Source organism: Ursus arctos, unplaced genomic scaffold (genome assembly GCF_023065955.2).
Source record: "Ursus arctos isolate Adak ecotype North America unplaced genomic scaffold, UrsArc2.0 scaffold_15, whole genome shotgun sequence".
Classification (NCBI taxonomy): domain Eukaryota; kingdom Metazoa; phylum Chordata; class Mammalia; order Carnivora; family Ursidae; genus Ursus; species Ursus arctos.
In genome coordinates, this window is record NW_026622819.1 from 41,083,525 (window position 1) to 41,155,613 (window position 72,089).

Genomic DNA, 72,089 nt, shown 5'->3' on the forward strand with positions numbered 1-72,089 from the left:
ACTGATGTATCCTATATCATGGAGTGCTTGAACAAAAAGTTCTTAGTACCTTCAGGCTGAGTTGGGAAAAAGCACATGAAACCGTGTGAGCAGTAAGGACAGAAAGTTGGGTAGCATCCATAGTACCAAGTACTCCATTTTCTAAGTCACAGAGCTCTGGTTTTAGTCTTTAAATCAGAGACCATTTATTAAGTGACATCCGAGCTCGGTGAAATTTGGGCAGCTGCTCGTCTGTTCAGCATTGTCAGGCCACCCAGGTTGTCAAGAGGTGCTTAAATCTGGGAGGTAAATAAACTATAATTTTTAAATATTGGTAACAAATTAAGGTAATATATCAATTATTAAGAGATCCAAACCAAACTTTATTTCTGTGAGGCGGTAGGGGCCATTGAAAAGCTTACATTTTTAGATAATTACCTGGGGTGCAGCATGGAAGGTACAGTTATTGGGTGGCCAGAGTGGCTGGAGGTCAGTCAGTGAGGCAAGTATGCTGTCATCCTGGAAGGAGATCGGGGCCAGTGGGAATGGGGAGGTGGAGACAGTGTATGACTGGAAATAACTTGTTGGTTTATTGCCCTGGACTGGAGAAAGAAGAGGACATGGAGAATAAATCCTAAGATTCTGGATTATTTAGTAAGTTGGGTAAAGGTATGATACACTGAGATGAGGAATAAAAGCAGAGTTTGGTGGAAAATGAGTTCAGTTGTAGAAATTTTGAATCTCTGGTGGCTTTCACGAATCTGATCAGAGATGTCCAGGGTGTACTGAAGATTTATGTGTGGATCTTATTGAAGAGATCTAGACTAAGAATAATATAATATGTTATATTTTGTATATTACATTTAAAAAATTTCTACAGGAACTACATATACTTAAGTGTTTGTTACATGAAAAGAAAAGAGAGCCTAGGCCAGAGCTATGTAAAACCTGACTTTTTTGGAACATGTAGAGTTCCAGAAGCATTACATGAAAAAAAAAAAAGACTAAAAGTGATAGATGAAAATCAAGTGAGAGTTGATACACAAAATCCAATGATGGATTGATCTTTAAGGAGGTATAAATGTCAAATATCTAATACAGATTAAGTAATATATAAAGACAATACCCATTGGTTTTGACACTACTAAGATACTTGGTGAATGTAGAATATTTTTAAATATTCCAATTAAGAATGTAAAAGGGTTTTATAACATCCGGTGGGAAAAAGACAGTCTCTTCAGTAAATGGTGCTGGGAAGATTGGACAGCTACATGCAAAAGAATGAAACTTGACCACTATCTCACACCATACACAAAAATAAACTCCAAATGGATGAAAGACCTTGATGTGAGACAGGAATCTATCAAAATTCTAGAGGAGAACATAGGCAGCAACCTCTACGACATCGGCCAAAGCAACCTTTTTCATAATACATCCCCAAAGGCAAGAGAAACAAAAGATAAAATGAATTTATGGGACTTCATCAAGATTAAAAGTTTCTGCACAGCCAAGGAAACAGTCAGAAAAACTAAGAGGCAGCCCACGGAATGGGAGAATATATTTGCAAATGACACTACAGATAAAGGACTGGTATCCAAGATCTACAAAGAACTTCTCAAACTCAATACACGAGAAACAAATAAACAAATCAAAAAATGGGCAGAAGATATGAACAGATACTTTTCCAATGAAGACATACAAATGGCTAACAGACACATGAAAAAATGTTCAAAATCATTAGCCATCAAGGAAATTCAAATCAAAACCACACTGAGATACCACCTTACGCCAGTTAGAATGGCAAAAATAGATAAGGCAAGAAACAACAATTGTTGGAGAGGATGTGGAGAAAGGGGATCCCTCCTACATTGTTGGTGGGAATGCAAGTTGGTACAGCCACTCTGGAAAACAGTGTGGAGGTCCCTTAAAAAGTTAAAAATTGAGCTACCCTATGATCCGGCCATTGCACTACTGGGTATTTACCCCAAAGATACAGACGTAGTAAGGAGAAGGGCCATATGCACCCCAATGTTCATAGCAGCAATGTCCACAATAGCTAAATCATGGAAGGAGCCGAGATGCCCTTCAACAGATGACTGGATTAAGAAGTTGTGGTCCATATATACAATGGAATATTACTCAGCTATCAGAAAGAACGAGTTCTCAACATTTGCTACAACATGGATGGCACTGGAGGAGATAATGCTAAGTGAAATCAGTCAAGCAGAGAAAGACAACTATCATATGATTTCTCTCATCTATGGAACATAAGAACTAGGAAGATCGGTAGGGGAAGAAAGGGATAAAGAAAGGGGGGTAATCAGAAGGGGGAGTGAAACATGAGAGACTATGGACTATGAGAAACAAACTGAGGGCCTCAGAGGGGAGGGGGATGGGGGAATGGGATAGACCGGTGATGGGTAGTAAGGAGGGCACGTATTGCATGGTGTACTGGGTGTTATACACAACTAATGAATCATCGAGCCTTACATCGGAAACCGGGGATGTACTGTATGGTGACTAACATAATATAATAAAAAATCATTTAAAAAAAAAGAATGTAAAAGGGTTTTAGGAGATGTGGAATTCTCTAAATCCATAGAACAATGTGAAAATTGCATCTTAAGGAAAAAGGAAATTATCCTAAAGGATATATGGTCTACAAAAACAATAAATTGGTAAATACGTAGAAATATCTAACCGAAAGCTCTGTGTATAACAGTGGTAGTAACATCTAAGTACAAAAGACTAAATCTACAGAATGGAAAGGGAAGGGGAAAATGCTGAGTAATGGTTTTAAATTAAATATCTTAAGAATGCGTGCCAAGATTTCAAGGGTAACCAATCAAAATTATAGTGTATAAATTACAAATCAGAAAGAGAGAGAAGTAGAGTAAGAGAATAAACTAATACAATAAAGAAATGTACTCACAGCAATAAATGTAAAATGGTTAAATGGTAAAACCTCACATATTTAAAAGATACCAAAAGGCCAGTGTATTAAAATTAATTAGTAAGACATGAATGGTCAGATTGGATTTTTAAAACCTTGAACTTTACGCTATTTACCATAATGGCACCCAAAACATACAGACATAGCCTGAAAGTAGAAGGACGGAAAAATATGTGTCACCAAAAAACTAGCCTAAACCAAAAAACTGGTATGACTATATTATATTGTGAAAAAGAGTTTAAGATGAAACACATCGTCAGGCAGAGGAGAGTAAGTATATAATGACAAAAAATTCAATTCCTTTAGAAGATACAGCACGTCTAAACGTATATGTACCTAATAAGATAGCTCTACAGTTGATGATGAGCAAAATAATAGAATCACAGAGAGAAGTGGAAATGGGATATTTAAGCATGTCTTCCAATTACTGACAAGCCAAAAAGACTGGAACTACACAAACTTATCTTGGTCTAATTAGACGTATAGACATACCTTGTACCTAGCATAAAGAAAGGCTATATGGCACATCCACAAAAATTGCTTCTGTACTAAGTCATAAACTTGTCTTCACAAATGTCAAGAGCAGGCACAATTACAGATCATGCTTGTTGGCCACAACACAATTAGAAGTTAGTAACGAAAAAGATGGATAAAATCTCTAATGTATTTGCAAATTAAATGCACGTTTATAAATAACTCATGGATCACAGAAAACGTCATATCAATTAAAATACTAATAAATTAATGATAGTGAATAAACCATGTACCAAAAATTTTTGGTTTTGTATATTTTGATTTATTCTTATAGGTTCTTATATTAGGAATGGAGACTGCAGGATAACAGTGAGTCCAGATAAAGAAGGTAAGAAACACGCAACAAAATTATGCCAGATAAAATAGTGGGAAGGCACTAACTATGAGTAGAATGGTTAAATTAGAAAACAAAGGTAAAATGGAAAAAACCAAGAGAGTCAAAAGATGGTTCTTGGAAAAGAGAATTAAAATAAGCACGTAACGACCAATCTAGTATATATTAAAACATAATAAGGTAATATCACGAAATGATTTATATTGATCATTTGACAGATGAAATCAATGTTTCCAGGAAAATACAACCTACTAAAATATATCAAAAATAAATAATCTAAATAATCCCATAAAAATTAATGCAATTGCAAAAATAGTTACTATTTTCCCTTACAGGAAACACCAAGTAAAGAGAGTTTCAAAGGCAATTCTCCAACAGCTCCAGCCCTCCTGAAAATCTCTGAACATTGAAAGAGAGGGAACTACATTCCAATTCTGTGAAGCTAATTTAACTTGATAAGAAAGTCAGATGAAGACAAGAAAGACACATTAGAACATTTTTTTTTTACCCGTGAATGTGCATAAAAGAATTTAAAACAAAATATTGGCACAATGAATCCAGCAGTCATTAGATTATTTTTTTCATTGGAAAATTTATAAAAGTTTCTCATCACATTAACCAGTTAAAGAAGAATAAAATGCACGAACATCTCAATAAATATAGAAAAAGTGTTTGGTAAATTCAGCATCCATTCTAATTAAACAAGAAACCAAAAAAATACCTTGTAATCATTGGAAATGGAAGACAACCTCCTTAACCTTCTAATGATACCTACAGAAAACTTACGAATCAACATTATTCAAAATAAGGGAATGACAAAAGCTTTTATTATGAGAGAAATATAAGGGAAAGTATTTGTACTATTATTTTTCTATTTGACATTTATATTAGAAGTCAAAATCTGTTCTACTAGAGAAGTAAAGGCAAAGATCAGGACAATCAGAAATGCAACTGCCATTATATAGGGATAATATAATGGTCTACATATGAAACACAAGATAATTTTCATAAAAATTGTTAGAAATATGAACTAATCAGCTACTTTTTAAAAAAGATTTTCTTTATTTATTTTAGAGAGAGCGCTCACGCACAAGCAGGGGAGGGGGAGGGAGGGAGAGAGACAAGCAGACTCCACGCTGAGTGGGGAGCCCTTGGCCAGCTCGATCTCGCCACCCTGAGATCATGACCTGAGCCGAAACCAAGAGTTGAACACTCAACCGACTGAGTCATCCGGGCGCCCCTTATCCAGCTACTTTTTTAAAGTCTTTTTTGTTAACCATTCAGAAAAAGCATATAGCAAATGCACAGTGTAATTAACCAAAGTAAGAATACTCATGTAGATACAAATCAAAACGCAGATCAATGTCAGCATCCCAGGATCCCCTCTCAGCTTCACTCTTTTCTGAAGACCATCAGATTTAACAAGAGTGTGGGTGATTATATAGATGAAGAAACATCCCTGACGCAATATATGAGATTCTGAACTGTTTCTAATATTGAAGCACCGAGAAAGGTGGAGCAGTTCATCCTGAAAGAATCATTAGGTCAAGAATTCATCATTGATCATGGGGTGATAGAGGGGATAGTGATTTATAAGAAAAAGGTCAGAATTGATATAAATTGCCATAGCAAGAAGAGTGAGAGAGAACACCAATACTTCCCAGCCTCTTTGGCTAAACCTGCACACCGTCCGCATGAATAAAATTACTTCATTTCAAAGGAAGCCATTTGCATGAAAAGAAAATAAGGGGTTTAAGAAATTTGGTCAATATTTTGGAATATGTAGCACCTTAGAAAACATAAGACCAATCTAAGCGGGCATTAGAGATTATGTCTGTATGCATGCCAAGAAGTTAACTCTTTACCATTTGTTATAAACATCGCAATACACATATTAACTTTTTTTTTTTAGGTTTTAGTTTTTTTAGGAATGTCTACACCCAACTTTCGGCTTGAATTTACAACCCTGAGATCAAGAGTTGCATGCGCCACTGACTGAGCCAGTGAGGCGCCCCGGCACTAACTTTTATATCACTAAATCATTCCTCGTGATGCAATTGAGCATTTACTAACGGCGCAATATTTAGATTTTTAGACGCTCCCATACATGTACCCAACATTTGGATGCTTTGTCTTAGGTTCCTTTTTTACCATCCACATTTACTACCTGTATTTTATTCTTGGTTCTGAAAAGGTAACTTTTTTCTCCATCAGCTTTATTAAGATACAATTGACATATAACGATGTGTAAGTTTAGGGGCACAATGTGATGATTTAATGCATGTATATAATGAGATATAATTACCACAATAAGGTTAGGTAACCCTTCCTTTTACCTCACATAATTACCATTTTGTTGTGGTGGTGGTGGTGAGAACATTTAAGATCTACTCTCGCCGCAACTTTCAAGTATACAACACGCTATTGTTAGCTATAGTCACCATGCTGTACATTAGATCCCCAGAACTTATTCCTCTTATGACTGGAAGTGGGTACCCTTTGATCAAAGCCTCCTCATCTCTTGTACTCCCAAGTCCTTGGCAGTCACCAATCTACTCTTTGTTTCTAGGAGTTTGGCTTTTTTAGACTCCACATATAAGTGACAGCATATTTTTCTTTCTCTGACTTATTTCACTTAGCATAATCCTCTCAAAGTCCATCTTTATTGTTGAAAATGGCAGGATTGTCTTTTTTTTTTAATGACTGAATAATAGTCCATTGTATCTGTGTGTGTGCACATGTGTATATAATCACATTTCTTTTTTCCATAGAAGAGCAATTTTATTAATAAAGAAATGATAATTCACAATATTCTAAAGCAACAGACCACAAATACTGAAATGCATGAATTACTATACAAAATAACACTTCCATGTTTCTTTAAGTATAGACTATATCGATAAAATTGTTGTGTCTAATTCCTTTCCTTCATTATATTTAACATGATCCTCTGACTAATCACATTTTCTTTATCCATTCATATATTGATGAACACTTAGGTCGTTTCCATGTCTCGGTTGTTGTGAATAATGTTGCCTGAATACGAGGTTGCAGATATCTCTGCAAGAGAGTGATTCCATTTTCTTCAGATAAATACCCAGAAGTGGGATGGCCGGTAGTTCTATTTTTTATTTTTTCTTAATTTCAAAAAATATTTTTAAAAGTTGTTGAGGAACCTTCATCCTGTCTTCCACAGCGGCTGCACTCATTCGCATTCCCACCAACAATGTGTGAGGGTTCCCTTTGTCTCCCCGCCAGCACTTGTTAATTCTCGTCCTTTTGACGACAGCCATTCCGCCAGGTGTGAGGTGGTAGCTCAGTGTGGTTCTGATTTGCATTTCCCTGATGGTGAGTGATGGAGAGCAACCTTTCATGGGTCTGTTGGCCATTTGCATATTTTCTTTGGAAAAATGTCTACTCAGTTCCTCTGCCCATTTTTAAATCAGATTATCTGTGCTTTTTTTAACCTTTGAGTTCTAGGAGTTCCTTATATATTTTGGAAATTAAGCCTTATCAGATATATGGCTTGAAATATTGCCCCATTCCAAAGGTTGCCTTTTCACTTTGTTGATTGTGGTAACTTTTTTCCTTATGTATTGCATACATTTTCACATTTTTTCTATTCCAATCTTTCCCCCCTCATCTGAATCAATATTCAGATCCTTCCTGAACACTACTCTCCAATTTCTGTTCAGACTCTTGTCTCTGAATGTTCTCAGAGCTGTGGTCCTGGATTCAGAAAAACTGCTCCAGAGGGGGAGTCCTGCTGCTGCTTTGACTGTGTCCCATGTCCACTGGGGAGTTTTGCAATGAGACAAGTAAGATTCTAGAGAAATCTGATCCTTTGGCCACCAATATAATAGAATTAGAGTGGGTGAAGAGTCGTCTTTAGTTTATTGGTTCAACTCTTCCTGGCATATAGAACAGCTCAGGGGAGAGAGTGACAACCTGGGATATTGAACTTGAGAAATGTAAGATACATGATATGAGAAGATAGAATTAAGTTTTACTCTTTGGCATCGTCTATACCAGAACAATCTTAAAATGTGGGGAAGTTCTTGGGGCGCCTGGGTGGCTTGGTCAGTTGAGCATCCGACTCTATGTTGGCTCAGGTCATGATCTCAGGGTCGTGAGAGCGAGCCCCGCAGGGCTCCGCGCTGGGCACGTAGCCTGCTTAAGATTCTCTCTCCCTCTCCTTCTGCCCCTCCCCCCAGTCGTGGGTGCCTGCTCTCTCTCTCAAATAAATAAATAAATCTTTTTTAAAAAGGTGGGGAAGTTGTCCTGTTTCCCAACTCCCAATGAGTAGACAGCAGTAATATGCTACCAAATCAGTTCATTAATCTTTTGTTGAGGACTAACTTTATAAAGGATTAGGCATCTCTCTCATGACAATTACCCTACAAATCATTAGAGACTGAAGGACCTTAAATGGAATGGAAGATCTAAGTATGGATTTAGATAGGGAACTGGGGAGAGAATGTAGGACAACAACTCCCTGAAAATGGAAGGCGGTCTCAGATAATTATGATGTAGAAAAAGTACATAACACCAAAAATTGTAGCCTGGGGACACCAAAGACCATCTTCTTTGGGCTCAACTTTTTGGCGAGACAAATTCTCCTGGTGGCTTTGGGCTCGACCTAAAGTGTATCTAGTTGGGGGTGGGACGAGAGGAGAAGAAGTAAACTTGGGGGATTATGACATTCAATGTCAGTTCATCAGTTGCTACAAATGTACCCCACTGGCGGGGAGTGTTGAAAATGGGGGAGGTTATGCACGTGTGCGAGCAGGGAGAAATTTCTCTATTTTCCTCTAACTTTTGCTTTGAACATAGAACTACTCTAAAAAATATAAAGTCTCACAAAAGACAAACAAAAAACCAAACTACCACTCTTCCCCTCATTTATGTGTTCAGAAGTCTGGAGTCACTGAGGCCTTAGGCACCCTGGCACAGTGGCTCACCTATGCAATGCTTAGTGAGTGTGATACCCTGTGGGAGCCAGTTTACTGACGTTCTGATTAGATTCCCACAATGACTTATGAGCTGAGTATTATTGTACAGAAAATAGAAGTTTAGTTCTAGCTTACACAAACTGAATACCTCTTATGTGCCAGACATGTTGCTTTTCACACTGTCTTATTCAATCCTCATCACCACTTATGAGATCATCGAGTCTACTATTTTCCTCATTCACTGTTGAAAAATTTGAAACTCGGAGCATGTAAGTAACGCGCCCAAGTACATGCAACTAGGCAGCAGTGGTATCAGGATCGCAAAGCGCCAGGCTCTAAGCACTAGCTACACGGTTGCTTGGAAAATGTGGGAATGGCAGCAATATACAAAGAGAAAACTACAACAATGCAGAAAATGGTACAAGAACAGAAAACTGGGAAAGAGGGTAAGATTAAATATGGGAAAACAGTGCTAGTTATCTTCGCCTATTTTTGAGTTCTAGAGGGGAGAGGAGACACGCTCCATGTGGCATCAGAGAGCAGAGTAAGCTGGGGTGAACGGGAGTAAATTTTTGTTTAAAGAACTTTTTTTTTTTTTAAGGTTTTGTTTTTAAGTAATCTCTACACCCAACGTGGGGGTCAAACTTACAAGCCTGAGATCAAGAGTCACATATGCTCTACTGACCAAGCCAACCAGGCACCCCCTAAGTACTTTTAAGTGCAAGAGTTCCCTAACATCTCTAAGGGCAGCTTTGGTAGGAGGTGTTTTCACGTGTGTGGGGTAACGCTAGTGGGTAACACTCCAGTCAGGTGTGGAAAGGATATGAGGAGTCAGAACTAGGTACGTTTTTTGAATTCCCTTGGAACTCTCAGTTTTGATTCCAGGACTCTGATACTAGAAACCTGAATGCATTTGTCAAGAAAGTTGTGAACTTCTAGGGGCGCCTGGGTGGCACAGCGGTTAAGCGTCTGCTTTCGGCTCAGGGTGTGATCCCGGCGTTACGGGATTGAGCCCCACATCAGGCTCCTCCGCTATGAGCCTGCTTCTTCCTCTCCACTCCCCCTGCTTGTGTTTCCTCTCAAATGAATAAATAAAATCTTAAAAAAAAAAAAAAAGAACGTTGTGAACTTCTATAGAGCAAACCTGGAGCAAATGGGAAAATGTTCCATTGGAAAAAAAGAGCCACATTGCCACCTGGTGATCATAACAATTACTCTCTTTTACTCCCTGGTTTTTGAGTGTTTGAAATAAAACCCACTAATATCCATCAGTAATTAAGATATAAAAGTTTCCTTAATCTGTTGACAACATTTTTTCTCCAATGGATTTATTTATAAGTAACAATTTTTTTGTATCTACAGCCCCATAAAATTATCTGGTAATTTCTTTGCAATAATTTCCTAAGAGAGGAGATGTTGTACCAAAGAGTATTAGTTCATTTTGAAGTTTTTGACACGCGTCTCCCAGCTGTCCTTCCCAGAAACGTTGCGCCAACATGCCGTTCCACCAGCATTTTATAAGGACACGTTATTCTCTGCACCCTCACCAATTCTGCAGAAAATCTTTAAGCTATTTCGTCGCCTATTTGAGTTTATTTGTATGGGGGTAGATACCCTCCTCTCTAAAGTTTGTAGTTTTTGAATACTAGTTATGTCGAATATTCAAATACGCATTTTGTAAATTTGGTTTTTCTTTTCTGTTTGTCTTTTAGCCTGCCCATCTTTACTTGTTGATTTGTATGCACTCTTTATAAAATACAAAAGTAATACTTGATTTTAAAAACATGGAACACCATCATAGGCCAGGCATAGTGCTAGTAAAGCATATACGCGAAAATAGTTCAGATTCTGTAGGGGAGTTTTCCTCTCCTCTCCCTCTTCTTGACATGCAGTCACCAAAAATACTAACTGCCTATGTGTTCGGCACTGTACTGAGTGCTGGTGATACATCCGTGCCCCATCACCTGACCGTTCCCTTTTATACACTATAGGAAAGAACTGTGGTGCCTTTATCAAACTGTGAAACTTTACAGTGGTTCCAGGAATCTAAGAGACAAGATTTGTACTGGAAGATCAGGACTTCGATTCAGACTCTCAAACAAAATGTGCCAGTTATGTGCCAGTTATTGCCCACAGTGAGAGATTTACCTAAGTGTGTGAAAAACCGCCCATCTCAACATGGGCTGCCATCCTCGTGCACGTTGGCGGGTCAAGCACGGTAGCTCCCACGTGCGGTACAACTGTGAGGCAAGTACTGCGCTTGTTACTTCCGATGCGTTATGTTTAACCTCTACTGCAAGTCTGAGTTGTGATTTTTGTTCCCATGTAAGTCATGTAAGGTTGGAGTAGTTCCCGGTAAACTAGGATGGTTTTTGCTGGTAGTGGAGGGGTCCGACCTGGACACAGTAAGGAGGTTTGTTGAGGGTAACAGAAAGAAAATGAAGCCAGATAGAAATTCTGGCTCCAAAAAAGAGTCCACGTGTGACTCTCTCTCCATTGCAAGAGGGGGGAAAAGGTACAGAATGAGAGCTTCAGAAAATTTCACTTCAAAAGCCATCAAAGGTGATTTATAGCCTTCATAAAAGATAATCTCTTTGACAAATTTTTTGATTTTTTTCTGCCTAAATTCAGAGTATTTTTTAAATTGAACTTATGATTAAATAGGGCACAATAAGCTAATGTTTGCCTCTTTCCATGCTCAAAATACCACTGATATGAAATAAGAAATAAAAAAATAGGAATAAATCTTTAGAAGGATGAGAAGACAGAAAAAGTATCCCGTAGAGATTACAAAGTTCACATAAAGGTATTATGAACTACTTTATGACAATATATATGACGACTTAGATGAAATGTACTAATACCTAAAAAAAAATTTGCCAAAACTGATCCATGAAAACACAGAAAATCTGAGCAGATCTATTTACGAAAGTAATTGAGGGACTCCTGGGTGGCTCAGTTGATTAAACAACTGCCTTTGGCTCAGAGCCTGATCCTAGGGCCCTGGGATCCAGCCCCATGTCGGCTCCCTGCTCGGTGGGGAGTCTGCTTCTCCCTCTCCTTCTCCTCTCCTCCCTGCTCCTGCTCTCTCTCTCTCTCAATAAATAAATAAAATATTTTAAAAAATAAAGTAATTGAATAAAAAATTAAAAACCATCCCATAAAAGAAAGCTACAGGTCCAGATGACTTTCATGAGAAATTCTTCTAAACATTTAAGAAAGAAATAAAAATTCCTACAAATTCTTCCAGAGAATATAAAAAAGGTGGTATACTCCCCACCTCATTTTATAAGGGCTGCATAACTTTGATGCCCAAACCTGGTGAGGACATTATAAGAAATGAAAATTATAATAAACCATGTTAACAAATGGAATCCATTTCTATCCATCTATCATCTATCTATCCATCCATCCGTCTTTATATCTATCCATCCATCGATCCCTCTATCCATCTTATCTCATCTCGCCTTATCTAATGGTGTATCACAACTGTATTAACTTTATTTTCAGAATGTAATGTTGATTAACTTTTGAAAACAAATTATTGAAAACCACCACACTGTAAGACACAAAGGAGAAAAAGCATATGATAATCTCAAAATGTACAGAAAGTGCATTTGAGAAGGACTCTGAGTGCACGTATTTATTTGGAAGATGAGCCCAGGAGACACAAGTGAGAAAAGTGGGCCAGTGAGACGAGGGTGGAAGGAAAGCTAAGAGGAGTGCGCTAGTGAGTGGGTTGCCGTGCGGAATTGGACACACTCACTAGGGACTCTGAATGATTGGGAAAAAAACGCCTCAGAATCATACTAGCAGAGGACAGGGTGCTGTTCCCTGCACTTCCGGGATGCTCCTCCCAGCAGCGGATCGAGCTCCCAGGGTGCTTGAGAAAGCTTTCAGGCAGAAGAAAGAGATCAGCCTCTTGATGTGGGAAGCGTCCAGGGAAAAAATCTATTGTGGTTACTGCTGAACTCAGGAGGGCCAAGGAAATATGGGGCAGGGCATCAAAAACCCACGCTACAGAATCCAAGAAGATAATGTAAGAGACAGGAAGATATCATGCACAAAAATTGGTTAAAAATTTTAAGAGTTAACTATTTTTTCCTTGTCAAAACCACACACAAATGTCGATCTAAATTATTAGAAAACATTGATTTGAAAGGTCGTAGGGAGTAGCAGATGCAGCTCCTACTTTTTTGGCCAGACATGGAAATATATCAGCTTTAGAAATCATGTTATTAATAAAAGAGTGGTTAAGATGGATACAAAGCATATTGTATAAACAGTACTACTGTTTTTTACCTGTGATTTTAAAAAACTAATTCTCACAACGGCCCAATCAAATTGTTATGATTGCGGTTACCTTCTCATTTTACAGTTAAGAAAATGAAACTTATAAAGGTTCAGAAACGTGCCTAGGTCACGCCTAGTAAGTAGCAGAACTAGGAGATGCTCTCACACAGCCTGACTCCAGAACCGGCGCTTTTATCCACAGTGCTATACTACGGTTTGATGTTAAAAAATTAAAACTACACAACAGCTAAGTGAAATAGAAAACATATTAACATAATAGAGCTAAACAAAATATACCATTGATTCCACTGAGTGTAAACAGATATTCTAATTAGAAGTCAAGAGTGTTAGGGGCGCCTGGGTGGCTCAGTGGGTTAAGAGTCTGACTTTTGATTCTGGCTCAGGTCATAATCTTATGGGTCTGATCTCGGGGTCGTGAGATCAAGTCCCACGTCGGGCTCCATGCTGGGTGTGGAGCCTGCTTAAGATTTTCACTCTCTCCCTCTCCCTCTGCCCCACCCTCCCGTTCAGGCTCTCTCTCTCTCTCTCACTCTCTCTCGAGGAAAAAAAAAGAAGTCAAGAGTGTCAGATTGGATAAAATACTCAACTACATGTTCTTTATATGAGACACGACTTCAATACCAAGCCAACTAAAGGCGGAAATTAAATGGTTGGGGGAGGGAAAGCACCATATAATATCTATCAATGGGAAGCTTGGATCACTATGCTAAAAAAATTAGTCAAAGTAGACATTATAGAATAAAGAATTACTAGACATAGAAACTTTAGAATTATAAGAAGTTCAGTTTACCAGGAATATGTAACATTACTTCAGTCTAAATATCAGCAACCAATACACAGCGGCATGCTTCTCTGTTGTGCGACAATGCGCTCATTTCCGTTTCTAAATGAATAGTGTAAAGAGGATAAAATATACCCCCTGGTCGGAAGGAGATTCTTTATGTCTTGAAGTAAAGGCAAGGCATTCTATTATGTGAACTCTGTGCCCCAGCTTAAGTTCTATGGCTCTGTGACTCCGCGTTTCCGCGGCGGTCGAGTCTCTGTGTCAATCCACAAGTCAGCTGCTGAGGCAGTAAATGTCATTCTCACAATCCTGTCCGGAACCTGCTGTGGCAGGGGTGGACTTGTGTGGGCCCTCGTGTGGGAGAATGCACCTGCGGGGTGCCAGGCTGAACAACTAGGCAGAAGAGGACTTAACAGCATCTTTATTTTGTCCAGAGCACTGGCATATCCTAATCTAAGCTGCAAAATTAAAATAGGCTTTGAGAAGTTGCAGAAGATCTGTACATGTCCCTGTGGCTTGACTCAGGAAACCTCGCGTGAGAGGTGCAATCAGTTATGAATGAGATGACGTGAAACGTTGAGGACAGGGCACAATGATTGTCCTTTTGTTAACCAAATGTGATTTTTTTTTTAAGTGCTTGACAAAGATACTGCTGATAAATCAATGGAAACCTGACACAGCTCTCTACAACCCATCTGGCTGGGGAGAGTGCAGTCAGGGTCGCTCAGATTGAAGTCAGCTTTACAGATGGAGGGTTCAGTGCGCCCCTCGGGTGCAGTGTGCAGAGCCGTGGCCAAAGGACGCCATTCACCCTTGAGATCTGGCTTCCCCTGTGTTGGCACCCCTCTGTGTTCCTTTCTGCCCCCTTTTGCCTCTCCATCTCTACTTCACCCCTCTCTGCTGCTAAGTTTCAGTCAACTTCAAGGGCGACCGCCAGGGAGGCGTGTGGAGTGAGGGCAGAGTGAGGCTTCTGGGTCCTGCATTACGCAGTCTGCCCTGCTTCTCCCACATCCTGGAATGGAAGGCCCTGAGAACTCTGCATCAGGGTAGCAGGCTCTGGCCCCAGCTCTGCCCTTCACTGGCTGTTTGACCGCATCACCAAGGAGCTTCATTTTCCCCACATATGGAACCGTAAAAGACCCAGAACAGTCAAAGCAATCTTGAGAAAGAAGAACAAAGCTGGAGGCATCATCCTCCTGATTTCAAACCACATTACAAAGCTATAGTAATCAAAACAGTAGTATTGGCATAAAAACAGACACAAAGATCAACGGAACAGAATAGAGAGCCCGAATAAGCGTAGGCATATATGGTCAATTAACTTATGACAATAGAACCAAAATATACAACAGGGAAAGGACAGTCTTTTCAATAAATGCTGTTGGGAAAACCAGACAGCTGTATGCAAAAGAATGAAACTAGAGCACTGTCTTACCCCATACCCAGAAATAATCTCAAATGGATTAAATACTTGAATGTCAGACCCCAAACCATAAAACTCCTAGAAGAGAGCATAGGCTGTAAGCTCCTTGACATTGGTCTTAGTGATGATTTATTTAGATTTGACACCAAAAGCAAAGGCAACAAAATCAAAAATAAATAAGCAGGACTACATCAGCTAGAAAGTTTCTACGCAGCAAAGGAGACCACCAACAAAATGAAAAGGCAACCTACTAACTGGGAGAAAATATTTGCATGTCATATATCTGATAAAGAGTTAATATCCTAGTCACACTTTGTCCTTCTTTTCTCAGGAAACTTTTATCCATGGTTTCTAGTGTGACTTAACAGAAAATTCTGTGTATGCACTAGTTTATCTAACTTACATCATAGGAAGCAGCAGAGTGCAGGGAAAACATAGATTCTGGAATGACATTCCCTACTTGGAATCCTGACACTGCTACTAATTGTGTGAGTTTGGTAAGTACTAATCCCCTCTGGGCCTCTGTTCCTGTGGTGGACAGGCTCTAAAATGGCCCCCCATGATTACCACTGCCTGCTCTTCACAGATTATATAATCCCATCCTTTTGTGTAACTTGCTACTAACCAATAGAAGCAATGATGAGGGGATATCACTTCCATGACTTTCATCTTGCTGGAAAACTCTCTCTCTCTCTGGCTTTGATGAAGAGAGTTCACATGTTGGAGAGGCTCATGTGGCCAGTAGCTGAGGGTGGCAGCCGGCCAATAGCCAGCAAGGGACAGAGGCCCACAGTCACAGAGCCCTTAGGGAACTAAATCCAGCAACCACATATATGAGCCTGGAAGCAGATCCTTCCCCAGTCAGATCTTCCGACGGGTCCTTGGAACTGGGTGACACCTTGACTGTAGCCCTGAAGAGACCATGAGCCATGCCCAGATTTCTGATCCCCTAAACTGGGAGGTAATGTGTCTAAAGCTGGGAAGTTTTGGTAATTTGCTACACAGCAATAGATGGCTAACACATTTCCCTCTTATGTAAAAAGGAGGCAGCAGTAGTCACCTGCCTCATAAACTTGTTATAAACATTAAAGGGCATTTTAGAGGATTTTAAAGGATATAGAACAGTGACTAGAACATAGCAAGCATTATGTGCTTGTTAAATAAATAATTTATATTGACACCAAAAACAGGAAATAAAAATGTGATTTTTTTTTCTCCATCCAATTCCATGGATTCCCTGAATTCTAGCCACAGACTCCCAAGGGCTCTATGGACCCCAAGGTAAAATTCTTATATCTAGAACAAATGGAGGACATTAGGTGAATGCTTCCTCTCTTGTTCTCTTAAAATTGTTTCTGCCCACCCCATTCTTTTGTCCGCTATCAGAGAAGAAAAGTCCTCTTTAGACCTCACTTTCTCTCTGTTCTGGTTCCCAGGCCATCCCACTTCCCTGGGGACTTTGTGCATTTGAGCATTCCCTCATTTCTGTTATACAGCTGGATTCCAAGATATCGAGCCATCAAAACCTTGGCACACAGCAGATACCCAACAGTTTGTGTGTGAGCATAATGGAGACATAAGCACTAAAGGTGAGCCAAGGGGCAGTGGCAGGGGCATCACTGCCAGAAACAACCAGCATTACTGAATGATACTGAGGTGGCCTCACTCAGGAAGGAAAGGAAAACAAGGTGGTCTCAAACCCTGGAGGTAAACAACAAGATAACCTATTTTCACTGGTGGATGCCTGCACCTACTTTTGTATTGGCCCATGCTGACTCCAAGGTGACAGTGGTAAATGGAAAGGGCACAGAGTGAATATGGAAAACATTCCCTGTGCATCCGTAATTTCAGAGACAGCCAGCACACCAGCAAATAAAACAGTTTAAACTTTGAAGGAAAGAGGGGAAATATGAAAATGACTGTGGGTAATTATCTAAATGTAAGCCATTTGGATAAAAGTGGTTGGCGTCTGGATGATGCTGTATGACGTCAGCCTGGGGTCACTGTGACTTTGCCATTGTCCAGGAGGCCATTTTTTTCAGCCTTTGTCTAATCATAACTTTCTTGCTGGGGTCACTGTGACTTTGCCATTGTCCAAATGGAGGCCATTTTTTTCAGCCTTTGTCTAATCATAACTTTCTTGTGGCTGATCACTTCCCTCCATCTAGAAACTCCTCCTAGGCTCCATGACGATGTGCATTCGCAGTTTCCCTCACACTTCCTTGACTGTTCCTTCTGTCTCCTTCCTAGGTTCCATTTCTTCTCCCACCTCCGGTGAACTCATCCTGTCTGTGGTTTCACCTCTCTCTGTGCTGAGGACTTCCCAATTTCTACCACTAACCCAGCTTCTCCTTAGAGCTCTGGCATCATCTGCACAGTTGACCACCTTCATGCAATGCCCCTTAGCACGACCAACTTAACATGTCCTCTCCTGAACTTGACCATTGCCCCACAAACCTACTCTTCCACATTGTCTGTCCTGGTTGGTAGTAAGACCATCTACCAAGAGCCCAAGCTCTAGGATCCATCTTCTCATTACCCCATCTCATCCACTACCATGTCTTGTTGATTTAATTCCTTCGTGATTCCTGAATCTAGCATCTCAAATCAGGTCACCATCTCTAGCCCAGACTGTTGGAAAAGCGTCCTAACTGGTCAGATTCCTCCGATGTTCATCTTAAAGTCATCTTCCAAGAAGCTTTTGGAACCCTTTCCCTAAAACCTAAATGTCATTTGTCACAGCCTTGCTTGAAAATTTTTCCGTGGTACCCTCTTACTTTTAAAAGCCCTCTGTGGCTTGACACCTGCTAACTCCATCCTCAGCACATCCTCCAGCCTATGAATGATGGTAATTTCCAGGAACAGCGCACAACTTTAGCTTTTCCCTCTGATTATACTTTATTTTTATGATTTTGTTTTAGATCCTGATGGATTCTTAGCTAAACATTTATAATACACATGTTTAACATACCACAGTTATTATTATATTATATTCATGGCAGTTTAAAAACCATACAAAAATATGCTTCCATTTACCCCATCCTTGCCTTGGTGCCTACCTTGTCACCCGTTTTACTTCTACATATGTCATAAAACCCACAAATATAATCTTATTTTCGCTTGAAGCAGTCAATCATCTTCTGAAGATACTTAAATATTAAGGGATAAAAGTCTTACATTTGTCTCTATATTTATCATTTTTCAGATTTCCATCTGCTATAGCTTCCTTGTGATTACAGCACTTCCTTGGACATTTGCAGTGCAGCTCCTGTTGGTAATGAATTCCTTCACCTTTTGTAGGTGAAAATAATAAGTGAATAAGGTGAAAAAGTATTTTACTTTTGCTTCTAAAATTTATTTCTGATGGGTAAATTGTAGATAGACAGTTAACAATTTTTAATGCTTGAAAAAAGTTACTCTCTTCTATTGTATTTTTTCTCTCTGACAAGTCTGCTGTAATTCTTATTCTTATTACAGAATAAGACTAATGTATCTTTTTTTCTTTCTGCTTTTTATATTTTCCCCTTTTCACTGGCTTTAAGCAATTTGATTATGGTGTGACTTTGTATAGTTTTCATGATTCTTATACCTTGGGTTCACTGAACTTCTTAGATCTTTTGAGTTTGTACTATTCATCAAATTTGGGAAATTTTCAGCCAGAATTTTTTCACAAAAAATTTTAGCACTATCTCGATACAATGCACAGTAGTTAATCTACAAGAAAATCAAAGGTCGATGGGTAATGCTCATGAGTACAAGGCAATTAATTGGCACACAGTGATGTAACAATGGGTGATTTATTATTATGAACTATAAATTGTGATTCCTAATGTCAGGGCTCAGGGATAAAACAGTGGCAGTGACTAAAGAAGGCAGATAATCTATGCTGTATTCATTTGATATTAAAACGAATGTTCTTTCAGACCTACTTTTGAGGTCTGCTATATTGGTTTTAGAGTTTTCCTCCAACCTTCTGCACCCATTACAGAAGACTGGGAGTTTTTGTATCATGAGAAGGGGTTCCCTGGGACACACAACTTTCATTACTAAACTGGTCTAGTTCCAGACAAACCCGGATGATTTATTACCCTAGGGTCAACATGTAGAAACTCATTGTACTAAAATGTCTGTACTTTTCCTTTAGTTAAAGAAAAAAGCACATTACATAGATTGATGAAGAATAAGAAGACAAAGTTCCTGATCTCCAAACCAAGGTCAACTGTGATGAAAACAGTTTTAGTAAAGACCATGGAACTTCAGAAAACATAGAGAAGGAAGGGACGGAAAAAAATCTGGCACACAAGTATGAATAATTACTCTATGTCTGCCACTATAATTAGCAAAGAAAACGGAACATACTCTGTGAATTCCAGGAAGTGATCCTAGTAAGTTCCATGGAGAAATTTATTTTGACCATGTCTTAAAAGTTGTGAGATTGTGAATACAGGTCAAAAGGGCTACACTGTTCATGAGGAACAGATGGTTAGGTCATAAATTGTATGTGACGTGTATCCAACTGAGTATGAAGTTGGCTTTTTCATATTGACCCCAGGCTGTGATACCAGAGATGGCTGTAGATGAGAGCCAGCTGAGAAGAGGAAAGACAAAGAGGGCAGGAGGGAGGCATGGTTGTTTAATTGTTTAAAAACCACCTTTTAAATGTACTGGGATATCAAAAAATTCATTTGATTTGCTTTATTGCAATATTTGTTTTATTGCAGTGGTCTGGAACCGAACCTGCAATATTTCTGGGGTAGGCTTGTATTGTACTTTTGGCTTGTAACTCCACTTTTTATTTTCTATAGTATTTAAAAGAAAATGCATAAAAAGTAATAAATCTATATTAATAGGTTCACAATATATAACATTTAATTTATAGCATAAATAACAAAGGAGAGGTAGAGCTAAAAAGAAATAGAGTTTTTGGATATGACTGAAAGTACATTGGTATCAATTCAAAATAGATTGTTATAAATTTAGGATGTTTTATGTAACCCCCATGGTAACCACAAAAAAGTATCTATAAGATATATACCAAAGGAAGCCACAGGGGAATAAAAACACACAAATACAAAAAATTTACTAAATACAAAGAAAAGTAGTAATGAAGGAAGTGAGGTACAAAAACTACACGACATAGAAAAAACAAATAACAAGATGGCAGAACTAAGTCCTATCTTATCAGCAATTACTTTATATGTAAATGGATTAAAATTCACAATCAAAAGGTAGAGATTGTCAAAATCGATTAAAAAAATGATCCAACTATATGCTGTCTACAAAAGACTCTCTTTAGATCTAAGGCACCATAATGTGTAAGTGAAAGGATGGGAAAAAGATATCCATGCAAATAGTAGCTAAAAGAGAGCAGGATGGCTATACTAATATCAGATAAAATGGACTTTAAGTCAAAAACTGTTCTAAGAGACAAAGAAGGACATTATATATTGATAAAAGGATCAATTCACCAAGAAGATATAACAATTATGCACATAGATGCAACAAACATATCTCCAAACTGTGTGAAACAAACATTGTTAGAATTGGAGACAGAAACAGACAGATCTACAAGAGTAGGGCACTTCAATACCCCACTTTCAATAATGTATGAAACAACCAGACAGGATATCAATAAGCAAATAGAGGACTTGAACACCACCAAAGGACCAAATACACCTAACAGACATATAGAACATTCCTCCCAAAAACAGAATATATTTTTCTTCGGTGCACATGGAACATTCTTCTGGATAGACTATATGTTAGGCCACAAAACAATTGTTAATAAATTTTAAAAGACTAAAATCGCACTAAGTATCTTTCTAATCACAGTGGAATGAAAATAAAAATAGCAGAGGGAAAACCAAAAAATTCACAAGTATGTGGAAATTAAACACCACACTTTTAGGCAACTAACAGGTCAAAGAAATTGCAGGGGATATTAGAAAATATTTGGAGACAAATGAAAACAAAAAAAAAAACATGCTAAAATTTATAGAATACAATAAAAGCAGTATTAAAGAGACAATTTACAGGTGTGAACACTTATGTTAAAAAAGAAACATTTCAATTCAACAACCTAACTGTACACCTTAAAAAACTAGAAAAAGAAGAACAGCATAAACTCAAAGCCAGCAGAAAGAAGAAAATAACAAAGAGAGAGAAGAGAATGATGTAGTACATTTGGTAAGGCTGCCTAACAAGTACGGTACAGGAGCTCAGTATCATTCTCCTTTCTGTTGGAAACTCAACAATATGGGTTCCATTTTAAAACACTTCTCCAGGCAATGAGATATAATTATGAACACTAACCTGAAACAGAAAGAGCTGTCCCCTTTTTCTGGTTGAGCCTAGAGTTGAGGATGGAACAGAGGACAGTCTTTTTGAGTTCAGTTACCAGGACTGAAGGTTCATTGGAGAATAGGCTTTTCCCATTTGTGCTGTCATTTTCAGAAGGTGGTTTTAAATTATGTCCTTAGAGTTTTTCAGGTTGCCTCAGGCTCTGGGTACCACCCTGCAGCTTTACACACCGGATGGACTTTGGCATCACTGTTCTTGATGAGAACATATGAGGAATTTTCTATTCCTGTAAAATGAGAAGGGAATAAGCAGCTCAACTAAGAAATCAAGTGTTTTGATTCTAGTTTGAGTGTTTTGAATATGATGAACCAAACAGAAAGACTGTGATCTCCTGTACAATTTAGGGAGAAAACAATGATTTTATGAATAATTTTATCAAAATTAATGATTACCCCTCTAGGGAATCAAACATAGCAGAAAAAGACAAGAACCAGAAAATTTAAAGACCTGAAATAATTGAAAATTTTGGAGAAAATAAGATAATAACGGGAAGCTGAGTGTAAGAATTTATAGCAGTTTCAGAAGCACACTAAAAGCTGGTCGAATGACCCAGTTCTGATTAAAAGTCCTCACACTCTACCCACGGAGGTAAAATTGTCAAAGCAGAGCCCTAGAAAGTATGCACTTTACTTAATAGCATGTCATCCTTGTGCATGGGCCCTGCTAATCTTCTCTGTATTTTTCCAATTTTAGTATATGTGCTGCCGAAGCTAGCGCTGTACTTAATAGCAAATTTTACTAATAATTAGTGAGGGATACAAGCAAAAGCAAGCACAGATAGCAACATCTATCTCTGGAAAGGTCCAAACTATCATCTGTACCTCCAAAAAGATTTTTGCACTGGGATATATTTTGCTTTCAGGGGAAGAGATGAGTGCTCACTGTGTGTGTTGTACATGTGTCGTACGGCTTGCCCTAGGAAGCTGTTTAAGTTCAGAGCTTCTTCGTTTTTACATTCCATCAGTTACACAGGGAACTACCTGACCGACATCTGTTCTCTCAGTGTGCCCCGGATCCATAAATTCCCAATTAGTTTAAAATAAACAATGCAAAAATTCTGCTAAAAACATTCTTAGAGGAGAACTTCTTTGGTTATCTTCCTACTTGTAAACTCCATCAGACTGTTTACATGGAGGAGAGAGTTACAGAGCTGTTGCTAATTCTCTTCTTTTTGCAGGGATCTGCATGAATCGCAGCACAGAGAGTGGCAGGAAGTACTGAGAGTGAATTAGCATATGCCGGATCATCTTGTGTTCCCAGGCACCGTACTGTGCATTGTGAAATGTGGCTTCTCTTAAGTCACCTGGAGGAAGACAATGACACATTTCTGAGCATGCACTGGGCTCCAGTGAGAATGTTTCTGACCCTCACCTCTCTTAGCCATCCTCTGGGCTTATAATTCTTCAGAGTCTAGAACTTCTTTTTATATATTTTCCAGCTTCCCATCTCTGTCCAAGGGGAGGATCCATGGGGCATGCAATGCAAAGCAGGGAGCAAGGCCAAAGGCAGCAGGGAGGACAGATGGAATGAACATACTTAGAGTAAATTAGAAATAGAAATGGTACCTTGATCAGTTTGCACCTGATGAAGTTCAAGCATGTTTCAATATTTGCAGCACATCAGACTTCACTGAGGCAGAAGAGCATGAACAATGGAGGTGAATTTGAGGAAGGATTCAGAGATACGCAGATGTTCCGATGGCTCTTGAGATTCAAATTTCCAAACTTGGATTTCGTATATTATCTTCTCAATAGAACAAAACAGTAAGCTCAATCATATACATAAATTTCACATAGTATAAAGTTGGCGATTAGTATTAGCCTAAAAAAGATGAAATATTCAATAATTAGACTTGAAACTTGAGACTACTAGATAGCCCTTGGGGGAAAAATAAATTCTCACTTATATTACATACTTCACTGTAGAATAACTTCAAATAGATCAAAGATTTAAATGTTAAGATTAAATTAAAATGTATTTAAGAAGATTAAGAGTTATAAAAATCTTTGTGTGAGAAAGGCATTTACAAGTCTAATGAAAAATGTACCCACAATTAAATATAATTATCAAAATAATTGTACAATTACCAAAAATGTATAATTAGCAATGTTTAAAAATAACCATAAAACAATAAAAATTGCAACTTATATCAAGTGAAAGCTATATTTCCCTACTATTAAGGTGTTCTTACATATTGATAGAAAGATAAACATATATGGAACTATTACTTTCCCTTTGTTTCATCAACAGTTACCCAGACTCTATGAGTGGCAATGCCATCACTCTAGTTAGATTGGGCCAAAACCATCAAGTAATTATGAGCCTTCTTTTTCTCTTCTGTTCATTTCAGGAAATCCTATTTACTCAACACTCAAAATCTGAACAGCATATGTGCCTACTATTCTCAGTGTCTGTGTGGTGTTGTAACAGAGCCTGGGCAAGATGGAGTCAAAACTCTTGGTACTTGTTGAATCCAGTACAACTGGAAAGAGTATCAACTTGATATTTCCAGAAAACATCTCCACGTTACCATATGTCAAGCTTCTTTTCCAGTTGCTAGAGCTGAGAAAACATTATTTTTTAAGATTTATCTTTTTTTTAGAGAGAGAGAGTATGCGCATGTTCGAGTGTGAGCACAGAGGGGGCGGGGTAGAAGGAGAGGGAGAGACAGCCCTAAGCAGCCTCCACACTGAGTTCAGAGCCTGTGGCAGGGTACAGAGCCTGAGTTGGCTCCATCTCAGGACCCTGGGATCACCACCTGAGCAGAAACCAAGTCGGAGGCTCAACCCACGGGGCCACCCAGGTGCCCCCATTTTTGGGTTTGAATCCATGTTTATACCGCTCCAAACATTCAGCTGGACTGGCGTAAACCCAGTAATTATAATGAATATAACCTTGAGGACTATATGTCTAAATGATAACATCAACTTCACAATAACTAGAAAACAAAAATTACTCCGTATTATGATTAATTTGGTTCTTGTTTATGAAGTAGATATTTTATCATGGAGCCCATGACACTTGGCTTAATTTTCCATGGGGATCTAACTTATGCATCAAATATCCTGTGATACTGTTCAGATTTTGAATGCAAAATCTGAGGGGATTCAGCATTAGAAAGAAAACTATTTGGGATAAAGAGAATAATTCAACTAGAATGAATCATCTATATATATACACACATAATTAGTTTGTAGGCATTTTAGATAAATGAATTTTAAATTTCTATCCTATGTAAGTACTTAAAAAATATGAAGCAACACGTATCCAGAAAATTCCTCAAATGTAGAAGAAAGAGTTGTCAAGTAGGTCACTTACACTATTACTTAAATTTTTCCTGCCAGTCTTTAACCTTAAGCCACATGGCCTAAGTGAAGATTCTGAGAACTTTGATGTTTTTGTTTTTCAAAGCATTCAGCCCAGGGTCTTAATTATGGCAATGGCAACTTAAGAACTTATCTGGACTTTTCTCTGTCACTTGAATCAGATGCCAAAAAAATATTGCTGCCAATGTCACAAGAGCCACCGTGCTCAGGCCAGAAATAGCAGATCTAATTCATGGACCTTTCTGGTCAGTAAGGGGTGTAGGTACCATGAACACAAAGAAGTCATCATACATATGAAGTAACCTGTTACAATTACTGAGTGATTTAGTCCTTACCCAATCGCTGCTAGCTTATCATAGAATCTACCTCGTTTCTCCCAATCTCAGCTGATGCTCACTGACTCTTACATTATCATCTCTAAGCTCCCAGGCCTACCCTTCCTCGAACAACCACATTTTCAGCTAAAGGCAATCCTAGGTCGTATGTTCTCTATCCCTACAAAATATGTATTAAATAACATTTAACAAGCTGAAGAGCTGCAGTTACTTAAACCCCTATTTTCCCATGCACAGAATCAAGAAATTTTTTACTCAAGTCATTCAGCAAATATTTACGGGATACCTACACTGTGACAGACCTTGTTCTAAGCTTTTGGGACATTTCCAGGAACAGCAATGAGGCCAGAGTAGCTGGAGCTGTGGGATCAAGACTAGGGTGGTGGTTGGCACTCCTGTTACTTTTCCTTCAAATAATACAAATCACTATTTGTGATCTTTCTAGTACAGATGAGATTCAACGGCAGTGCACGCGGAGCATCATCTTAAATATTACAATTTTCTTAAAGGCATATAAGTTTATAAAATGCATCAATATATAAATTAACTCAAAGAAGATTAAAGCACATTATATATGGCCTACAAATGAAAAATTCTAATCATAAAACAAAAATAACTGAGTAAATAGGAGTGTGTGTAACATACTATATTATGTTAGGGCCCAGTGCAAAATGAATACGTGGGGACCCTTGTTCAAAAATTTAAAAGAAAGGACTACTAAGGATACTAAAATATAAAGATTTTACCTTTAAAAATATTATGTTAGGGCCCAGTGCAAAATGAATACGCGGGGACCCTTGTTCAAAAATTTAAAAGAAAGGACTACTAAGGATACTAAAATATAAAGATTTTACCCTTAAAAATATTATGTTACTTATAAAATATAATAGAAGTAATAGTGATATATAAGATAAATTTTAAAATTGTAAAAAATATTATTTTGGTGCCATAATTTATATAAAATAATGGAAAAAATACTGTATGATTGATCAGATATTTTTGGCTTGCCTTTATGCAAATTTATTTATTATGTCTTCAAAATTTATACTTTTAGTAACTTTATTATCAAATTGATATAATTGAAAGCAAAGTGAGTTGCTCTTGGCAAATCCAAGATTGCAACTAATTTTTGATAATTTTTAATTTTGAGAAGACTATTTCCATTGATGCAGCTGTTACTGGAGCTGTTAAGAATATTTTATAGACTGTGACAACACTGGGACATATTTCTGATAAATTATCTTGATGTATACATTTTTTCCTTTTAATATTTGCTTTCTTTTTTTATTTAATAATATTTTTATATTATATTATGTTAGCCACCATACAGTACATCCCTAGTTTTTGATGTAAAGTTCCATGATTCATTACTTGCGTATAACACCCAGTGCACCATGCAATACGTGCCCTCCTTAGTACCCATCACCAGCCTATCCCATTCCCCCACTCCCCGCCCCTCTGAAGCCCTCAGTTTGTTTCCCAGAGTCCATAGTCTCTCATGGTTCATTCCCCCTTTCTCTTTACCCCCCCTTTCTTCTTCCCTTTCTTCTCCTACCAATCTTCCTACTTCTTATGTTCCATAAATGAGTGAAACCATATGATAATTGTCTTCTCTGCTTGACTTATTTCACTTAGCATTATCTCCTCCAGTGCCGTCCATGTTGCTGCAAATGTTGGGTAATCGTTCTTTCTGATGGCTGAGTAATATTCCATTGTATATATGGACCACAGCTTCTTAATCCAGTCATCTGTTGAAGGGCATCTTGGCTCCTTCCACGATTTAGCTATTGTATAAATTATAGTACATTTACAGTTGATGAGTTTCACAACACTTCTTCTAAAAAGATTTAGCTCCTCGTATAGCTCAGTTTCCTGTCTGAATTTAACTTTGAAGGTCATGCAATGGCAATTTAATGTTTCCTATAACATTTTCTGTAACTTGCGGAGGGTCATGCAAGAAACCAAAAATGCCTTCATGAAATAACGCAAAACACCTTTTTATGCATTGTGTATGTTCCATTGAAAGGAAAAATTTATTTTCAAATTGTCTTGTTGATAATTGGTTTATGCAAAGCTTCATGTAAAAGAACAGTGGAGTTTTTTCTGTTGGACTGGGTGATTTTTACGCGTAATTTGTATTTCTAAGTCTGTGGATATTTGCATTGACCCAGCAATTTTCAAATTTTCAGAGACTCTGAACTCTTTGAAGAATTCTAATAACTCCTTGATATGCTTTATTGCAATGTCCATGGGTATGCTGTTATTTTGTCATAATTTGCTGCCAAAGGTTATTGCTTGGGCATCTACAGCACCTGTTCTGGTGCTCAGGCCAAAGAGTTAATAATTACAGTCACTATAGGGGTGGGATCTGGGAGTGGTCAGCAAGCCAGCCAGGTCCCTGTGCTTGCTGCTCCATGCGGAGCCCCTCTTCTCTCCTGGGGCTGTACCCCCTGTTTTCACCACTATTGCTTTCACCACTAAGGCTCCCACCTTAGCGATCCCTGTGCACATACAGACACAGCTATGAAGCCAACTGCTTGGGGCCTGTGCCACTTGCCTTGTTTACTGGTTTCAATCGGCAACAATTATCGATGCCCATAGTCTGTGGGTTAGTTGGGCTTACCTGGGTAGTTCTTCTCTAAGTGGTGTGAACTGTGGTGAGAGTCATCTGAGGGTTCAGCTGGCTTGGAATGTGCAAGATGGTTCACTGGAGGTTCAATTGATTGGGAATGTCCACGATGGTGGCAGTTGGGCCTTTGCTGAAGGCTGAAATTGCATGTGGGGCTATCATCTGGAGCACTTTGGTTCTCCTGCATGTGGCTGCTCCAGCTGGCTCACTTAGGCTTCCTTAAAAGTATTGTAGTTTCAGGATAATCACACTCTTCTCTAGGGTGGCTGGATCCTCGGAGTACAAAAAGCTCTCAGCCCTTTTTTAAGGCTTAGGATAGGAGTTAGCACAAACTTACTTCTGCAGCATTTTACTATTTAAACAAGTCACAAGGCCAGCCTCAATTCAAGAGGAGGGGACTAAACGAGAGAAATACCAGAAGGAATTGTTCATTAATAGCCATCGAGGTGAGACATTACCACAGTCTCCCACCTTTCTCTTTCCAAATGGGAATGTTCATTGTGCTTATCCTGTCTCTGTTCTTTTACTGACTCTTGGGTGTGGGGGCAGGTAACTTGTGGCTTTTAGTTCACAAGTCTCTGAATTAAGAGAGGTTACATCTGAACCCTACATAGAAACTAACAGGAGATTCTGGACTTTGAACCTTAGGGTGAAATGATAGAAAATTTCACCTCCTTTTGGGAGGGGGTGAGGATATTTTGCATGCTAAGTTAAAGGGGGTAAATACTTGTGACCAGAAAAGTGGACTACAGCAGATTGAATTATTTTTCAAAAATATCTTCTACCCTTTCCTATCAAACCCCTCAAATATGGGCATACTAGTTAACTATTGCTGCATGACAAATTACCATAAACTCGTAGCTTAAAAAATACTTGTGTATTATGTTATAGATTTTGCAAATCAGGAGCCCAAGCACAATGTAACTGGGACTTTTGCTTCAGTGTATCTCACAGGCTCTAAAGAAGTTGTCAGCCAGGGCTGCGGTCTCATTTGAATGCTCACCTGGAAAAGGATATGCTTCCAAGCTCGTGCAGGTAATTGGCAGAATTCATTTTTCCCATGGATTTTTTTTTTCCCTTGTTGGTTGTCAGCTTAAGCCACCTTGTCACGTGGCGTTCTCTCCTTATGACTGCTCTCAACATGAACAGAACGTTCATCAAAATCTGCAAGGAAGAACATCCACTAGTGAGACATTTTCATCTTTTGTTACATAATAACAGAAGTGACACCCCGTCACCTTTGCCATAGTCTGTGGGTAAGAGGTAAGTCACAGGTCTTGTCCACATACGAAGGAGTTACACAGGGGGTGAAAATCAAGATGTTGGGTATAATTAAAGTCTACCTTAGAGTCTGTCTGCCACACCAGGCCATTCATGGAGGAAATTTTTGCACCATATATTTCAGACCTCAACATATAACCTAATTTAAGACAATGGAATGTGAGTAAAAGTGATATGAGCTTTAAGAGAATCATCGTGTGGTCTGCCACCTTCACTGCCTCTGTCCCCCACGACTAGCAATATTCCAGATAGTCATCAGCCTGCATCCCATTTGCCTCCCAAGTTGTCCTTCCATGTGGATTTCCTGCTTTCCAGCTCTTGTAACTCTTTTCCCCAAAGCCCTATATTTCTTATTTTTCCTCTCTTTTACACATACCAGACTCCCTTCTAATTTCTGAATCCCTTTCTCATTACTAGTCAACCCTTTCAAATATCTTCCCACTTTAGTCTCCGCATCTGAAGGTCCTGTCTTCTTGCACCATCATGTCGAGTGTATACCCCGGGGGGCTAAGCTGAGCTCTCTGGTCCACAGACTGGGCAAATGGCAGACAACAAGTCACAATGTCTGCCAGTCTGCTTCTCTCCTATCATAAAGTTGGGTCTACTCACAGATCTGTCTTATCCATTCCAACTCCTATTCTATCCCTTGGCTATATCCAATCCTGGCTTATCTATTCAAGAATAGAAACCACTGGGGCACCTGGGTGGCTCAGTTGGTTGAGCATCTAACTCTTGATTTCGGCTCAGGTCATGATCTCAGGTTGTGAGATCGAGCCCCACATTCAGCTCTGCCCTGGGCACGGAGCCTGCTTAAGATTGTCTCTACCTCTCCCTCCGCCCCAGCTCTAAAAAAGAGAGAGAGAGAGAGAGAGAGAGAGAGAGAGAGAGAGAGGAAACCATTTTTGTAAATACAATTTCAATGGTTGTTTGCTGGAGGAGGCAGATTAGTGTGGTGGGACAGCCAATGATAAGCAGGGAACAGAGGAAACAGAGGGCCTAGGAGATGAGAAAAATGTAGATGAGAGACCAATGACTGATTTTAGGTATGGAGTGTCCTGTGCTTCACAAAAATCCCAGGAAAAAGAGCTATGAGGAGTAGGAGGAATACAGCTGCACACCATCTCTCTCTGTCTCTGTGTCTACAGTGCATATAGACATATAAAATAATATACATATAAATATATAGAAACATGAGAACATAAATTAGGAGGGGAGTAAATAGAGTTAAATTGTTCTAAGTATCTGGATTTGACTAGTAAGTGGTATCCATATTGACATATATTAGAGCTGAATAAATATAAATTATGTGTTCGTTTGTCTAGGGTAACCAGAAAAGGATTAGTAGAGGAATGCATAACTAACAAGCTAAAAGGAAGGAAAAATAGAATGTTAAAAAATATTCAGCCTATTCAAATGTATATAGAAATACAAATGTATAAGAAATGTATACAAAACAAAAACAGGAGAAATGGACAACATATTGTAAGATGTTACATGTACACCCAAATATATCAAAATCTAATTTATTGTTAGTAGACTACATATTTTGCAAAAAAGGCAAAGATTAATAAAGTGAGTTTTTAAACTATATGCTTCTATTAGACATACATTTTAAGATACAGAAATATTTAGGGCATAGGAATGAAGAAATGGGTATCATTCAAACACTAATAAAGAGAAAGCTGTCATATCACTCTATTTACACTGGACAAAATAGACTTCATTGACAGGGAGAGGAGGTTACTAGCAATAAAGAGGGAAAATTCACCAGAATATACAACAATTATTTCAATTTAAATATAAGCAACCAAGATATATTAGCATGTTTATCATCTATGTGAAATGGTGGAATGTACGTACTCTACATTCTTAAACTAAAGATATATAAAAGGCAAAATATTCTCCGTTATCAGAAAAGGATGTCTTTTTAACCTCAAGGTAAGAAATTACACTGTGAGCTCCCTTGTGTGCTTAGTTCCAAGATTCTCTGGTTCAATGATTCTGAGTTTCCATGGTTTTATCTCATGGAGAAGATAAAATCATGGAGATGATGTGACTGGAGAATCTTGTACCAGGTATTTTGGTCATACTGGTATAGGGCATGGCAGAGAAAAGGATGTGACTTAAAAGTAGCAAGCAGCACACCTAAAAGGTATGAGAGTGACCAAATTTAGGAAAAACAGAAATAAAAACCAGCACAAATGTTTGGTCCAAGCATTAGCACATTCTACTTTAAAGTTGAGTTAAAACAGCCCTTGGGAAGTTATTAGAGATGGCAAGTTTACCTGCTGCTGGACTTTTTTTTTTTTTTTTTTGAGTATGGTTGACACCCAAGGTTACATAAGTCTCAGTTATACAGCACAGCTATTCAAGAGCTCTATACATTATGCCATGCTCACCACAGGTGTAGCTCCCAGCTGTCCCCGTACGTCACTAGTACAGGACCACTGACGCCTATTGCCTATGCTGTGCCTTTTACTCCCATGACGGTAGTGATCTTATCTTGAATGAAGATGTCATTAATGAAGAATGTCAATAAAGATGGATGAGACAATCTGAAATTATGAAGACAGGGGAAAAACCATTGTCTTTTTTGGTAATGATACGTAATTCAAAGAACTTGCGATGCAAACTAATAAAAAGGGGACTATAAATGTGAAGACATAAGTCAGAATTGTACACGGGTAAAAATAGAAATATCTGCATAAAGATATTAGAGCAAGATATTATAATCCCACCAGCTATTATTTCCAAATAATTCTGTTGCTTTTAACTGTAATTGTTAATATGAATAATCATTAATCACATTCTTTTATCATTTTCTAAGAGGTAAACGTCTTAGGGGGAACACTGAACTGTCCTTTAGAAATATGAAATAGTAGAGCCTTTCTATTATCCTTTCTCACTGGATTAATTTCCATTACTGGTGATACATTTAAATTTTTGCTTTTGCTCTATTTATAATATGATTTCTGTTGTTTCTTGTTTCTTTCACTGACATATAATTAACACACAGTGAAGTGCAAAAATCTTGTGTACTCATTTGAGGCACTAATATCTCACGTTGGAGTAATATATTTTTTCAAAATAGAACTATGATCAGAATATAAAATTGGTCTTCTCCAGTGTAATAGTCCTTCTCTAAACAACCATAAACTAAATAAATGTTCCTCACTAATAGTTTTCTTCATTCCCTTCCTGGAGGATTATTTCTTCTGGGCACTGGTCTTCTGTGTGAAGTTCCCAGGGGACAGAGACATGGAAAGCTGCAGGTACCCTTAGCCCCTGTTCTCTGCCTGGCCTGTGGCCCAGCTCCATATTCTCTGCTGAGGGGCCCTGTCTGCCTCCTGCAGGGGTCCATACACTGCACTCAAACAGGCCTGAATTGTGACATGCAAATTCATCAACAATTGGAACTTTCAGTTCCCATCTCAAGGGAGATGTGAATCAGGAATCAGAAAATTCAGAAGGCTCTTCTCCCACAGGCCCCTAGGAGTATTTGTAGCACTAGATGATAAGTCCATCCTCCTCCCGTAAGAGGAGCCTGAATCTAGAAAACTTCTTGGAGTTCTCTGCATGATGGTGCCTCTCCTCCTTCTTCATGTCTACAATTGGCATCTGGGTTTACTTCCAGCACAAAAGGAATCTAGTCAAAGTACCCCCCACCCCGCCAAGTCCCACTTTCATGCAAAACTCACAGGTGTCTGCACTTGGCCCTATCTCTTTTACTTTTTTTTTTTTTAAAGATTTTATTTATTTATTCGACAGAGATAGAGACAGCCAACGAGAGAGGGAACACAAGCAGGGGGAGTGGGAGAGGAAGAAGCAGGCTCATAGCGGAGGAGCCTGATGTGGGGCTCGATCCCATAACGCCCATAACGCCGGGATCACGCCCTGAGCCGAAGGCAGACGCTTAACCGCTGTGCCACCCAGGTGCCCCTCCCACTATTCTTAATCAATTATTGGAATGGAGAGATAACAGGAATGGGAATTGTCAGGAGAGATTAGAACATCATTTGTTCAGGAGAAGAGATTGGGTGGGCAAGGAGTATAGTGGAGACTAGGGTTTCTATACAAAGTTACAGACTACCTACCTAGATGTGATAAAGAGTTCCAGGGTAAACTTTCAAACTCTGCAATTCATGAGCCATGGATTGACTCATTGGTTCATGGAGTTCGGGGCACCTGGGGAAAACAGGCCTTCATTACTTGTTCAGCTGCTGCCTTCCCATTATAAGTGTGCCCACGCCAAGCCTCTCCCTGGTGTTAAGGCTGACATGGAGATAATGCTGAGCCTCTGAAAGCCTCTGATACAGATTCTACTCATGGAGCAGAATTCGACAGAACTGAGCATCCAAGTTATGGAAAATGTGAGTTTCTGTGTCGCTTTACAGTAGAGGACTACTGTCTGAAATATCCATTGAGGACCATAGGCAGTAAACCATTCCTTAAGTTTACACAGAAGAATCAGTAGAAAATATGTCTACTTTAAAAATGAGTAGCATGGAAGTGATCCGGAGATCAATTAATCAACTTAGAATGTCACTTTCCTCATTAATGAATGTCTGTCGCTTGCTTAGAATGAGGACTGTAAGAAATGACTCCCACTTGTCATTTCGTCCCCTGTCTTTCAGCATCACCTCAGTAGCAGGAAGAGAAACAAAGTAGAAGCTTTCAAAGCTAAGATTTTGCTATTTAACCCAGGCCTCCCCCAGGAATAATCTTTTTTTCTTCTCTGAGGCCTCAGGTCCACAATTGCTAGGACATCATTTCCTAAAGTTAGTCCTCAAAAAATACAGTCCTCTGAGAAAAGCCTATTGGATGTAAATCAGAATCTAGGACACTTCTAATCCCTTCTGTGTCCCTCCATGGGAATTCAACACTGATGAAGCTGGGCTATGGGTTGTGCGCATGGGGTGGCCTTCTGAGTTGTAGCAGAAGTAACATACGTTGTTTTGAAGGCAACATTTTGGGAGCGGACTTTGTACGAGTTGTTAACTTCCCTAATATTCACTCATCCTTTGAGAGAGCATCTGACTTGGCAACCTCACAGAGATGTTGTGATAATCAGCTGGGACAATGCGCATGGTAGCACTTTGTAAATGACACTGCACAGCATCTAGGCTGGCCTTATTATTTTGTCATCGACCTTTTGACATTAAGTCCTAATTTCTGGGGCTCTCAGTGTTGATTTTTGAAGTAGTCTTTTCCCAGTTGAACATTTTACAAAGCCTCCTGTGATCTCTTGCTTCTTCCTTCAACCGATAAGCTATTTTCCTAACTTGAGAGCTTACCTGACAGGCACAAAAATGACACAAGACCAACTTTCTCTTTGGAAATGATGACTTGTCTCTTCCATTTTTCCATATGTCCCTCTTCCTGGCTTGTCTCTTGAAATTCCAGGACCCCATAGTAGCCCGGAGATGGCATGAAAAGAGAATGGAATGTGAAAGGAAGCCTTGGGTTGAGAGATAAAAGGGGTATCATGAAGTCAGGAATTTTGAGAAAGGTGACCTTTGCCAGGTCTGCTAGGCCAGCCCATCACCATTCTGCTCCTGGATATCTTCTTCATCTCTTGTCTTTTACAGGCACCTGTGCAAGCTCTCCTTTGAGGGAAACTTTCTAGAGAAGTTAGAACGAGATATAAGCTCCAAGGAATATAATAAAGCAACCAAAAAAGCAGACATCCTGTGGTAAGAGGAGCTGGGGGAAAATATTGTTTGACTCTCTATCACCTTTGGGTTTCACTGAGTAGTCACTCACTCTGGCCTTCCATTTCCCACTGGATTGGACCACACTTTCTCTTCTGTTGTTTCCTCCATCAATACTGGGGTCCCTTCATCAGAGCTCCATTTAACACTGAAAGCAACATTGTTCCTACCATCTTCTTCCACATCACATCTTCCTTTTCCCCTTCTTCCTCTAGAGAACACTCAGATACTGGGCCCTATTTCCCAGCTAGACCCTTTTTGTCTTTAGAACTTAACTCCTGACTTTGACTCCAGACTTATGAATACACCTTTCCCTCTTCTGCCACCCATATTTCAAAGGCTGATTCCATAGCTGAGGCTACAAAAAGCCCCTTGGAGGAAACCCTCATGCAGATCGAGGAGAAGAAAGATTCAGTCCCTGGCCTGAATAGCTCCTTTCCTGCATGCTTACCTGTGGGTAAAAAAGGCCAGATGGCCACGAGGTTATTTCCCTAAAATTTCGCTCATAGGCTCATGGGCTCAGGCTGAGGAAGAGAGGAAATAGGACAAGAATCTTTTATTTAAGAGAAAAGACCCAGAGAATGCTAGGAGACCTTTGGTTGGAGAAGATCAAATAGGGAATGTAGGATTGGAGACCATCCACCCCAGGGAGGCCCTCCTCTACTCAGGGCAACCTGTTAGAGACGCCTAGGAACAAGTCATCCTACTACCCACCACAGGATCCGCCAAAGAGTACTCAGAAAACAGGAATAAGTGTGTGTTCCAGTGGCTTCATCCACTGGACAGAAGAGACAAAAGAGCCATGCCACAAAACCAAAACACTGTTGGCTTCTGTGCAGAGTCCAGATCTACTAGAAATCAGAGCTGCTTCTCTGGTAAAGAGGATATTGAAACTGACATGGGCTTGATCCCAGGACCCCGAGATCATGACCTGAGCTGAAATCAACAGTCAGCTGTACAACCTATTAAGCCACCCCAGTGCCCCTCAAGTAGATTCTTAAGTTGCAGAGTACTCTACACAGTCACAGTCAGAATCAGAAGACCCATGGAGAATGTGAGGCTCCAGAAGGAGCAACTGTGTTTGATGCTCCTCAGGGACCCTGTACCAAGGACACCAAGTCCAACAGGCCCCCCCACTCCTGTCTCTGGGCGTGTGTGTTTCTAATGGTCAATCATAGAAGTAACTCCTCCATTCTCTGCTACCAGCGGAATTTCTCTCAAAGAAATGTTTCCATACAATTAGAGAAAATTAATTGGTTCTCTCATTACTACAATTCTCTGAAGAGGTGAGGCACAATTTCTCACAATCAGAGTACTCTCAAATATATTTGTTTCTTCTAAAAGGAGAATGGTATCTTTTGTCTCTGCTGCCTTTGGGTGAAGTTTAGAGTCTCCCAAGAACTGAGGCTTAGAGAAAAGAAGAGGTCTTTTTATCTCTTTTTGAGAGCTGGCTTTGACTTCTTGAAGGTGATGAAGGATAAGGAGGGCCAATGACAGTGGCATTACACCCTGCTGCCATCTTGAATTGCCCCTTCTATCTCCCTGAAAATATTCTATTAAAATTTTTTATTATAATATTGCCCTTACAGGGGCGCCTGGGTAGCGCAGTCGTTAAGCGTCTGCCTTCGGCTCAGGGCGTGATCCCGGCGTTGCGGGATCGAGTCCCACATCAGGCTCCTCTGCTGGGAGCCTGCTTCTTCCTCTCCCACTCCCCTGCTGTGTTCCCTCTCTCGCTGGCTGTCTCTCCGTCACATAAATAAAAAAAATCTTTAAATAATAATAATAATATTGCCCTTGCAAAAACAAAACATTCAGAGTTTTTAAAAAATGAGAAAAGCCATTAATACCATGCTCTAGGACCTGGACTTACCAGCACTTCCTGTTCCATAATTATTTGGAACTTTATAACACTATGGGTTAGAATGGTTGAGCTTACACAGGCATCATAGGGCCAAAATTTCCCACTGAGCCTCCATGATTATAGCAAGAGACAAGAAACCTTACATATCACAAAAAAGGAGCTGGCTTTTAGTAATCTTGGGGTTCTGAGTTTTGAAGAGTAAGAATTCTCTGTGACCTGGAATACTTTGGTAGAGAATCACTTCTACCTCCCCAAGACCCCCTTACATTCCTGATGGGGGCTAGGACAATGAGCACTGCTCCCCACTTAGCATGCCCTTAAAGAAAATATACAGCAGACCACCAACTTCCCTTTCCTCTCTCCATACAACAAGCTCTAAAGCAACAGAAACACAGAACCCCCAGCTGTGTTTTAATGAGTGGGAGACAGGAGGAAGCCAGAGCAGGGTTAAAGTCTTCGCAAACCTGAGAGTTGAAGGAGCACATATTTTTATCAGGCCTGGGAAAGGAATCTCCATATTTCTTTAAGTAGCCCTCAGTTCACCCTCCAGCCAGTGGAAGAGAGCTGGATTCAAAGTGAGAGATAAAAATTGATGCATGTCCTGGGTCACCTCCCATCATGTTCCATCCAGCAGAAGACAGCCCCACTCTGAAAGTGTTTAAGAATGACTTTTCCAGAAAACAGTGGCTTTTTGAATGTTAGAGAAACTGCCCCCCCCCAGTCTAGTGTATACAGAGCTGGATGAGCTTGAAGGTGACAGATATTTGGTGGTCATACTGAGGTGGATCATAGGATGAAGGTGACAAGGCCAAGGAACAAAGTAAGTGCTGCTTATGGATCTGCTGAGTCTGGGGCATTCACTGGTCTCAAAACAAGCTTTGAACTCAACAATGAAGTCCCCCTGCTGAGGGGACATCTAGGGAAAGGAAGCCCTACTTTGTCGTGCTTGACTTGATATCATTCCAGGGCAAAGGGGTCACACAGCCTTCAGCCACACAGCACCTACAGGAAATCAAGGGCAAGAGTGGCGAAGAGGTTGGTGAATGAGTGGAAAAGGAGAAAAACCAGTGGAAAGAGGGAAAAATGACCTAGCTGGTGGGAAGGAATGGGAATGTTTTCATCATCACTAATAATCATGACACAGCCCACCTCACCAAACACCACACACACACACACACACACACCCTGATCTATTTGTGAGTGCCTCGGATACCACTGAGTGCGCCTCAGAGCATGTCATCAACGTGTCACAGGAAGGTCGGGAATTTAGATATTTCACAAAGAAACAAGAATTTTCTCTCTCCCGGTTAGGTATAGAACTTCAAATTGCTAAGTGCTTCATATCATTAGGTTCTAAATATATATTTAAATTTAACCCTTAATGTGATCATCACATTAAAATTATAAATATAAACAATTACACAATAGACTTTGACCTGGTAAGAAAAGTGTCTAGCAGCATGCACAATGACCGTGTTGTCACATCGACGGTAATACCTTCACGATGCCTGCTTCCAAACAGTGGAACCGAAAGGGAGCAGTGAAATGAGCACCAAGAGTGCCTGGGGCCAGGCCTGACCGTGGTCAAATGATGTGGCTGCAGCTGGCCACGCCGGGAGAACAGCAGCCCTCCTTGGGGGCTCGAAGAGACAGCCTTTGCACACAGACGAGGCTGTAGCACGGTATTTTTCAAGTTCTTGCTCTGTATTCATTCCGATTCCGTGGTAGTGTCTGCCAGGCAGTCAGAGAAAAATGCCATCCGCTGCCTTCCCTGCAGGGTGGAGGTACATTTCGCCGTGTATTTCTCATGGACTTTTACACCGGAAGACGACAAGCCATTCTCTGGGTCAATAACGTGCTTGGTGCTCCCATAAAGCTGCGGGCCGAGGCAGAGGCTCATGAGCTTGAGGTTCTCCCTAGGCCGAACTGCGGGGCTGCACAAAGGCCCATGGTCCCCATACTGGTGGCGGCGGTCTTACTGGACTGGCCTTGCCCCTCTGCTGTTGCTGTTGGGCTTGCTCTGGCTCCCCTTCCCCCCAGGGAGCCCCTCGCTGCCTCCTGGGTGATGCCAGGAATAGGTGAGCCTGCCCACCTTTATCAAGCGGTGTCATCTCCACTATTGCAGCTGGAGCCCCAGCCCTGACTTCTCCAGGGGTCGCATTCCTGAACTGTACCCAGAGAAGCCGCATTCACTCTCAGCCTGCTCAGCCCGGGAGGTAGGTTCTCCTCTGTGTCAAGCCCGTCATCGGATTCCCTTTCCTCAAAGCCCTGGCTGAAGGTAGGAGCACTCTTCCTAGATGTCAGGTGGTGGTCACAGATGGCTTCCAGCCCCAAACCACATGTCCTCCTTGTCTTCCTCTTCTTGCACCCTGAACAGACACTTCTGCCCACTGGCCGTGGGTTTCAAGCTTGTGGGTCTGTCTGTGCAGAGTGCTGGTCCAGTCCAGCCAACTCAGGGAGGTCTGAAATTCTGAAGATAGGGCACAGCCATAGCCTTTTTTGTTGTTATTTGGCTTGTTTTGTAATCATATATGATCCAAGAAACCTCTGCTACAAACCAGTGGAAAGGAGACTCTAAATTTACATGCTTAAGTGGAAATGCTAGAAAGGAGGAATTATGGAAATATCCCACAAATACAGATAATTAAAGCAGGTTTTCCAAATAATATTATTGATTTAGAACTATAGTTAATAACATGAAGATCCTTTTCCAAGAAACCAGAACCTCAGAACGTTATCAACTACTATTTAAAAATATAAAATAGGTTTCACCTCTATAGTCTGTTCTCTTACTGAAGTACTTTTCATTTCTAAAGCCAGATTTTTTAAAACATTTACAATATGATTTTTTGTTGTCTTGTTTGTTTCATTGTGGTATAAGCAACACAGTGAAGTGCAAAAAATTTTAGGGTGTTGTTAGATGAGTTTTAAGAAATGCATGCCCACATTAGAATACAGAACATTTTCATCAAACGAAAATTTTCCTTCACGTCCCTTCCCAGTTAATCCACTCACTGGGGTAACCACTGCTGTCACTTTTTTTTTGTAATTCCGGTATGGTTGACATACAGTGTTATACTAGTTTCAGGCGTACAATTCTGATTTCTTAAACCATAGATTAACTTAGCCTATTTCAGGACTTCATATAAATGGGGTCATATATATATCTTACTAACTTTAAACTAGCACCACGCTGTCTTCATAACTGTAACTCTCTGTAACTTTGTAACTTTACAGAAATTACTGAATATGCGTAGTAGGCTCTCCAAATTTATATTTCCTTTTCAATAATTTTTTTGGCTATTTTAGGTTTTTCATATTTCCATATGAATTTTAGAATCAGCCTGTCAAATTCTACAAAAACTAACAAAAATTGCCTGCTAAGATTTTGATAGAGATTATGTCAAATGTATAGACCAATTTAGGGAAAATTGATATCTTGAGTCTTCTGCGCAACCAACCAGATACATTTTCCCATCTATTTGGTTCTTTCTCTTTCTCTCAGCAGTGTTGTACAATGTTCGGTATATAGATTTTACATATATTTTATTAGATATATCTACATTTCATATTTTAATGCTGTTATTTGTACTGTTTTTCAATTTCAGCTTCTGATTGTTGTTAGTATGTAGATGCATATTTGATTTTTGTATTTTGATCTCTCAAGGGAATTGTCCATTTCATCTAAGTTATCAAGTTTCCTGGCATTAAGATGTTCATAATATTTTCTTCTTATTATTTGGATGTCTGCAAAATCTGTAGTTATGTCATTTCTCTCACTTCTGATTCTGATTATTTGTCTTCTCTCCTTTATCTTGTTGAGACTGTGACTCACATCGATCTTCTCAGAAAGCCAGCTTTTACTCTCCTTTACAGATGATCCTTTAACAACATGGATTTGAACTGTGTGAGTCTCCTTATATACATATTTTTTCAATAAATGCAGCACAGCACTATAATTATATTTTCTGTTCCTTCGATTTTCTTAATAATATTTTCTTTTCCCTAACTTACTTTATTGGAAGAATACAGTATATAAACACATGTAACATACAAAATATGTGTTAAAATTATGTGTTAATTGACTGTTATCGGTAAGGCTTTCAGTCAACAGCAGGCTATTAGTAGTTGAGTTTTTGGGGAGTCAAAAGTTATATGCAGATTTTCAATTGCACAGGGGATTGGTACCCCTAACCCCCACAATGTTCAAGGGTCAACTGTATTTTTTCTTTTTTTTTCATTTGATATTTTCCTCTGAATGATTATTTCCTTTCTTCCGTTTACCATGGGTTTCATTTTTTTTTCCTTTTTCTAGTTTCTTAAGGGGGAAAGTGACTCATTGATTTATGGCCTTTCATCTTTTCCAATAAAGGTGTTTAGTGCCTTATATTTCCCCCTAAGTACTGCTGTAGAGGTATCCCACAAATTTAGATATGTTATATTTTCATTTTCATTCAGTTCATAATACTTTATTTCCCTTTTGATTTTTTTCTTCAAACAGTGGATTATTTAGAAGGATGCATTTAGTTTCCAATATTGGGGGATTGTCCAGATACTTTTGTTACTGATTTCTAACTTAATACTGTTCTACTCAGAAAACACACTTTACCTTTTAAATTTATTGAGACTTGTTTTCCGACCCCTGAATATGACCTTCCTTGGTAAATGTTTTGCATGCAGTTAAAAAGTATTTTGTCTAATATTAATATAGTTCCTTCAGTTTAATTTTTAATTTGTATTAGCCTGGTATATCTTTTTTCATTCTTCTAACCTATTTGTGTCTTTATATTTAAAGTGTGTTTCTTATAGGCAGTATAAAGTTGGGCTGTGCCTTTTTATCCACTATGACAACCTATTCTTTAATTGGTGTTTAGATATTTTATATTTAATGTGATCATTTAGACTGTTAGATTAAGCCTATCATCTCAATTTTGTTTTCTAATTGTCCTATCTATTCTTTGTTATCTTTTCACTTTTTCTGCTTTCTGTTGGGTTAATTGTATATTTGTTGTGATTCCTTTTTATCTTTTTTTGGATTATTAGCTATAACTGGTTTTTTAAATTTTATTTTAGTGGTTTATTTAGCATTTCTACTATACACTTTTAGTTTGCCCCAATCTACCTGCAAGTAATATACCACTACATGTATAGTATGAGAGCCTTACAATATATTCATTATCATGAAAAAAGATATACCATATGGTCTCTCCAATGACTGGCTTGGCCTACCTTTCTTTCACAGGTATAATTATGGATGGTGTGGCCTTCCTCAGACAGCCATATCCAGGAGCTCACCAAGGATTTCCTTAGATAAGGAATCCCAAAGCAATATGAGACATTAGATCAGGCTTCCTCTTGGTCACCTCAATAAAATCCAGAGCCAGCGTCTGCTGGTAATTTTTTGGCACCACCTGCAACAAAAAGAGTATCATTAATCAGGCCATACCTCCCAAGGGACTATATTTCTAGATGGTCCGGTCTTAGGAGACCAAGCTTAGGCAGTTCACTGAATATGCAGTATCAATGGCCTCCCAATGTTCTTTATACACTGATTCTCTTAGCTTATTTGAAAATCTAGCCCAATTTCCATGTCAATGTGTTTCCAACCAGCTCTCATTGCCAGGACGTTGGATAGGTCCTTTTGAACACCCAAACTTAAGGATTAAGGTAAAATTTTGAATTGTTTAAAATAGTGATTTTAAAAAGTTTTTTTAGTGCAGATTTTTTTGTCAAAAATGAAGGTTGACAAAATAGAAAGCAACTATATGCTGTCTTTGTGCAGGCATCACAAATCATGAACTAGCTCAAAGAACAGTTTAGAAGGGAGAGCAAAGCAGGAGGGGCAGCACAACACGGTGGTTTTAAGTGTGGACTCTGAAATCAGAATACCTGGGCTTGAGTTGTGATTTCTGATGAATGAAAACTAAGTAGCTCTTTTGTTTGTTTGTTGGATATTTTTATTTTCTTTTAGGTATAAAGGAAAGGAGTTAAAAAGTTTTTTTGTTTTGATGATAGAAAAATGTCTGCTTCAAAACAGCTCTCCTGCTTTAAAATATTGATATCAGCCTTTGTACGAAGGTGCTGTTTTATTTAGTCTGGTGAAAAGATTCCAAGAAGTTCTGGTGACATGCCATGCATCGATGTGGTGAAGAGATAAGTCACGATGGGTCTGCAGTCTATTACCAACAAAGTTATGAAACTCCTGGTGGTCTGAAAGAGGTATAGTCCTTTAGGAAACTAGAGAAGATTCCAGATAACCATCTCAAGGATTACCTGAGATCTCTCACAAATCCAGATTTGCACGAGTTAAGTGCTGAGTAAGTGCTGACCAGTAACTGAATGAATTCCTAGAGAATTCCGTGATCTTTCAGTCTCATTAACTCAGAAATAATATTTCCCTGTGGCAGGAAAGTATCAGAACCTCTTTAATCCATTTAAAGCATAAGTCATTAGAATGTAGAGTCCTCAATTTGCATTACAATATGATAGACCACAGGAGGTTCTCATTAAGATGATTAAATGGGTTCTTCTGGGGCTATTGCAAATAAGGACTTAAACATCAAGTCTTTCGCTGGCACAAAAGGAAGATGAAATTCCTAGTTATAACTACAGGAATAGAAAAGATGTCGACATAGGCTATGTCTGATGGGTAAACATTATGATATAGAGCTGGCAATGAGAAAACAAAAAATGACATCTAGAATATGAAATTAAGAATCAATGTGGGGAAGTGTGTCAATGATTCATCTGCAAAGATGACTTAAAAAGAGAATTTTATGGGGAGCAAGAAGGGGGAGTTTGAGTTTTCACAGACCATCTAATATATGACTAGACTTCCTTGAATACTTATCTTGTTTGCATTTTTAGCTTGTTAATGCAATTATTTTTAACTTGGTTGAATTTTTATAGCCATTGAGATGGAAAATATTATAACTAAGTTATCAACATAAGAATAGATTTTGTTCATCTGTTATGTTTTTGTTCATTTATTGTTAAAGTGATATTAGTATTGAAAACTTGAAATGTTTAAGCATACTATATGATAAAACAATTAAGTAATTCTGCTAATGTGTTTGGGAACCATTATTTTCAGTGAGATGAAAGAAATACTAGTAAAATATCAGGGTTTATGAAAAATACGAATAGATAAGTATAAACTCATAATTTAAAACAGTATGTTCTGATTCCTTGCCATGTCCACTGAAGGTGGTCAAGACTCAATGATACCCATTGCTTATGAGCACCTGAAGCAGCCAGATTGGGGTTTTCAAACACCATTGCCCACTAAGAGAAACCAGTGCTCTTTGGAGGAATGGCTGACTCCAGGTCTGACAGAGGCAATATGCAGGATGAATCTGAAGAATTGTAACTATGGCATTTTCTTAACAGTGTATTTCAAGGAACGTAAGTTATCATTATAATGAACTCTAATTTATCAATTTTAATTTAATGCTGTGTTTTTTTGTGTCTTGCCTGAAAAACCTTTGTGCAACAAAAATCAGTTATCTTCTGTTTCCTTCTAGAACTTTATAGTTGCTACTTTTACATGTATGTGCTTGACCTATTTCAAGTTGACTTTTGTATATGGTGTGAACTATGGATCAAAGTTCTTTTTATGTTTTTTTGTTTGTTTTGCATAGGGATTTCCAATTGTTCCAGCATTGTTTGTTGAAAAGACTACTTTTGTCCACTGAGCTACATTGACAACTTTGTTGAAAATCTGTTGTCCATATATGCATGGTTTGGTTTCTAGACTCTCTATCCTGTTCCCTTGGTATTCTTATACCAGTACCACAGCCTTGATTATTCTAACTTTATAACCCTTGAAATCAGGTAACATGATTCTTCCTCTTCTTTTTTTCATCAAAGGTATTTTGTTTATTCTAGGCCTTTTGCATTTCCATATATATTTTTGAATCAGCTTATTAATTTCTATAAAAATGCCTGCTGGAATTTTTCTGTGGGTGATGAGATTGAATATACACATCAGTTTGAGGGGAATTGATATCTTAACACTGAATCTTTCCATCCATAAACACTATGTATCTCTCCATTTATTTAGGTATTTTACAAGAGCCAATTTAAAAACTATATATATAAATTCCAGTTAGTTAACATACAGTGTAATATTAGTTTCAGGTGTACAATATAGTGATTCAACACTTCCATACATCACTTGGTGCTCATCACAAGTGCACTCCTTAATCCTCATCACCTATTTCACCCATTCCCCCTCCTCCCCTTTGATAACCATCAGTTTGTTCTCTATAGTTAAGAGTCTCTTTCTTTGTTTCCCTCTCTCTCTTTTTTCCTCCTTTGCTCGTTTGTTTCTTAAATTCCCCGCAAAGGCCACTTATTAAGTCTATTTTTTTTTTTTGTAGTTTTTGAGGTCTGTGTAGAAGACCATGTTGTCTGCAAAGAGAGACAATATTATTTCTTCCTTTCCCAAATGTATGCACTACCAGCCTCCCCCCACCACCTTCCCTTTCTGTTTTCCCTACTGCAGTAGCTAAGATCATCAGCACTATGTTCACTAGGAAGAGCAAAGCATAGATCTTTGACTATTTGCCAAAAGAAAAAAAAAAAAGGCTTGGGGGCAAGCATTTAGTCTTTCACCATTAAATATGATGACTAGACTTTTTTTTTTTTTTTACAGATGCCTTGTAACAATATGAGGAAGCTGTCCTTTATTTATAGCTTGCTGAGTTTTTTTTAATAGATGTGGAATTTTTGTCAAATAATTTTCCTGCATCTATTGAAATGATCTTATAGTTTTTAAATTTTTTTTAGGCTACCGATATGATGAAGTACATCAATTGGTTTCATATATTGGACCAACCTTGCATTCTTGAATTAAACTCTACTTGGCCATGATATACTTTCCTTTTAAAATATTGCTAAATTTGATTTGCAAATATTCTGTTAAGGATGGCTATGGTCTGTGTTCAGGAGAAATTCTGGTCAGCAACTGTTTTTTCATATGTCTCTGTCTGGCTTTAGCATCACGGTCACGCTGGCCTCATAAAATGTCAGAGATTCTTGCTCTTCTCTTTTCTGGAATAGATATCGTAGAATTGGTATTACTTTTTACTTATTTAGTTGTATTCAAATCTTTTTAAGATCTTTTAATTATCTGTAGATTCTCAGTGATGTTGTTTCCTTTTATTGCTTGTTATGGATATTTATGCCTTCTTTTTCTTTGTATTGCCATGGGGTTAATGATCTTTTTCATCAATAATGTTGTTTTATTGTTCCTATTTTGTTTTTTTTTCCTTCTATTTTTCATCTTTTTATCACTTCCTTTTTTACTTTCTCGGAGTTTAGTTCACAATGTTTTTATTCTAACCTATTGAGTTGAATGCTTAGATATTTTCAGGCTTTCTTCTTGCCTGATCTATACTTGTTGCAATACACTTCCTTCTATTACAGGTTCAGGTAGAACTGATTTTGTGAATAGTACGCAGTAGTTTTTGATTTTTTGTTTTACCTGTATGGATAACTGAGCCAGAAACATTTATTGAAGTACCACTTTTCTCCTACTGTCCTACATTGCCACTTTGTTGTAACTCAAGAATCTACAGGTAACTGTCTGTTCTGGATTCTCTTACCATTCTCTTGACTATCCATGTGCAATACCACATTGTCTTATTATTAGTTTATAGGAAGTCTTAGTCTGGTAAATTCTCCAAATTTGCTCTTCAAAAGTATCTTGGCTTTTCTTGCCTTTCAGCATCTCCATATGTGATTTTATAATTAAATAATAAAAGTTCCCAAAAAAAGAAAGCTTATTGGGGGTTTAATATGAAATGTATTGAATATTGTGGGAAACTGATCTTTATTGAGGAATGTTGAAGGATATGAATAATCATATGTGCTATATCCAGGGCCATGGGCAACCACAGGAAAAGGTACTGTTAAAATTATGAGGAATAGACTATCAGAATAAGCCTGATACAGAATTAAGCATAATAGGACATCAGAGCAAGTTCAGTTAACTACTGATAAAAATGGAGTATCTGCCATTTACTAACAGTAGGATGATTCACAACAACTGTAGCTTTAATTCCATATACTAGAGCTAAAAATCCTTGCAGAAATTTGTAGCCAGTTGCTAGTTACCCGCATGCTATATGGTATTTTGTTGTTGCTCCATAATAAAATAAGCTAACTCTGTATTTATGAATGGGCTTATTCCTTTGGATTTCAATTTCTCTCTTCATCTTCCCAATATATAAATCACTTTGGGGGAAAATAGGCATCTTTAATATTGAGTCTTTCAGCCAAAACCTTGATGAATTCCTCCATTTATTTAAGCCTTGTTTAATTTACTCAGTAATGTTTTGTAATTTTCTATATAGTGGTCCTACACTACATGATTAGATTTATTTCAGGTGTTTTTGATGCTAATGTAAATGGTACCTTTAAATTTTCACTCTTCTGCTGGCATGTATAGTTTATTTTTCAATATTAAAACTGTATAAAGTAACTAAACTCCTTTATTTCTCATATTTATATTTTTGCTTTTCTTATATACAATTGCATAATCTACAATGTTCATATTACTTTTTCCTTTCTAATCCTTATGCCTATTTTCCTGTTCTTGCTTCATTGCACTGATTAGCTCCTCTAATAAAGTGCTCAAAAAAGAAGTGGTGAAGTATTAAATCAGTAGGTGCTGAGTCTAAATTGGGATTCTTATAGAAGCCCATCATCAGATCAACAAGGTTGCCTGGAGGTTTGTGACAGTAGAAAACCAAACGGGAGGCCTACAAAGTAGGAATTATGAATCTTTGTTATATCTGCATTAGTTCCATAGCTGTCACTATATAGAACTCACTCTTCACTAAATTCCTGTGTGTTCTCAAAAAGATTTTTTTTTTTTTTTGGTTCTTCTCATGCCTTCATAAGGATCAGTTGGGACATCTTCCTTGAGAAAACCTCAGAGTAGTTCAGCCCAAAAGATGTATTCCTATGCCTTCCTTTCCAGGTCTGAATGGTCAATTTATATCTGACGTCAGTGTTCTCAGCTCACTGCTCATAATGAAACCAAGAATTTCTCTACACGGACTAGGGATTTCCCACGTCCCCGTTAGGCATGCCCTCTCCCCTGCAGAGGTTCTCATCCAGAGGGTCCCCATCTTTTCCCAAGAGACAGTTCCGCCATTCAGGAAGAGGATAAGGTGGGTAGGAAATGTGAAGGAAGCAAGTGGGAGCTACATGAAGAACCACGTGAACATAAGTATACAGACTCCCTCATTGTTGCCAAGTACTGCCCTTCTGCAGGCAGCACAAGCAGTGTGCTCATCTACAAATGCTCACGGACAAAAAGGCAGAACCACAGCAAAGAGAGCAGGAGACATTTTAGAGATATCAAGTTCTCAAATCTGTGGCAGACAGAATTTCTCACCCCAAGAGTTCTGCTCTGCAAGTGTCCTTTGTTCCCAGGGAAAACAGTTGGGGTTGCAGGGCAGGAGTCGAAGAACTGAAGAGACCTTAGACAGGGTCTTTATGTGCAATCACCAGTTTATATAAACGTATGTAAAAAATAACAAAAGTATAATAAAATGTCACTTGAACATACCAAGAATCAAGGCCACCAGGGTCAAAGACAGTAAAATGAACAGTCATGGGAAGGGGATATCAAAAGCAGAGTGTCTGAAATGCAAAGTGAGTTTAGATGTAACTTTTACACATTAGTCTTAGCATCTAGTTGCCAGAGGATAGAGAAGAAAGTTAAAAAGAACTAATATTAACTGAAAACGTGCTCTACATTGTACTTTTTTTTTTTAATGATAAAAAATATTCAGATGGGTGAAATAGGCTTGCTTGAAGTCACACAATCTGTGAGTAGCTGAGCCAGGATTAAAACACAAGACCATCTGGCTCAGTACCAAACCATTTCCATAATACCAAACTCTCAGTGAGGAAGAATAAATGGGAGATCTGGTCAACGCGCATCAATTTCAAGGTCCAGGATCCTTCCAGAGAGACAGGTCAACTTACATGCTTGAGATGAGAAAATGCATAAACATCACCTGTACTGAATCTGATCCACCCATATTTCCATCTTTGTACAAGAATCTTCCATGTATCTTTAGGGGTCATGCTAAGCCCCTCCTTATGATGTAACTTCTAGGAACTGATTTTTTTTTTTTTAATCCACGCTTTCTTCATGTCCTTTATTGGGAATGACTGTATGGCCAAAATTATGCCAAGCTAATATTAGCAATTTCACAATGTCTGGTTATTATTAATGTGGTATAATAAAGAATATGTAACTTGACAATATTCTATATACATAATTTGTTCTACTGACCATAACTTTAAAAGTTTTACACACCATATTGAAAATGTTCTTCATTTATGATTATTTTCCATTATCTTTGCTGAGCTAGGTATCACCACACTACAGACATGAATTCTCTTGTAAAATTTTATCTATAAAGATGTCCCATAAATATAAAATCAATTAGCTTCCTAGTATTTATTAAGGCTTGAGCTAATGCTGAGAAGGCTTTTCTGTGTTCAGTTCATTATGATTTTACCACCGTTATGAATTCTCTGATGTACGGTGAGTTGTGACTTCTGAATGAATGCTTTCCCACATACAGCACACCGATACGGTCTTTCCCCAGTATGAATTCTCTGATGTAAAACAAGGTCTGACTTCTGTGAAAAGGCCTTTCCACATTCAGCACATACGTAAGGTTTCTCTCCTGTATGAATGCGCTGATGTCCTGGGAGGTGGGACTTCTGAGAGAAGGCTTTCCCACATTCACTGCATATATAAGGTTTTTCTCCTGTGTGAATTCTCTGATGTCCAATGAGATGTGATTTCTGACAGAAGGCTTTTCCGCATTCACTGCATTTATAAGGTTTTTCTCCAGTATGTGTTCTCTGATGTATGATGAGCTGTGACTTCCGGGAGAAGGTCTTTCCACATTCAGTACATTCATAAGGTTTCTCCCCGGTATGAATTAACTGATGTGTAATGAGTTCTGTCTTCCTGCTGAAGGCTTCTTCACACTGAGCACATTTGTAGGGTTTCTCTCCAGTGTGAATTCTTTTATGTATAATGAGGTGGGACTTCTCACAGAAGGCTTTCCCACATTCAGTACATTCATATGGCTTCTCTCCAGTATGAGCTCTATGATGTATAATCAGCTGTGACTTCTGGGAGAAGGCCTTCCCACATTCTCTACATTCATAAGGTTTCTCTCCAGTGTGAATTCTCTGATGTATAATGAGGGGTGATTTCTGGGAGAAGGCTTTCCCACATTCACTACACTCATATGGTTTTTCCCCAGTGTGAACTCTCTGATGTATAATGAGCGAAGATTTTTGAGAGAAGGCTTTTCCACATTCAGAACATTCATAAGGTTTCTCCCCAGTATGAGTTCTCTGATGTACGATGAGATGAAACTTCTCACTGAAGGCTTTCCCACATGCACCACAATCATATGGTTTCTTTCCAGTATGAATTCGTTGATGTACAATGAGCTGTGACTTCTTAGCAAAGGCTTTTCCACATGTAGTACATACACAGGTTTTCTCCTTAGTTTCAACATTCTGATATTGAATAAGGGATTGTTTACTACTAAAAATGTTTCCACATTGATTATTATTACAGGGCATTAATCCATTGTGAATTTTCTCAAGATTAGAATCAGATGCACCATGGCTAGATGATTTTCCACATCCAAAACTCTCATCAGGGTTTTTTCTTGAATTGCTCTTATTACAACTACGTAGGTCAATATTATATTTCAAGTTCTTTTTAAATACATCATAGTTATGGGATCTTTGTCTTAAAGAATCTGGCTCTATGCATTCGCGAAATATTTTTCCCAATGCATTATATTTATGGCCTGACTCCACAGTCACTGTTTTGTTGTTGATGACTGTTACTTGCCTGAAAAGCTTGTCTTGGTTTTCCTGACATCTCTGCAGCTGGCCACCATCTTGACAGACTTTTAAGATGGAGTACAATGAACCATCCTTTGTGACTCCTTTCAGGATACTATTACTGAAGGAAACAGACCCCAGAATACATGGTTTGGGGTTGTCAAGGTTACTTTTCCTGTCTAAAAGAAAGAAAGATAAAATAAAACAATTGTAAGGAACAATTAACAGAATGCAGGAGAACAAGACAAATGATTAATCCATGTAGTTGATGAACTCACAACACAGGGATGGGGATAGGCCATCTCGTAAGACAGTACAGCATATATTATGACCAGATGAGTGGAAGGAAAAGGAAGTTAAAGACAAAAATTCATGGAAAAATTAGAACTGAAGGAGATAGAAAAGTATCTGCATTATTACCACTCTCATCTTGGATTATTATTCTAGAATCTTTCCATTTTCCCTGCTTTCTGAAAGGAAACCTTTTTCACCTTTTGAATTCATTTATCTTAAAAACCATTTGCTACATATATATATTTAACTACTATTATTATGCCACCACTATCCACAGAAACAAGGTCCCTGTACTCAAGATACTTTAACTCTCCTAACTAACAAAAACAACAGAAAAATCCAAGATCCTAGTATGGATTCAGTATCAGACTCAGACCTAGAACCCAAGCTTATATTTCACTACTTGTCATAAATACCTTCTATGTGTACCAAGTAAAACTAGCAAAGTTTTCCCAAAAAAGCCTTAATTCTCTAACTTCAAGGTTTTGTTCATATACTCTCCCCACCACAGTCTGCCTTTACCCTCCTCCCTCAGTATCATCAACACTTTATATATCTTTCAAAGCAGCTACAGCTGTATGCTCTGAAAAATGCCTTCTCGAATTGTCCTATCTTTAGACTCTCATTTTCTCTGAACTTTTAAAATGGTAACTATACTTGATATATAATTGTGTAGAGCCATGTACCTGGAGGTCTTACCATCTAAAGTACAACCTATGTTCCTGGGAGGAATTTGCCTTTCTATTGCCTCCAATATAAGGTGTTAAAGATACACATATATGCAGGGAGAAAAACCATCAGTTAGAAACAGCTCTCCCTTATAAAATCTCACTATTATTTAATTATTTGTTGAATACCTACTAAATTCTCGGCATAGGGACAAAGAATAAGAGATTTCAATAAAGACAGAACATAAACCTTAGGCATCAATCAATTAAGAAAACAAAACAAACTGATATTTCACTTCCCTTGTCTCTCATCTGCCTGATTTTCATCTGGATAGATCCAATTTGGTATGTCTCTCTTTATGGTCCATGGATCTTCTCCTTGCTCCAACTTAGAGATGACATCTGGTTTGGAAACTGGATATCCTATTAAGTGGAAATCACAGAGGAATTGAGATTGACTGCACTGAAGGAAAAAGTGAAGGTATATTTTCAGGAGGGCTACAATGAAGCAGTCCAAGAGGCCCTCAGCAAAAATAATGACCTTCATTTGGGAAGGTCTGAAGATCATGAAAGTCATTATATATGTCAGGTACTACCGACCACAGCACTGATGAGGAAAGGCATGTGGATGGACAAATCTGAATTATGCAGGGAAGCCATCCTTACCCATTGAGACCAGGTGGCTGAAGTTCTCTAGCATCACATCCCTGTACAGGGTCCTCTGAGCAGGGTCCAGTTGCTGCCACTCCTCTTGGGTAAAATCCACAGCCACATCCTTGAATGATACTAAGCCCTGTAACAGTATATTCCTGTTCAATCTGAAGTGATCATTCTCATCATTTCTATTGCAGTATACAAAACTATACTACACCTAGTTTTGCATCACGGTATTTGGGAGAAACAATACAAAATCCTGTCTTTACAAGAAGAGCCAGACACAGATGCCTACTTGATGCAAATGGTAATTTAATAAATGATAAGGGCAGCATTCATATAACTGAGAGGAAGACAGATTATTCAAAGAATAATACTGAAACAACTGGATAGTAAACAGGAAAAGAATAATATCAAATCCACATGTTAAAGGTAGAATTGCATCCCCTTAAAATTCATATGTTAAACTGCTAATCACCAGTTTCTCAGAATCTGACCTTATTTGGAAACAGGGTCATTGCAGGTGTATTTCTATGAGGTCATTAGGGTGGACCCTAATCCAAGATGACTGCTGTCTGTAACAAAAGGAGAAATTTGAACAGAGAGACAGATACACCTAGAAGAAAGATGATATGAAGAGACATGGGAAGAAGATGGTCATCTACAAGCCAAGGAGAGAGGCCTGGAACAGATGGGTCCTCCAGCCTTCAGAAGGAACCAACTCTGCTGATACCTTGAGTTTTGACTTCTAGCTTCCAGAACTATGAGACAATACATTTCTACTGTTTAATCCACCCAGTTTGTGGTACTTTGTTACAGTAGCCCTGGCAAACGAATATGCCATCTCTTATGTCTTGAATAATAGAAAACATATCAAAAAAAAAAAATAGAAAACATACATTCTGGATGGAGCAAAAATTTAAACTCTAAAAAGATAGCCAAGAACATTAAAGTAACAAAACAAAACATGGGAAGATTTTTAGTAATAATTATAGAGCAGAGAAAGTCTTTTAAAGTAAAACATTAAAAAGAGAAAACACAGTTAGGAGAATCACAGAGTGTCAGAGTTCTTGAAGATCATAATCTAATCCCTTCATTTTATAGGAAAACAATCATAGCTTCTCCTTAATGAATAGTTCTATATTTATATGCAAAACCTAATAATATAATGAAGTACACCAATTACAATAGCAATACTGAAAAAAAATGTAACAAGAATTACGCAGCAAACGCTCATAAAAAAAAAAAAAAACAACCCGTAACAGATTATTAACGTGACATTAAAATAAAAGACTTGGGTAAGTGTACAGCCATAAGGTATTTCTGGAGGGAAAAGTGCCTATTTTAATTATGTCACCATCATGTTCACAATAGTTGTCATCTAATAGCAGAATCTGAGTGATCTGTATTATTTTAAGCCGTTTTTTAGGTTTTCCCCCTAAATATTTCATTATTATCAAATTTTGCTCTCAGAATAAAAAAAAAATAAACACTGTTTCAAACAGCAACATTCCCCTGCTTAAAAGCATCCCTTGGTTCCATCCTTGCATTTACAATCAGTCTCATCTCAGTCATCTCAATCTTAAGATGCCTCTCATCCCACACCAAGTCCCATATTCACACCACAAGCTGCCAGGCATTTACTTTGTCCTTTAAACAGCCTTATTAATTTCCTCATTTTACATAGGAGAAAACCAAGGATTACAGTGGTTAAGTAACTATTTGCCAGAGATTATATAATGAATATACGATTAACTCGCAGATTTAAAAGCAGGTATTCTGAATGACAGCTTGAGTTCTTGACCACTGCACTCCACATTGCCTCCTTGATATTGTAAACAAGATCTTTTATATCTTATTGTTTTAATAATACCCTTAGTCAAACTTCCCATGAAACACCCTATATTTTAGTTTTCCTCAAATTCTAAGTTTCCTAAAATCACTCTGCTCTTTCTACTTTTGCAAATGTTTCCTATTCTTATCCTACTTCCCTCATGATTCAAAGTTCATAATCTTTTCAGCCTATTTTCTACTTCCTTAGAAAGCTGGTTGCTCCCCTGTCTCTGCTCTAACACTTCCTTGCTCCCATGTCTATTATAGAGGTTTTATTCGTCAATGCTGGTTTCCATATCTGTTTACCTAATTTTTCTCTGCATTCCTCCCAGAAAAAAAACCATACCTAAATCTTCTTCAGATACTCCACAGCCAGCCAGTGCATATGACACACATTAGGTACTCAACAAATGTTTGCTAAAAAGGAATGAATGACGATTATAGAGAATAAAATCAAGTTCATGTTTAGTTAAAAATAGTTTTGTGCATTAATCAGTTATTTTCTTTTGATCTGAATAAGAGTGACATGAGAAGAAAATAAATGTGAAATGTAGAGAAAATCCATTCTGACAGAAAGATTGATAGATGTAATTCTAACATTCTGATTTTGCTTTATTAATTATAATCAAATGCTTCGGGGTGCCTGGGTGGTTCAGTTGGTTAAGCGTCTGCCTTCGGCTCAGGTCATGATCTCAGGGTCTTAGGATCAAGCCCTGAGTGGGGCTCCATGCTCAGTGGGGAGTCTGCTTCTCCTGCTCCTTCTCCCTCTGCTCCTCCCCCCAACTTGCACATGCATGCTCGCTCTCGCAAGTAAATAAAATCTTTAAAAAAGTAATTATACTCAAATGCTTCAATATACTATATATGCATAAATTTTGTTAATTGTGAGAAAAACATAGTACATAATCAGTGGGAAATTGTACTTTTATCATCTACAAACATTTTTTGTGGTTTGGGTGACTGGGAGAATGGAAGAAATGAAGGCAAGCAGGTGTTAGAAAGAGAAAGGAAGAATAGATGTGTGCAAACAATGACTTCACTTCTGGACATTATGGAAAAAATAGAAATCCCTCTTCCTAAAAAACAGGCATATAAAGTTAATTAGCCCTGGTAGTTGGATTTATTAAGCTAATAAAAAATCCATTTTCCTTTTCTAAAGCTGCTCTAATAGAAATACAAGACTAACCAGACAGGTAATTTTAAACTTTCCAGTAGCCACAATCAAAAACTAATTTTCAAATACATATATGTGTACCCATACATCCAAAATATCATTTCAAAGTGTAACCAATCTTTAGAAATTATTAGTGAGCTTTTTGGAACTCGATCTTCTAAACTCAGTATGTATTTTACACTTATGGCACATCTCAATTCAGACTAGCCAACTTAAAAATGTTTAGTAACCACAGATGGCTGGTGGCTCTGTCCTGGACAGCACAATTCTAAAGCTACTGATATCCACAAGAAAACAACCCTGTCTTTTTGCAATAAAACTCACTTGTTAAGCTCTATTACTGTAAAATATACATGAGATTTCTAAATTTCACAATAACAGTGATGATGATATAATAATAATAATACTAACAATAACAACAACTAACACTTAATACAGAACAAACCATCCCAAGATACAGTTCCAGGCATGGTTTTTATTCGCTTAACTTTCACAACAACCCTATGAGGATTCTAATTTCCATTTTAAGGATAAGAAAACAGTCCCAAGTCAACCAGGCTGCAAAGAAATATTATGCATCTGCTAAGATAATAAAGAAATCTAGATACTGGCATGGGAAGATATTCAAAAATCTTTACATGATGCAGTAAAATTAAAAAACAAGGTATAGCATGGAATGTTTACTGTAACATTTTTCCAAAAGAGAAAAACAATAAAGAGACACTCATACATACTTAATCACACTTATACCCATATTGAAAACGTCTGGAAGATTACAAACAAATGGTGAAACTGACAATCTCAGGGGGAGGAGAGTTTAAGTTAAAGAGTGTCTCAGTTTTTAAATTTTTATTGTTTATATAGTTTAAAATTTATATACCGTCTTTATAGCCAATGTTGGCAGGGAGGAAAAGTAATACGGACTGTTAAAAACAGAAGCGCGGAGAAGGAACTGGCCTTGAGCTGGACAGTGATCTTATATAATCTGAAATCGCAGCAAAGGGTATGGAGCATCAGCGGTCCATGCTCTACAAAGCTTTGCCAGATAATTAGAATTTAAGAACTGCCTTTCGGGAGGAAAATATATTTAGGAAGACCATTCAAAATGTACCCATCCTGTGTTATCTAGATTTTATCAGTAGATAAAACTGGACAATAGGAAGCCTGTGTAATCAATTCAGTCCTCTAAACTAGAAATCTAACAAACTTTTTCCGTAAAGTTTGTATTTTCAGCATTGCAGGCCACACGGTCTCTGTTGTACTTAACCAACACTACAGTTGTGGCAAAAAACAGCCATAGACAACAATACATGAACAAACGGTATGGCTGTGCTGCCAATAAAACTGTTCATAAAAACAGAGAACTGGATTTGGCCCACAGGCAGTAGGTTGATGAGCCTAGCTCTGAAGAATAAGGTTCAAGGCATTTGGCTATGACATTATGATACCTTCGTTCTAAAAGAGATCATTTTATGATACAGCTATAAGAAATCTGTTGCATTTACCATAGGAATGTTGGTGAGAACACTGCGTACTCCATTAGAGAAAGACCCAGAATGGAAATTTATTTTAGTCCTACATGGCAAGAAATATTTTCTTCCCATGAGAAATGTATCTGTGTTCTCTTTAGAGGACTGCAAATCATGTAACTGATGATGTCTGCAAGAAACTCAGAAAAATTGGTACATCCATTTTTTTAAAATGTTTTCAGGCCAGGTTATCTACATGTTACCTAGGAACTCTTTCTAGGTCTTGATCTTTATTTTGGCTACCTTTTCCCTACTCCAAATTTTAGCTATCTGTACTTTCCCATTTGACCGGACAGAAAATAAAGAGGAAATTTTAAAAATTAAAAATAAAAGCAACTCACCTGGGACTTCATCATTTTCTGCTCTCTTCTAAAAGGGCAGATGCCTGAAAAAGCAAAACTGGTGATGAGAAGGACATTTTCACAGGCTCCCAGTCTCCTAGTCTGCAGCTTCCACATTCACCAGTCCAGAAACATTCACCACTAGAAGTCAGGTGGATGATGGGACAACCAGGCATAAGGCTGTTTGGTCCTTGCAGAAGGGTCAGGAAGCACTAGGTGAAGAAATTCCTCTTGTGACTACACTGTGATGATACAGAACTTGGTCAAGGTGATTTAATTGTATTAGATATGTTTCATATTGACTAACAGCCTATTGTTTCCCTATGAACCAGTAATTCTATTTGTAGAATATTTTTATAAGGCAATAAACATGAATAGATTTACATAAAGATTAACCGCAGACGGGACTTCCCTGGCAATAAGCATGGCCAGAGCCAAGTGGAAAACTGAGAAATGTATTCCCTTATTTCCCAGAAAGAATCAGCAGCTGAATTCCGATAATCTCCCAGGAGGTCTTTTATATTTTCCCTCAACTCAGCAAATTCTCCTGCCAATCAATATTCATGGACCAAAATGTTAATTTTAAGATGTTTTCTGCTTAAACTATAATTGCAGATTTTCAACAGTGCAGTCATCTGAGTATAAAAATGGTGATAGGTTGGAACCACTCATACAAGAGAATATACTACAATGCAGGAAGGTATATACCTTGTCAATTTTTCTCGGCCCCAGGGGGAGTCATTCATACAAGACTGAACTGGTTCACAGGAACTGAATGCTCCCATGACAGGAAGACTGCTTTATATGGAGTATTCCAGGTGTTGTCAAAACTGATCTGGAAGGAAACAACCAAAATAGTCATGCTCATGTCCGGGTACCCAGCAGGTGCTCAGTAAGTGTTTCTTGAACAAAATATAAAATGATTTCAATAAGCTTAGAAAAAGGCCGAAAATCACACTTTTGGTAATAATCCAACCTTTTTAATTTGTTCGGTCTTGTTTTAAAATGATCATGGGGTGTGGTGGCAGGCACCAGACTAAGGGCCCAATAGTGAACTGAGAAGGGGTCTAACCTTTAAGAACTCAAGGGTTGCCTAAAACCTGTGGAAATTTTAATGTATGTAAAAGTCTTTCCCAGTAAATTGGGGCTGCTCATCATGACTGCCTGATCCCACTATTGCTCCCTCTAAATTTCTGAATCCTCGGGCCTAGCAATGACACACCCACAGAACTTCCCCATGACCATCACATCACATCACATCACTGACCACGACATGGATGTCCCGGTCATTTAGTCCAAGCCCCCTCCCCAATCACTGATTCTCCAGAGTCCCCTGAATCACTGACCCCATTCAGTCCCCCTGAACGTCATTTCTGATCCCACAGATAATCCCATCACTGACACATCAGTCCCCAATTACTAATCTCATACCTCACTCCAACCCTGACTCCCAAATAAACCCAACATTAATCCCACAAACCTCCCCACCTCTGACTTCATAAACCTCCAATCACTGACTCTCAAAGACCCCTCCCCTCCTGTTATCAATCCAACGGACTCACCGCACATACCCGCCTTCCGATTTGCGGCTCTTTTATCAGATCCCGAAACGCCCATCACCGCTTTAACCGGGACAGCTGTCACAGCCATACTGGCGAACTCTCCCGCTTCCTGTCTGGGAGAGCGCAGCGCGGGGCTCCCGAGCCTGCGCTGTGCCGTACTGGGCGGTTTTGCCCGCTCCGCATCCTCGCCGGCTTTGTTCAGGAGGCAAGATGGCGTCTCCCAGGCTCTGTGTCTTGTTGTGGGAGCCGCCATATTAAGAGTCCGGTCAGGTCCGTACATGCGGAGGAATTTGGTTTATTCCTAACCTGAGTTTGGACTGTGCCACCGCGGCAGCGAGGGGAGGGGGCAAGATGACGGAAAGGAGGATTATACAAACCAGTGAGGTGCGAAGTTTTGCAGAGAGCTTTTAAAGGAAGATTGGGGAAGAAGTTTGAGTGTACGACCTCTATTAAAAGATTGCATTTGGTAAAAGAGGAGGAATTTGGAATGTTAAAATACTCTCATTGACGACACTACTTAAACATGTTTGTAAATGGTACAGCCCTACACCGGGAGGTTCTAGTTGCTGAGAGGGGTGAAATGTGAAATGATAGTCTCCTCCGCGTAGGTGCCACTGTGAGAAAGAGGGGCCGAAGTGGTGGGAGAGGTCACTGCGGGGAGGGAGGGTCGGTGGGAAGGGGTACACAGCAGAAATGAACTTTAAACTAAAAACGATGATAAGGAATTCTCTAGGGGAAATTACTACTGTAGGAGTGAGTTGCAGGGGCGGACAGAAGAAAGGAAAACTGAGACGGGGAGGAGACCGAGGCCCAGAGCGATGACGTTGAGAAGCCGGAGAAAGTAGGGGCCGCGATAACCGAGCGAAGGAGAGGCCTGTGTAGGCAGCGATGGGAGCCTGAAGGGCAGAACACGGGGCGCGGAGGAACCGAAGTGGGGCGCTAAAGGACACAGCGCGGGAGACTCAGAGCGGGAGATTGACACAGAGAAAGGAGAGACTGAAAAACAAGATAAAAATGGAGAGAAAGCCAGCGAGGAGGTTAGATTTTTCAGGAAAACATCACGTGAAAAAATAACGAACCTACAAAGCACTTACCATAACCTTTAGGTCTTATGCCAGGACCTTATATATTTATAAAATATAAATGAATATGTGTTACATGTGTGTTAACATGTTTCATGTGCTTAAGTAGATCCGCTTTTGAATCATCATGGTTTTCAAAGGAGCCATTATTTTTGGCTCACGTAATTAAATGAGCAGCAGTTTTACATTGAGCACTTACACTTCTCATGTCAAGTAAGAACAAATCTGGACTTAGATAGGGAGAGATTTTATTCAGAAAGATGACTGCAGGGGCACCTGGGTGGTTCAGTTGGTTAATTAAGCCTCTGCCTTGGGCTCAGTTCATAATCTCAGGTCCTGCATGGGGCTCCCTCCTGAGTGGGGAGTCTGCTTCTCCCTCTCTCCCTCTGTGTTCTTTCTCTCTCAAATAAATAAAATCTTTTTAAAAAATAAAAGAAAGATGGTTGCAAAAGGGTTCTCCGCCGCCCACTCCGGCCTTTTTTTTTTTTCCCCTAGGGTTAAGATGGGTTAGCAGGAACTTTGAAGAAGTAGGAGTGTGCATGTGCCAAAAACAGGGCACCTTAAAATGTTTCTGGGGTCCTCAGATACTGAGAAAAAGCTGTTAAGGGAGGATGTTCTGCATAAAGATATTGCTTTAGACTGGGTTTAAACTTGGGGAGGAGCCAAAGCTTAGGGGCCTGTGGGAAAAGAGAGGCCTAACTTTTGGTCAAGACCAAGAAGAGGGTAAGAAGTGGGCAGTTGCGATCATTCCCTTCAATTTAAACTCCCACAGTTATATCAGTATTTATTACATGCCTCAGGCTTAAGAGTGTGTAGCCACTGTGTTAGGCACTAAGGGTACAGTGATGATTCATTCAGAATCCTCATGGAGTGATGCCAGTGGAAGTTGTAGATATGGGAAGGGGTCAAACCATGGAGAGCCTTATAGGAATCGTAAAAACTGCAGATTTTGATCCAAAGAGTGATGAGAAGCTGTCCCTAATGTATCTCATTAAACAAGAAACTGAAGGAGACTTCCCTCATAATGAAATAAATACAAATTAAAGCTGCAGTAAGATACTATTTCTCATTTATTAGCTTGTTTTAAAAAAAGTATTCTAATTTTGGAAATAGACGGTGTTGGTAAGAATCAAGAATTCTCATGTAGGACAGAAAAATGATACAGCCCCTATATAGGTGTTTTAGCAATAGCTAGCAAAAATACATGTATTAGTTGTCTGTTGCTGTGTAATCAATTACCCGAAACTTAGCAGTTTGAAACTATAAACGTTTATTGTCACATATTTCTGTGAGTCAATCTGGGAACAGCTTAGCTGGATGGTTCAGATTTAGTCTCATGGGGTTGCAGTTAAGCTGTTGGTCAGGGCTGCAGTTATTTCAAGACTCAAGTGGAGAAGGATATGCTTTCAGATTCAATCAATGGCTGATGATAAGTCTCAGAATATCATTTTCCAAGCTCAGTTCCTTACTATGAGTGCCTTTAAAAAAAAAAAAAAGATTTTATTTATTTATTTGACGAGAGAGAGGAAGCGAGAGGGCACAAGCAGGGGCAACAGCAGAGGGAGAGGGTAAAGCACACTCCCCGCTAAGCAGGAAGCCCAATGTGGGGCTCGATCCCAGGACCCAGGGATCGTGACCTGAGCCGAAGGTAGACGCTTAACTGATTGAGCCACCCAGGCGCCCTATGTGAGCCTTCCTATAGGCTACCTGATTATCCTGACATGATAGTGGTCTTCCCTCTCCTCAAGCCTGCGTCATAATGTGATAGCTTGCTTCTATCAGGTTCAAGTGAGTCAAAGGAGAGAGAGAGAGAGAGAGAGAGAGAGAGCCTGCACACAAGGGCACATGAGATAGAAGCCACAGTCTTTATAACCTAAATTGGAAGTGATATCTCATTACTTCTTCTGTCTTCTGTTTGCCAAAAATGATTCAGGAAGGCCTTCCCACTGACAATCACATGGGAATTGATCCCCCCACCTCTTAAGGGGAGGATTGTCAAAAGTCATTGTCATAACTTCTACCCTTTGATTCAGAAACTCCACTTCCAAGAATATATTTTAAAGCTGCACTGGCAAAAAAAAAAAAAAAAAAAAAAGGACAAAAAAAGGACAAAAAAAGGTCAAACGATTATTCATTACAATACTGTTTCATTAGTATAATTAGTATAATCATTTTACCATTTTTTTAATATCAAAAGACAAATATCTACTAACAGAGGTCTGGTATACACATAAAACAGTACTATTCATAAGAGAGACAAAAATCTCTACATAACTATATGGAGTGAAATTCAGGATATAATATTATGGGGAAAAATGAAAATGGTTTATTACCACTTAGTTTTATAAAATGTGAAAATGAATGAATATATATACAGTCAAGTCCCATTATTCATTATAGTTATGTTCTATATAAGGTTGCTGCAAACAGAATTAGTGAATGGTGAAACACTGCTCCTAGGGGAAATATAGAAATATATATACTTATATACATACATATGCATAAGACACACACATAATACATATATATTACATGGATTATAATCTTAAATTTCAACTTTGTGAATTATACAACTTGTACAACTTTTACAACAATCTTAAAATCAACTCATCCTGGTAGAGTCTACTTTCTTTATTTTACAAAAGAGAAAATGAAGTTCAGAAGCATTAAGTGACTTACCTGAGGTCACTCCGGTAACAGGTGCCAGAGTTGGATTCAAATTCTACCCGAGTGGCCTACAGTACACTGCCCAGGTTTTCTCCATCCTCTTGAAAGCTGGAACAAGAGGAAGAACATCCCCTCAGTTCAACCTCACATGGAAATGCGTGCATGAAGCAACTCAAATGTTTCACTGTTCTGTGCATGTCTGCTATGACTACAAAAACACCACATTGATCTGGGAGTTATAAGTCAATTTTAGCAGTTAGGTGAATTTGCAGATATGGTATCTGTGAATAATGAATATCAACTGTGTGTGTGTGTGTGTGTGTGTGTGTGTATATGTATATATATATATATATATATATACATATGTATATATATATATATATTTACCTAAAAAATAAAAAGCAAATAATGGAAGAATAAACCATCAAAATATTATCTGTAAAGAGTGCTGTTAGTTATCTACTGAAATGTAGCAACTTACCCCAAAACTTAGTGGCTTAAAACAATATATATTTATTGTCTCTGTGTGTCAGGAATCTGAACATGGATTATCTGGATCCTCTGCTTCAAGGTCTCCCACAAATCTATAATCAAGGTATTGGCCTAGGCTGGGGTCTCATCTGAAGGTTCAAATGAGGAAATATCCACTTCCAAGCTCAATTATATGATTGTTGGCAGAATGCATGGTCTGAATGAAGGGCATTCACATCCTTGCTGGCTGTTGGATGGAAGCTACCCACAGTACCTTGCCATGCAGGACTCTCCAACTTGTGACTTATGTATTTAATGAGCCAGGAGAGAGAGTCTGTAAGCAAGATGGCAGTCACAGTCTTTTATAACCGAATCACAGAAGTAACACTCACTCTATGTTGCCATATTCTATTGGTTCAATGCTACTTACTCATACAGAAGGTATTACAAAGGCCGTGAATATCAGGAGGTGGGAATCATTGCCCATTGTAGATACTTCCTACCACAGGGAAGAAGAAAATAAGATAGAGGGGACAGAGATAGTAAATAATATTCTTTGAATGTACATGTTCTGTTGATTTGACTTTAGAACCTCAAAAAACTTACGACATTATGAAACAAAATTAAATTTTATAAAGCAATCCCAAATTTCTACTCTGGCCAAAGTGAAGTAACAAGGATTGGATTACACTTTTACCTGAAACAATGGAAAACCCAGAAAAATGTATGAAACAATGGTTTTCAAGACATTGGACATCAGGCATTTAAGGACAGTGATCCTTAAAGATGAGAAACAAATGAGGTAACCCCTTTTGATTGCTCAGTTTACTGCCTTGAGAAAATTTCCAGGACACAACACAGGGAAAGGGAGAACAGGCAAAGTCCAGCAGACTCCCAGAGTTGAGGAGAAAGAACCAACAGTACAGACAGACCAAGAAAGCCTCTGCTTCCTTGAGGAGAGGACCAAAGAGGAGAAAACTGTACCAAAAAGAGAACTCCAGAGACTTGAAGAGGGTCTACTTCAAGTACTCATCAGAATGCTGGTCAGTGTATGTATATAAGGAAACTATCAAAGTTTGGGAAAATAAACACATGAAATGAAGGACGAAACAGTAACTGGATCTCACAAAAAGCCAAGATCAATGCCTGTTTCTAGCAGCCAGACTGGAAAACTTTGCTATTCATTGGGCATCAGGAAGAGTACTCAAAAGATTCTGCCTCAATACTGAAAGTAGTTAGCTCTACACTAAAATCTTGCTCTGCTACCACCTAACAAATCAGATTTGAAAGGACTGAACTGTTTCCAAGTAAGAACTGAACTGCAGAGGAAAGGTTTACAAAAAATTGGAATATAAAAGTAGCACCCAAGAAGGTAAAATTCACAATGTCTTGTGTCAGATCAATAATTATCAGACATGGAGGGATGCATGGGTGGCTCAGTCGGTTAAGCATCTGCCTTTGGCTCAGCTCATGATCCCAGAGTCTGGAGAACAAATCTCATATGGGGCTCCCTGGCCAGCGGGGAGCCTGCTTCTCCCTCTGCCTTACCACTCCCCCTGCTAGTGCTCGGTCTCTTTCTCTCTGACAAATAAATAAATAAAATCTTTTAAAAATACCAGACATGTATAGAAACTGGAAAATGATACTCATAATAAGGAGAAAAGTCAAAGGAAAAGAAAAGACATCAGAATTGAAAAAGATATTAGAAATTGCAGAACTGGATGTTAACAAGTTATTATAGATCTTGCCGTCATTAAAAGGATAATACTAAAATATTATGAACAACTTTAGCCTTGTAAATCTGACCAGGTAGAAGAGATGGGCCATTTTCTCAAACACCAAAACTCAATCAAGATGAAACAGATAATCTGCACAGTCCAAATTAAAATTGACTCTTAATTAAAGACCTTGCAAAAAGAATAGACAGTTTCATTGCAGATGTCATCTAAATTTAAAGAAATAACATCAATTTTACATAAAATCTTCCAGAAAACAGAAGAGAAGGGAATACATGCCAAATCATTTTATCAGGAAATTATTATCAAAACCATACCAAGAGAAAACTACAGACCAATGTGTTTCATGAACTTAGACACAAAAATCCTCAACAAAATATTAGCAAACCAAATCCAAAAATCAAGTAAAAGAATTATACACTATGACAAAGTAGAATGTATTCCAGGTATGCAAAGCTGGCTCAAATTTGAAAATTAACCAATCAGTGTATCCCATCTATCAACAAGATACAAAGAAAAAGTATGTGATTATATCAATCAACACAGAAAAATCATTTGACAAAAATCCAACACTATTCATGATAAACACTCAGCAAACTAGGAATAGAAGGGAACTTCTTCAACTTGATAAAGAGCATATACAAAAAAGGGGAAAAAACCCACAGCAAACATAATATTTAACGGTGAAAGACTGCACATTTCCCCCCCTTAGATCAGGAACAAGGCAATAGCGTTTGCTCACACTACTCTAATTCAACATAGTATTGGAAATTCTAACTATTAAAATAATACAAGAAGTCAAAATTTGAACTGTAGAGATAAGAAAGGAAAGAAATAAAACTGACAGGAATGATGTCAGTCCTTTACAGAAAATCCAAAGGAATTTACCAAAATTAAGCCTAAAACTTAATAAGTGAGTTCAGCAAAGTCACAGGATACAAGAAGATCAGAGCATAAAAATCAATCACATTTCTATAGGCTAACAATAAGCATATGGAAATAAAAACATAATATCATTTCAATCAGTACAAAGGGATCAAAATACTTGGGCTTGCACTTAACACGTAAAGGATCTTTAGGAAGAAAATTACAAAATGTTGTTGAAAGAAATCAAAGAAATGGAGAGATAGATCATGTCCATTGATTTGTAGATTCATAAACTTTAGAGAAGTTACTTCTCCAAACTGATGTATAGGTTTAATGCAATTTCTATTAAAGTCACAGCCAGTTGTTGTTGTTTGTAAACTTATACAAGGTTATTCTAAAATTTGAATGGAAAAGATCAAGCCGTAGAATGCTAAATCTTAACAATAAAAAATAAAGTAGAAGGAATCATTCCCACAGCTTCTGTTCATCATTGTACTGGAAGTTCTAATCAGTGCAATAAAGCAAAAAGAAATAAAAGATGCCCAATTTGGAAAGGAAAAGATAAAACAATATTTATAGATACATGATCTTCTATATAGAAAATCTGGTGTATTCTACCACCACCACCAACAAAACAGCTACTATTAGAACTAATTAGTAAGTTTAGATGTAGTGTACTAGATCAATAAAGAGTTGTATTTCCATATACTATCAACAAATGATCAGACTAAAATTTAAAACATCTACAGAATTTCTTTTAAATATGAAAGGCTTGGGGTAAGTCTGACAAAAAATGTGAAACATCTATACATTGAAAACCACTGAACATTGCAAATAGAAATGAAAGAAGACTTAAATAAAAGGACTATGTCCTGTTCATGTGTTAGAAGCCTCATTATTGTAAATCTCAAATTGATTTATAGATTCAGTGCAATCAATTTAAATTGCAGCAAGCTTTTGAGAGGAAATTGACAAGATGATTCTTAAAACTCATATGGAAATGAAAAGGTCTAAGAATAGCCAAAACCTTTGCAAAAAAAAAAAAATTGTCTGAAGGTCTAATACTACCTGACCTCAAGATTGATTATACATACAGCCACAATAATCAAGACAATGTGATATTGGTGTAAAGATAGAAAAATACATAAATGAAACAAAATGGATCAGAAATAGATCCAACTTATATAATGACAAATTTTCAACAAAGGCATTTCAGTGAGGGGAAAAATAGTGTTTTCAACAAATAATTCAATATCTATATTTTAAATGAAACCTTCACCCATTACCATACCGTATACAAAAAATTAACTCAAAGTGAACCATAGCCCTAAATATAAAATCTAAAACTTTATATAAAACTCCTAGAAGAAATGTAGGAGAAAACCTCCGGGATCTAGAATTAGGCAAAGATTTCTTAGGTAAGAACAATAAAAGCATGAACCACAAAAGAATAAATGATAAGTTGGAAATGGTCTTCAAAAGATATCATTAAGAGAATGGAAAGACAAGCCACAGACTAGGGGAAAATAGTTTCACATCATATATTTGATAAATAACAGCAGCTAGAATGTATAAAGAGTTCTAATAATCAAATCGTTAAATACTGAGCAAAAGGGATGCCTGGGTGGCTCAATTGGTTAAGTATCTGCCTTTGGCTCAGTTCATGATCTCAGGGTCCAGGGACCAAGCCCCACATTGGCTCTCTACTCAGCGGGGAGTCTGTTTCTCCCTTTCACTCTCTCTCTGTGCTCTCTGTCTCGCTTACTATCTCTCTCTCAAATAAATAAAAATCTTTAAAAAAAATTCTGAGCAAAGATTTAAACAGACAATTTACTAAAGATATACTAATGGCAAAAAAGAACATAGAAAGATGCCCAACATCAGTAATCATCAGGGAAGTGCTAATTATGACCACAATGATCTACCACTTACACACCTCCTAAAATGACTAAAATTTAAAAACTATTATTACCAAATGTTGGCAAGGATGTGGAGAAATGAACTTTTACAAAGAGCTGGTAGAAATGTAAAATGGTGTAATAGCTTTGGAAAATAGGTAATTTCCTTTAAACATAAACCTATATGATCCAGCCATTCCATTCCTAACATTTATCCAAGAGAATAAGTATTAGGCATGTGTGCATACAACCCACAATACGCAAGACATGCGTGCATATTTATACAGGAATGCTCACACCAGCTTACTTGTAACAAAAACTGGAAGTAACTCAAATATCCGTCATTGGCAAATGGATAAACTATTCATACAATGGGATACTAAGTAGCAAGAAAAAGGAATGACCTCTTGATACACAACAAATTGGATTACATTCAAAACAATATGCTGAAAGAAATCAGTAAAAACAAGCATTTACATATTATTATTCCATTTATATCAAACTGCAGGACATGCAAAAGAATATATAGTGGCAGAAAGCAGATCAGTGGTTGCCTGGGGACAGAGTGGAGAGCTGGTGAAAGAAGAGTAATTACCAAGCGGTAAGAAGAAGCTTTTAGGGATGGACATGTTCGTCTTGATTGTGGTGATAGTTTCATTGGTAAATACATAAGCCAAAAGTTACCAAATTATGTACTTTACATATGTGCAGTTTGTTGTGTCTATTATATCTCAATAAATTTGCTTAAAAAAAAAACTTCACCATGCTTAAAATGCCCTACATTTATCTGCTCCTTCATCATTTTTTTGACAATATAAATACCTCTTCCCCTAATTCATTCTACTTCAGTCTGTTCTTCCCCAACTTTTACCTCAAGGTTTTTGAGAACACTCTTCTACTAGTATATAGACTTATCGCTTCCAGACCTAAAAGCAGACAAATAAAAGCTAAAGGATGAAAATAGGGCATCGGTCAGTGATGAGCAAACTTTCCAAATTAAAAAGAGAAATAGCAAGTAATGGAACCGCACATATTGGCAACCGCGTGGCCCATAATGGACAGTCCCTTGAAACCTAGGAAGACTCGTTGGAGACGATCATTTTCAGCTATCCTGCCAAATGCTCACTTCCCTTGGTTTTTGTTTCATTTCGTTTTTATTTTCTTATCTTGAGACCACTGTTCCATATGGAGGCAGCTGCTGAGAAGTTTGTTTTACTGACTGAGAAAACTGGGTTTACAGGTCTAGGATATAAAGGAAGTGCTCAAGGCCAGATCTTCCTCAGCTATTTAACCACTAAGGCTTAATTGTACATAAACACTTTCACATCAATAAAAACCTTGAGCTCTCACAGAAGACAAGTATTCAGCATTTTTGATGAGCCCCAGTTTTGAATTTTTCAATAGTTTTTTTTTTTAACTTTGTATGTTTGGTTTTGTATTTTTCCTTTCTAACTCTCCATGTGCCAGACTCTTCCATGTTTTCACAGCTTTTGCATTTACAGAAAAGAACAGATGCTCTTCTGAGATCATTGTTACGTACGTATTAGGCTAATGCTCTGTTGCCTCTCACCTAATTGCTTGGTGGAATATTTGTTTTTACTGTGCAATATGCATTTATTTCTTGCGTAAATGCTTTAAAGTCAATTGAGGTTAGATTCTTTTAAGCCCCATTTTCTGCTTTCATCGGTCAGTTTATTTTTTATTATTGTAGTGTCAGATGTTAAATGCTGTAATCTTCACATTCTAGTAGGTCCTGAGTGATGCTGTATATATAGACAAGTGTCTTGTTTTGATTTTTAGACCACCACATGTCATGCTTGACTATTTTCTCATTTCACATATCTGTTGATGCAAAATAGGCTACTCATAATTGTGTTAAAAACAAAATATGCTAACATGAATAAAGGCTTTAAAAGACATACAATAGGTGGAGGCCTACCCTTACATTTTTCAACTTTATTTATTTGAGAGAGAGAGAATGAAAGAGAGAGGGCATGAGCAGGGAGAGAGGGGCCGAGGGAGAGGGAGAAGCAGCCTCCCCTGCTGAGCAGGGAGCCTCGTGTGGGGCTCTATCCCAGGACCCTGGGATCATGACCTGAGCCAAAGGCAGACCCTTAACTGACTGAGTCAGCCAGGCACCCCCATTATTCTACTTTAAAAATGCCTTTACTTTTATTTTCAATTTTCATTTCAGTGTTCAACCCCAATTAAAGTTGCATAAGGTAACTCTTCACACATCACATACCTAAATTTATCTGACTACTGTCTAAAACCCTGTGCTAGCTAAAGTAATGTTATGACAGCATTTGCAGACTTAACCTGTGAGTTATTGTTAAATGCACTGTCACTACCATGTAGAGAGACATTAATTTTGATACTGCCATCATGTTCAGACTACTTTATACATTTCAGGGCCTTTTATTTAAAAAAGAGCAAAACCTGGGTTGACTGTGTGGCTCAGTTGGTTAGTGTCCATCTCTTGATTTCAGCTCAGGTCATGATCTCAGGGTTGTGGGATGGAGCCCCACAAGGAGACTGCTTAAGATTCTCTCTCTCTCTCCCTCTGCCCCTCCCCCATTTGCACTCTAAATAAATAAATAAAATCTTTTTTATTTCCCTTTTTTAAAAAGGAAAACCAAGTTCATAATGAAGATAGTTTTTATTTGGACAAATAGCTTTTCTATTCTCATTAAACCATGGAAAAAATATATCTTTCTAACAAATAACTGTCTCCTTAACCACTAAACAGTTTAGCCATTTGAATAAACTGTACTTCATAAAGCTTATTGTAGCTAATTGTATTACTGATTATGCATATTAGATGTGAGTGTGTGTTCCTTCATTTTATTTTAAGACTTTACTCATTCACAGAGAGAGATAGAGTGAGAGAGTGTGCATGAGCGGGTGGAGGGGGAAAGGGAGAGAAAGAATCCCAAGCGGACTCCATGCTGAGCATGGAGCCCAATGCATAGCTTGATCCCAAGACCCTGAGATCACAACCTAAGCTGAAATCAAGAGTCAGATGCTTAGCTTACTGAGCCACCCAAGCACCCATTTTGTTTTTTTAAGAATTTTTTTTTATTGAAGTATAGACATACAATGTTATATTAGTTTCAGGTGTACAACATAGTGACTTGACAATTCTATATATTACACTGTGCTCACCACAATAAGTGTAGTTACCATATGTCACCATGTTGTTACAATATTATCAACTATATTCCTTATGCTGTACTTCTCATCCTTGTGACTTACTTTATAACTGGAAGTTTGTACCTCTTAATTTCCTTCATCTATTTCACCCATCCTCCAACCCCCTCACTTCTGGCAACTACCAGTTTGTTCTCTATATGTATGATTCGCTTCTATTTTGTTTATTCTGTTTTTTATTTTCTTTTTATTTTTTTTAAAGATTTTATTTATTTATTCGACAGAGATAGAGACAGCCAGCGAGAGAGGGAACACAAGCAGGGGGAGTGGGAGAGGAAGAAGCAGGCTCCTAGTGGAGGAGCCTGATGTGGGGCTCGATCCCACAATTCCAGGATCACGCCCTGAGCCGAAGGCAGACGCTTAATGACTGCGCCACCCAGGTGCCCCATTTTATTCTGTTTTTTAGATTCCACATATAGGTGAAATCATATGGAATTTGTCATTCTCTGACTTATTTCACTTAGCATAATATCCTCTAGGTCCATCCATACTGTTAAAAATGGCAAGATCTCAATTTTTCATGGCTGAATAATATTCTATTCCATACGTTCATATATTTGTAACATCTTTATCCATTCATCAATAGACACTTAGATTACTTTCATATCTTGATTATTATAAATAATGCTGCAATAAAGATAAGGGAGCATATATCTTTTTGAATTAGTGTTTCTGTTTTTCTTTGGATAAATACCCAGTTATAGAATTATGAGATCACATGGTATTGCTAATTCTTGGAGGAACCTCCATATTGTTTTCCATAGTGATTGTATCAATTTACATTCCCACCAACAGTGCATGAGGGTTCCCTTTTCTCCACATCCTCATCAACACTTACAATTTCTTGTCTTTTATTTATTTATTTATTTATTTAGTCTTTTTAACACTAGCCAATCTGACAGGGGTGTGAGGTGATATCTCATTGAGGTTTTGATTTGCATTTCCCTGATGATTAGTGATGGTGAACATCTTTTCATGTGTCTGTTGGCCATCTGGATGTCTTCTTTGGAAAAATGTTTATTCAGGTCCTCTGCCCATTTTAATCAGATTATTATAGTATTGCTACTATTATTTTTGGTGTTAAGTTGTAGGAGTTCTTTATATATTTTGGATATTAAGCCCTTATCAGATATACTGTTTGCAAGTATCTTCCTCTATTCAGCGTGTTTCCTTTTTGCTTTACTGAAGGTCTTCTTTCCTATGCAAATGCTTTACTTTGCTGTAGTCCTAATAGTTTATTTTTATTTTGTTTCCCTTGCCTGAGGATGTTGCTAAGGCTATCGCCTATGTTTTCTTTGAGAAATTTTATGGTTTCAGGTCTCATATTTAACTCTTTAAACCACAAAAGTGTATTTTTCTGTATAGTTTAAGAGAGGGGTCCTGTTTCATTCTTCTGCATGTTGCTGCCCAGGTTTCCCAACA

General features: G+C 38.2%; 1 protein-coding gene, 1 long non-coding RNA gene and 1 other non-coding gene across 6 annotated transcripts; all 3 read right to left on the reverse strand.

Moving 5' to 3' along the window:
- Positions 1 to 341: 341 nt before the first annotated feature.
- On the reverse strand, positions 342 to 42,540 carry LOC113263866 (uncharacterized). The gene is made up of 6 exons (XR_008959221.1): positions 42,006 to 42,540; positions 31,604 to 31,759; positions 28,927 to 29,087; positions 23,199 to 23,454; positions 21,586 to 21,859; positions 342 to 581 (listed from the first exon to the last, which is right to left on the reverse strand). It is a non-coding gene; the product is annotated as an uncharacterized LOC113263866 (long non-coding RNA).
- On the reverse strand, positions 22,244 to 22,350 carry LOC113264176 (U6 spliceosomal RNA). The gene has a single exon (XR_003319578.1). It is a non-coding gene; the product is annotated as a U6 spliceosomal RNA (small nuclear RNA).
- A 5,741-nt stretch (positions 42,541 to 48,281) lies between the features above and the next one.
- Positions 48,282 to 58,944, reverse strand: LOC113263963 (zinc finger protein 300). Of its 4 annotated transcripts, none has more exons than XM_057312267.1 (7): positions 58,746 to 58,944; positions 57,883 to 58,009; positions 57,175 to 57,218; positions 52,795 to 52,872; positions 52,310 to 52,436; positions 51,944 to 52,066; positions 48,282 to 50,860 (listed from the first exon to the last, which is right to left on the reverse strand). In XM_057312267.1, exons 4-7 carry the CDS (start codon positions 52,813 to 52,815, stop codon positions 49,302 to 49,304), a joined length of 1,830 nt encoding a protein of 609 aa, XP_057168250.1. In that variant the 5' UTR covers positions 52,816 to 52,872; positions 57,175 to 57,218; positions 57,883 to 58,009; positions 58,746 to 58,944; the 3' UTR covers positions 48,282 to 49,301. The 4 variants fall into 4 exon arrangements, with proteins under 4 accessions (XP_057168250.1, XP_057168249.1, XP_026366577.2 ...); XM_057312266.1 differs by having other exon boundaries at positions 58,737 to 58,944; XM_026510792.4 differs by lacking the exon at positions 52,795 to 52,872 and having other exon boundaries at positions 58,746 to 58,941.
- Positions 58,945 to 72,089: the final 13,145 nt, after the last annotated feature.

What these genes read in the sequence shown, in the direction of transcription:
- LOC113263963 (XM_057312267.1), bottom strand. Translation starts at nt 52,815, where the DNA reads ATGACCCTGTTTCCAAATAAG. An exon ending in CAGCCACCTGGTCTCAATGG is followed by an intron (nt 52,067 to 52,309) that starts GTAAGGATGGCT and finishes TCCACTTAATAG; the next exon opens with GATATCCAGTTTCCAAACCA. An exon ending in TCAGGCAGATGAGAGACAAG is followed by an intron (nt 50,861 to 51,943) that starts GGAAGTGAAATA and finishes TCTTTCTTTTAG; the next exon opens with ACAGGAAAAGTAACCTTGAC.